The following is a 72,089-nucleotide window of genomic DNA, read 5'->3' on the forward strand; positions in this document are numbered from 1 at the left end:
CCCTTGTTCATGTTGCTTCTACCCATCCCATGCCCACACTTGTCCATGGTGCTTCTTCTCCTCCCACCTCCAACCTTGTCTGTGTTGCTTCTTTCCCTCACCCCAACCTTGTCTGTGTTGCTTCTTCCCCTTACCCCCATCCTTGTCTGTGTTGCTTCTTTCCTCCCACCATCCACCTTCCCAATGTCGGTGGGACTCCCGCCAAAAGGAGAAAAAGCCCTGGACACATCATAGTACTTTTTTTTACTGCCCCATTGCCTAACACCATCACTCCTATTGTCCGTTCTCAGCCACCCTCCCTCCGGTTATGCGGGTTACCTACCCCCACGCGTCATAAGGAAAGAAATGTGATATTACATGGCCAGCGTAGGCTGTGTAATAGCGCTCTTTTCTAACTTTTAGCCATGCTGCACAGCAGCTGCATCATGACTAAAAGACATTGGCATAGCCAGTAGCTTTCGCATAGGCTAGACCTATTGGTTTTGCCAATGCTTTTTAAAAGTGTCGGTACTGAATGAGTCAGGCAAAGCAGCAGCAGTCTAACAATGCAGATGAAGAGGACCTGTGGAAATTTGAGCATGCACACTAACCTGCCCTTCTCAAAATCAAGACATATATTTAACACACTGTTCGAAGCTGGCTTAGTATTTGGTGCTTACTTATGTTAGTGTAGCACCTTGCACTAATCCAGACAACCATTATGGTAATTTTAGTGGTCTTAGACAACCTTAGAAAGCTCTCTAAGTGGTAGCTGTGGAGAGCAGCCATCCGGGTTAGTCCTGAAAAAGTATACAGCAGCTTGTTTTACCAGATCGTAATCTTATTGGTATAGGTTAAGTGAAAAAGAACCACACAGTGTATTTATAAAAATAGGTATTTATTATAAGACACTCACTAACACATAACAATATCTCTTACCCGGGGATATCACATAATGCACATAATACTTTGTAAATAAAACAGGTAAGTATCACGAATACACAGTGATCGCCAGGGGCAGGCCAAACCATATACTAAAATAGTGACATGCGAACCACGACTCACGACAAGAGTGGACCCAGAAGACGTAAAAGAGCCGGGGAAGCAAGGAACCACCCAAGGTGAGTATCTAGAACCCCACAGAGGTGATGTGCAGTATGGGAACACGACCGCGCACTCAATTCAAGTCAATGGGTAAGTCGCAGTAGCAATTTTAAAGAAGATGGACCCTTCCCAGTGGACCCTGAGTAAAATCTGTGGAAGACAGTAGGTTGGAGAGTCACCCACACCCGTGGATACCCTAGGAACCAGGATACCTACACCATTACACCAGGGAAGCCGGGTGCATAGGCGTGAAGTGACATTGGAAAGCGCCTTCGTACCAATGGAGGACTTCTGGAAGATGCCGCTGACGAAAAATTTGAAAGTGTCCAGTGGAACCCAAAGGTGGATTCAAGTACAGAAGTACCTGCAAGTAGAAGGGACAGAGGCTATGCCGCTCAGGAGTGACCAGGAGGCACCGAAGACGAATGCCCACTGATGTCAGGAGATGCAGGAGAGTTGATGATGACCGTGGAGCTGCAGCTGTGTGGACCAGGCGATGCTGAGGAAGACCAGGAGCCATTCTTGAGCTGTCCCCTGCTGAATGTTGAGAGCTGAGGGGTCAGTGTCCGTCGGGAGCACCAAAAAGCCTTGGCAACCGCAAACAACGTGGTAGGTGAAACAGTTTCAGTGTAGGGACCAGCAAGGTCCAAGTGACTCACCTCGAGCAGGGGAGTTGGAGTAGGCCCTGAGCAAGCAGGGGAGTCTACTGAACTCAAAGAAGACCCTCAAGATGACCTACAGGCCGCAGCCACAGGAGTCACACGCGGACCTCGAGCAGCTCACCAATGATGCAGGCCCACGGTGCAACGGATGTGGTGAGGATGAAGATCTTGGCTGTAGGAGATGCCTGAGGTTGGAGCTTCTTGGTGCCCGAAGATCTCTGATGAAGAGAGTCAACAAGCCTTGGCAACGGCATTTCAACACAGTGCACATGGGTTCAGTTCCTGTGGTTACGAAGACAGTGAAGGCCTCGAAGGAGATGTAGAACCATCACCTGTGTTGCTGAGCCTTTCGGAGTCGGTGGAAGCTCAAGGTCAGCAGACCGGTCAGCTGCGTTGCGGTGCCTGCAGATGCAGGGAAGTGACTCCTTCACTTCAAGGGAGATTCCTTCAGGTGTCTTGGATGTTCACAGGCCTTGGAAGGTTTGTGTATGGAGCACAGGCATGGACGTTGCAGCAGCATTGCAGGACGATGAGACCAGCAGAAGCAGGAGTCTTCCCAGTTGCAGTCTCGGTGTCCAAGTGAAGTCCAGTGAAGTCCATAGTGCCCAAATGGTCGAAGATTAAGTGGTTTCGGATATGAATCTTGTACCACGACGAATATAGGTACCCACCCACAGGTAAGCCCTTGAGTAACCTTAGGAAAGTGATGGGACGATTCAGGGGTCTCTCCCAGAGGAGGGGCTGGACAGTGGGGAGGATACTCCCATGTCCTTTGTCCAGTTTCACGCCAGAGCAGGAGCCAGCGGCTCCCTGAACTGGTTTGAACTGGAGTATGCAAGAAGGGCACCAAATGTGCCCTTCAAGCGGTCTCAGTGGCACTGGCAAGCAACCCCACCCTGCCCCAATACACTAAACCATGTCTGGGAGGTGGTCACACCTCCCTGTGACAGGATATCTATTGTTCTGCCTTCCCCTGTTTGAACTTGGCTCAGCAGCAGGAGGACAGAAACATGTCTCTGATCGGCAGCAGCCCTAGCTTGCTGTCCGGTACTGGAAGACTGGTACCGGAGCACTGAGGGTCTCCCGGAGGAGCTTTACAGTGCATGGAATCACGGTGTGGGAGGTATGATTCGAACATGTTTGATACCAAACACGACCGGGTTTGTTAGGGCCAGTTTAGAGATGGTCATCGCATAATGACGCATGGCCACTCTATATGTCGTAATGGCTGATGCACTTACAACCCGGGAGAATGGACTCCAAAGGTTGTAGAGGCACCCCACTTATGCAGGGGCACCCTCATACTTAGGACGGAGCACCTTGCCTAAAGGATTGAAAGGCCTGCAATAGGGGTGACTTATAGGTTTTAAGTGTAGTGATCTCAGATATAAGAAAAGGTATATCTGTCATAAGTGATATTAGCACCAACTTACACAGGCTGCAATGGCAGGCCTGTAGTCACAATTTGTGTGGTCTCTCTTGGGTGACATGATACATGCGTCAGCCCAGGGGAGACCCCTGGTGTACCTATGCCCTGGGTACCTGGGTACCGTATACTAGGGACTTAGAAGGGTACACCAGTGGCCATTCTAGAGTGTACCTAAGTACTCACCATGTCCAATTTAGGGGAGAAAGCACAGAGGCTGGTGTCCTGGTTAGCAGGATGCCAACCAGACTAGTCAGAAACAGCATCACACCAGGCAAAAAGTGAGGCTAACCATAAAAGCAGATCCTACTTTCCTACACACACTGAAAAGTGTTTGAACACTGGGACGCACCTAGAAAACCTGGGACTGTCTAGGGAAATACAAGACGCTGGTCACTCTAGCTTTAGGTACAGAAATAGCTAGCTTTTTCTTTGTAAAAGACCTAATGTCATCACTACACACAGACCACACAAACAACAACAATCTCCTTACAAGATACAATATGACATTTAGACAGGGTCTTTGCATCATCCCTCACCATCTTTGGGTGAGATCCCCTCAGCATTGGTTCAACACGCTATCCACTAGGATTGGGTTTGCCCAACGGAATTTCACTGCGGATTACAATGTGCCAAAAAGTAGTATTTCTCAATCATGGTCTAGACAGAACATCGAGGACTGTTAATAATACAAACTGCTGTTCCTCTCAGACTCCTGATCTTGCACCCATTGGAAGTAAGAAATTTTTTAAATAATTTTAAAAATGCCTTGACTGATACGGCACCTCTCAGCTCACACAGCCTCCATTTGAGGAGCTCTATGCACAGCACCACTTAAGACCCTCCCCAGTCTTCCCCCTCTGGCATTAGCTCAGCACACCACGATGGTGTGGCAGTAAATGGAGGAACAAGGAGATGGTTTGGTGCACCCGACGACTGTGGTGCAACAGTGGAGAGGAGAGGCACTGCATCGCTCTACTACCACTTGCAGCACGACAAAGTCAGAAATGTTGCTTCTCTCCATGTGGCTCTCCAGATTTTCGAAACTTAGCAGACATTCACTGTCTTGCCATGCATTGGGGTATTACTGCATTTCTGGGTCTCAATCAGAGCACACTGAGGAGTTACGGAAAAAGAAAACAATCCGACCGTCTACCTGACAACAGCATTCAAGACCAATCCAACATGGCCACCACTCATTCACTTTGTGTGCTTCTAAAAAACACATCTGGGAGTAATTTTGGAATCTTCCATATATACCAACATTTAGAAATTAGTTAGAGGGAGATTTTGAAAACAAAACGGGAGACTAGATTTTCCCCATAGACTTTCATTGAAGCAGAGGCAATTTCAGGTGGGAGATTGTTAAAATAAAGCCATTTTTGGCATCTCCCGCCTGAATTGTGTCTGTTGGCGTGTATGATCTCCCGACCAAACACCACATCTGGGTCCTGAGTCTCCTACCCAGCTCTGAACCTCATGCCACATCTCAAAACCCAATCTTCTTCACAAATATCATCCTCTATTGCAACTCTGTCCCAGCTCTCATTGAGATTGTGGAGTTGCTGAAGGTAGAGCTGCCTTGGACTAGCAGGCATACAGTACCCATCCAGCTTGACACATGTTGAGTGACATCGAGCTGGACTGCTGCCCTGGGTACTTGTTCCTGTCACACACTATAGCTCAGATTTACTAAGGGCTTGTGTTGCCCTTGCATCATGCAAGGAATGCAAGGCGATGCAAGCCTTTAAATCAGATTTACTATGCCACGCAGAGCCACCTTGTGTGGCTTTGCGTGGCATAGCAAATCTGGAGTAACGCAAGGCAGTGCAAGCCTTGTGTTATTCTGCGCTGGAAAGGCATTCTATGGATGAAGCGTGGATGTTCCAAAGAATACAACCATGGTTTTTGGTGCATTCCCAGCTTTACTATCACTACTTAACCTGGGAATGCATCAAAACGGTATGTCTTCCCTGGTGAGGCATAGCAAGGAGAAATATGTTTATTTCTCCTCGTTTTTCATCTGTCTATGTGTGCTGCATTCTGCAACGCACATAGAAAGATGAAAATGCCTCAGAGGATTGGGTAGGAAGGTGTTCCACAACAAAAACAATCCATCCTATAGCGCAGGCACACTCGCATGATGGCGCAAATGTACCTGCGTTGGGGCTTTGCAGCCACAAGTGTGTCAGTGCAGAGAGAGAGAAGGAATGCATCATATGCAATTAAATATGCACAGTCCTGCCCTCTCCCTGTCACGCAATGAAGCGCTGCAAGTTGTTTTGCTGGGTTGCATTGCGTGAATTCTGGGTACATTTTCCCCAGTGTCTACATTCATTTCTCCCCATGTTGGATCTTTGAGGCGCTAGAGTGGGCCAAGCTGTTACACAAACTCATTGAAAGTTGCAGTGAGTGCTTTTATTGTCATGTGTTGTACTTCACAAGTGTTCATTTCTTTTGCAACTATGGCAAATAAAATGATTAATGGTTGGGATTTGGAGAGACTCATAGGACTGGCACATCATGCAACAATTAGTATGAGATTTTATTAAACTTCTGGGGCCTGATGAAGACCTGGGCCTTGCAGCAGGTGGTACTGCCCAGTGGTTAAACTGCCAACGCATTTGCACCATCAGAGTCTTGGTGGATCAGAGTGAATGGTAAGCAGCTCTGACACACAATTGTACGGATTCTGCCACCATCAGCTCACCATTTCACTACCAGGCTTTACACTTTATTCAATAGTTTCTTTCTTCCCTAATATGTCATTGTGTCAGTGGGTGCTAGAGGGGTGTGCAAACTCTCTAAAGAAAGCAGTGGAACTGAGGAAATGCTGATCTGGGAAGAACGAGCTGTCAGCGCAGTGATAGTGGTGGGTCATTCGGACCTGAATTTTTTATTATTTATTTATTAAGTTTTGTATAGGGTGAACATGACCCTAGCAGGTATCAGAGCGCTTTACATTAGATGGATACAGGAAAAAGTTGAAGAGATTAACACTCATCACAAATGTGAACTGAACATAGCAAAGTGATAACTATGGCGGATCATCAGTGTGTTAGACATAAAGTCGATTAACAAGGTAGGCAGGAGTAGATAAGAGAACATAGTGTGATATCAATACAACATGGGTTAAAGTCTTAGGGTGTGAACTTGTTCATTAGAAGCGTTTTTACTTCTTTTTTTAAGAAGGACGAGGAAGACATTCTGCAGAAATCTGGTGGCAAGGAGTTCCATATGTTTGGTGCGATACCAGAGAAGGCTCTGCAACACGTTCTCTTTTTGTGGAAGGACTGTGATTTCAATAGTAGTGAGCTCGCGCTTCGTGAAGATCTGCAGTCCCAGATAGCTCTAGCATTTGTGCCAAGTAACTGGGGGTTTTGAGATGAAGAGCTTTATGAGTCATGCAGTCGATCTTTAGCTGTATTCTTGCCTCATAGGGGAGCCACTTCAGGGCTTTTAGGGTCGGAGATCTGTGGTTATTTCTTTTTGTTCCGGAGACCAGTCTGGCCACAGAGCTTGGACCACCTTCTTTAAGTCGTCCTGTGGAAGGAAGGATTTAAATTTCCTTAGGATACTCATCTGGTGATTAGCTCTGTTGGTGGCATTACTGATATAAGCCTGCATATTCAAGTGTTTGTCAAAGGTGATTCCCAAGGATTTAGCGGAATCAATGATGTGTAGAGAGCAGTTAAAGGCTGTTAGATGCTTCAGCCAGAGGTCGATCTTGGGCGTATGGTTAGGGGGAGAGATGAGGAGGAATTCCGTTTTGGTAGTGTTGAGCATGAGGTGGTTGCCAGTGAGCCAGCTTTGAGTGTTATGCAGAATAGCGTTGAGGGAGATGAAGTCTTCTGGGGAGGAGATTTTCATATACAATTGGGTGTCATCTGCATACATGTGATAAAGAATGTTTACAGAGTTCAATGCATTTGCCAGGGGTTCCATGAATAAGTTGAAAAGAATGGGTAATAGTGCAGACCCCTATGGAACCCCTAGGGTGAACACGGTGGGTTGAGAGAGGGATTGCTTCATCTTGATTCTTTGGGTTCTGTTGTGTCGGAATGAGGTAAACCATTGTAGCACGGGTCCTGTTAGACCCATCCTTCGTTCCAGTAGGGACAGTAGGTTGTCGTGTTTAACCGTGTCGAAAGCAGAGCATAAGTCAAGAAGTATCAAAAGACATGATTCATTATGGTCTAGCTTTTTTAATATGTTTGCCATGATGTGAATTTGTATTACTTTCACTCACTGTAGCATGGGCAGAAATACTATCTCTGTATTTAGTACTGCCCATGCTAATGCCCAGAAAAGACTGCAGTGACAAGCTCTGAGGATTTAGAAGTCTGACCCAGACAAATATAGTAGGTAATAATTTCAATACATATAGGAGCCTTTTCAATTCTTCCAAAATATATAAATGTGAGAGTTTAGTTATTCTAGGCACATATGAAAATAGGCTGTTAGAGGGAAATTCTTGTTTTAAATACCTATGAATACAGATGTTTCATTTATTCTCTCTTATTTTGCCCTCATATTTACCAGGCCAGAACCCTACCTACTGATCGCCTTTATTGGGGTTGGAGCCCCGTATATGCCAATTTCTCACTTATTTATGTTTCTGTAGTGAACTTATGGATGTTGAAAGCACTTTCTGCAGGACAGCAAACGCTTTAAAGCACTATGGTGCTATTGATGTTCACTTGTACAGGTCACTTTAACCCCTTGCATGCCCGCCCCTTTCCCCGCCCAGTGCCGCGCTTTTTATTAGCGGGCGGAGTTCATGACGAGCTGGACTCGTCATGGGCACAGCGCCACCGCAGCCCATGACGAGTCCAGCTCGTCATGGGCACTGAAGGGGTTAATCTGTTAACAACTGGGGTTGACACAACAGTTTAAGCCTGGGTCCCTCCCCTGCAGGCTCCATGATGGCTGACTCCATGCTGTCAGCATCTGTCAGTGTTGTGGATGTTGCAGGCTTGGGCTAAGGCTGGGTCAATACAGCCACGCAGTCGGTCACATACAGTTTCATCTCCCTCTCCCCCATATACAGAGTCTTGTAGCACAGTCTAGAGCTAAGGGGAGAGAGAGATGATTGACCTAAAAATGTCAAACCAACCATCCCTGTCTATATACTGTACCTACCGACCATACCTAACTTACCTTGCGTATATACCTATCATACCCACTTAACCTACCTTACCTACATTACAATACCTACAATGTGAGAGTGCCTACTTACTGCATTTATGCTAATGAACTAACCAAATGCATACCTATATATGACTTAATTTAAACAATTGTTTAATTTGCTCTCTTTTGAAAGTCCTACAATTCAATTTCATTATTTCTAATTCTAATATTGTAAGTACATTTCAAATATATTGAGCAACTACATAAAAATATGACACACGATCCTTCGTTTTTAACACCTGTTTTAACAAAATTAACAATTACCAAATACAACATAAATACAACATAATAGACAAGCAAGCTCAATTGGTGTTGGCAATGGTTGTTTGCCATTATACAGTAGATTATATTTGAAATATCAAAACACAAACTCATGGACAAAAGAATACTGGAATAAAATAGAGAAAATAGTGCAGCACATGCTTCTCAAAATAAGCAATGGCCTCCAAAGTAACAATCAATCAATAAAAAAGTTTATAAAGCGCGCTACTCACCCGTGAGGGTCTCAAGGCGCTGGGGTGGGTGCAGCTCCAGTTTAGTCGAAAAGCCAGGTCTTGAGGCTCCTCCTGAAGGTGTGCAGAGTGGGGGTAGCGTCGGTGGTTGACTGGGAGCTTGTTCCAGGTCTTTGCTGCAACGTAGAGGAAGGCTCTTCCGCCTACTCAGGTTCTGCGGATGCGTGGGGTCTCTGCCAGGGCGCGGTCGGCGGAGCGGAGGTTCCTTTTGGGTACGAGGAAGGAGATTCTTTCGTTGAGGTATTTGGGTCCGATGTTGTGGAGGGCTTTGTAGGCGTGGGTGAGTAGCTTGAAGGTTACCCTCTTCTCGATGGGGAGCCAGTGGAGGTCTCATAGGTGCGGGGTCATGTGTTCATGTCGTGGGGTCATGTCTCGCTGCGGTGTTCTGGATGGTTTGGAGCTTGTGTAGCAGGGTTCTGTTGATTCCGGCGTAGGGGACGTTGCCATGGTCCAGTCTGCTAGTTACAAGTGTGTGGGTGACGGTCTTTCTGCATTCGTGGGGGATCCACTTGAAGGTCTTGCAGAGGGTGCGGAGGGAGTTGAAGCAGGTCGAGGCGACGGCATTGATCTGGTGGGTCATGGTGAGGGAGGAGTCTAGAATAATGCCGAGGTTCCGGGTGTGGTGTGGGGGGATTCCGAGGGCAGAGGGCCACCAGGAGCTGTCCCACGCCGTGGGGGAGGGTCCAAGGATGAGGACTTCGGTCTTCTCCGAGCTCAGTTTTAGGCAGCTGTCGCTCATCCAGGCTGCGACGTCTTTCATTCCTTCTTGGAAGCTGAGTCGGGTGTCTTCGGGGTTCTTCATGAGAGAGAGGATGAGCTGGGTGTCGTCGGCGTAGGATACTATGCTGAGCCCATGCTGTCTGAGGATGGCGGCGAGGGGAGCCATGTAAATGTTGAAAAGCGTTGGGCTGAGCGAGGATCCTTGGGGTACTCCACAGTTGATCTCTGTAGGATCAGAGAGGAAGGGAGGGAGTCTGATCCTTTGGGTTCTGCCAGAGAGAAAGGAGCGGATCCAATTGAGGGCGGTTCCTTGTATACCAGCGTCATGGAGTCTGGCTGCAAGGGTGCGGAGTGGGACAGTGTCGAAGGCCACGGGGAGGTCTAGTAGGATGAGGGCTGCAGTGTGGCCCTGGTCAAGGAGCACACAGATGTCATTAGTGGCGGCAAGGACGGCGGTCTCGCTGCTGTGGTTGCTGCGAAAACCGGACTGGGAGGAGTCAAGGATGGCGTTCTCTTTGATGAAGGTGGTTAGTAGGGCGTTGATGAATCTCTCGGTGACTTTGGCTGCGAAGGGAAGGAGGGAGATGGGCCGGTAGTTTTTCAGGTCAGTCGGGTCAGCCGAGGGTGTCTTGAGGAGGGGCTTGACTTCTGCCTGCTTCCAGTCGTCGGGGAAGATGCCGGATTCGAGGGAAGCGTTGATGGTCCGGCCAAGTTCGAGAGCTATGGCGGCAGCGGCTCTGTGGTAGATGTGCGGTGGGCAGGGGTATGTTGGGGCTCCTGAGTGGGTGTTCTTCAAGGTCTTGGTGGTGTCTTCAGTGGTAACAGGTTTCCAGGTGGTGATAGTCGGCCGGTTGTTGGTGGTGGGGAGGGGGGTGTTGTCCGGAGTCTGTTCGCTGAAGTTGTCGTAGAGGGCATTGATCTTCAGGTGGAAGTAGGAGCTGAGTTTGTTGCAGAGGTCCTGGGATGGAGTGACGTCCGTGGCGTCGCTGGGGGGTTTGGTGAATTGCTGTATGACGTTGAAGAGTGCTTTTGCGTTACTTGCGTTGGAGGTAATTTTGTTCTTGATAAAGGTCCTCTTGAAGGCTCTTATGTGCTGGTGGTATTCGTTCATGGCATTCCTGAAGTTGTTCAGGTCTTCTGTGGTTTTCTTGTTCCACCAGAGTTTCTCGAGGCGTCTGCAGGAGCACCTGGCTTCTTGGAGGTCGGTGGTGAACCAGGCAGCCTTCAGGGGGCGTTGATTGACGGGGTGGCGGAGAGGTGCGAGCTTGTCAGCCCAGCTGGAGATCCAGCGGTGTAGTTCTTCAACTGCAGAGTTGGCGTCGGATGTGGCGGAGGAGGGGTCATGGAGGAGGGTGGGGTTGAGGTGTCCCTCTGTGATCTTGCTCCAGTTCCTTCGGGCGGAAACGTTTTTTAAAAATGTATAGAGACATATGCAGAGGTTTTTGATCACATTTCAGGTGGCCTTCATCTCATATAAATGTCATACTCTCTCAGGGACAGGATGCTCAGAAGGGTTGTTGAAACTCCTTGATTGTCTGCGGAAAGAGCCACTCCTCCAAATAGCCACGAGCCACCCTCTACTTAATGGTGCACTTGAAAGGTGTTTCCTTATGAGGGTCCCAAATTTGAGGAAAACTACAATACAAAAGCTAAAATAACCTCCTTATAATCTGATAGCTCTTGATTGGAGATTAAGGTTAATATATAGATGATGCATATCAAGGCATCCAGCTTCCCCTGACATCAGGGAGGAAGAAGATATAGGCAAAGTAAATCCAGAACAAATTCAGAAGATTCTACCAGTAAAAAGTATCAAAATCAGGTACAAAATAGAAGCAAATGTGCAATGAACGTGACAATAAAAGGGAACTGATGGGTTGGAATGCATCAACCACCTGTAAATGACTCCTATATATGATTCAAACAGAAACTGACATCCCAGAAAAAACCTTTGATCTTGGATAGTGAATCTTGGATAGGTTTCGCAAGATCCACCCTGACTTTGAAATTACAGATTTTAAGGCTAGTCCATGCCTTCCTCCTGAAGCTCATGATGTTGCTTAAGAATACAAAAAGAAAGGCCAAGTTTGACATTCTTCCGTCTGCATTGTAATTACTGCTCAACTGGCACCTTTTCTACCCTGGCTGATGATGGCTGATTAGCCAGAAACCCGCCCCAGGATGCTTGTTTCCGGTCCAGGGAAGACATGGCTTGGCAGTTCAGGCTGGACTGTTCCCATGAGGCACAGGGTCAGACTGATTTGCATATGGCCATGTCTGAACTGGGGTGGCAGAGTGAGCTAAACAATGATGATGGATTAAACCCAGATCAGTTGACTGGGGGTGTGTGCTTGCAATGTTCAACACTCCATCCATCATTCCCTTTGGTTTTGCTTTGTTCGCGCTAAGTTGGTAGGGTATGCCCAGACGTGGGTCCCTTGCTCACTTTGCCACTGGATTCAAGCTAGCCTGGCTGATGACGGCTGATTAGCCAGAAACCGGTCCAGGATACTTGTCTCCGGTCCAGGGAAGACATGGCTTGGCAGTTCGGGTTGGACTGTTCCCATGAGGCACAGGGTCAGACTGATTTGCATATGGTCATGTCTGAACTGGGATGGCGGAGTGAGCTAAAGAATGATGATGGATTAAACCCAGATCAGTTGACTGGGGGTGAGTGCTTGCAATGTTCAACACCCTGTCCATCATCCCTTTGGTTTTACCTTTTTCTACCCAACATTTCATAAACTTGTGGTGACCACAAGAGTGTAAAAGCCAGAGCCATCTGTGCAGTGGGAGTGGCCCAGAGCGTACCGAGCTTGACATTCAGGCAAATAACACTGAGTGGTAGGTGGAGAGTGATAGAGTAATGATAAAAGGACAGGAGTAGAAGCAGTGGCAGCCCCTCTATTAGGGCACTGGAGCATCGCCCCTCCTGCTGCCAACGCCGCGAAAGGTGAAAAATACAAATGGTAATAAAATTTATTTAGTACCATTTTATTTTTCCCTTTCCCCAGTCTGAGCTGTTTTTGGGAGTGGGGACACTGCTGACTGGCAGCAGGGGACTGGTGCTCTCTCTACCAGTTTACACTGCACAGATCACTTGGGCCAACCATCTTGCGACGGCCAGCAGGACATGCAAAGACAGCAGGGTGTAGAGCAAGCAGAGGTCCCCAGTGTCTCAGTGAGTATGGAGCCAGTCTGCTCCAGCCAATCCTGGTGCTTCTGTCATGCTGCCTGTGCAGTATGAGAGCAGCGCCTTGATTGGAAGAGGGGAGTTGGAGCCAATGACAAGGAGACGGAGGAGCTGCGAGCACTGAGGGCAGAGGTAAGTGAATCTTTAACTTATTTTATTTATGTTGAGCTAGCTTCATATGTTTGCCTTGCCAGTTTAATTGATCGGCAGCCACCACTGAGTGGAAGGAAGATGACCATAGACACTCACCAGCTCTGCCAATCTACCATATTATGAAAATAAATTTTTTATGTTATGTAGAACCTGCAGTCAAATCTAAGAATAAAATAACTGAATCTTTCTGGGGGGGGTGACCTACATAGAGTTCATCTAAGGATACACTCATTGTAGGAAGCAGATGCAGTGACGTAACACAGGCCCCCACAGCCCCCAAGCTCCATGAGGCCCACTCAGCTCCTGATTGAGTCTGGAGGGGGGCCCTCCACGTGCCTTGCAGGGGGGCCCCCCTCAAGTTTCCTTACGCCAGTGAACAGATACACAAACCCTTAGCCCTAGTGGATCCAACACATATGATGTATAAAAAATACTGATAATGTCGGAACACACCATGAATCTCTTCATAATATCTTTTAGGTGTATCGCTCGGCCTTAATGGCCCTTTCTGTCTTCTGGTATGCCGTTGCATTGGAGCTCTTGTAATTCTATATTTCGCAGATTAACTGCATCTATACAATCAAATGCATTGTCAAATTAATTAGCCTCTTGAATACCTGGCTCTTCTCCTAAACACTACTTATGGCTCTCCAGTAGTTAAGTGTTCACAAACGTAAGGGCCAGGGGCACCCAGACAGTAAAACACATTTTACCAACGTTCCTCAACATACCATATCATAATATATCATAATAGGGTTATGTTAATTCCATACATGGAGGAGAAGTGAGCACACACATGCACACTTTCTATCACCTCTTTCAATACATCACAGAATAGTCATAATCCACATTAAGTTTCCTGACGATGCTCAATATGCTGAAATTAGATTTTTCATTTTCAGCCACCCAAGTAACTTTAGGATACTTTTCCAGGTGCGGCTAAGTATGCAGCTATGTCTTCTACTTCCTAGGCGATGATCAGTTCAGACATTTTCCTGCTGCTAAGATCATACTTGCTTTTTGGCTGTCCACCTACCTTTAACATACTTTCCCATTAATAGAATGAATCAGACATTCTGAATTTGGTGTTAAAATTGGCCATTGGAAAGTTTGCAACTTTGTTACACAAAAGAAATACCCTGTACTGTCTGAAGGTCTGGATGCAGTACCACTGTACCACGATGCTACTGATTTCAACATTTGTGGCAGACCTTGCTGTGTTTTTGCTCAGTAAATTTGTGTCATGAGTCCCCTCATATAGGAGGTCCACGATGATCCTCTGTGTTGCTCTCCAAGAACGTACTCAATTCTGCAGGCGGGAGTGATGCACCCAAGGTGCACCCAAGTGTGCTTCTTTTTAAGAAGCAATACCTCTCTTAGTTACCACTCACCAAAGTTAATTATATCAAAAAATGGTCAAGCCATATCATCATTTGATCATCAGAAATTATTTTTTTTCTAGCTTTAATGATTCAGTAATTATAAGCTCTAAAGCATATCCAGACAACGAGGCCATACACATGAATACTATGTACATTAAACATAACATAATTACATCATGACAATAAACTACATGAAAGTGCATAGTGCTAACATACCATCACCACTCAACGTGAGCAAAAACTGAATAATGTAGAAAATTTTAATGGCTTTTAAGGTGCAATTCATATTCCAAAAGTAATGTGGAAGAAATATGGTTAATGTCTTTTTAAAGTTTATTTCACATAGATTAGCAGTATATTATGCATGGGATTGTGGCATAACATTTGCTAAGGGTTGCCGAGTGGCCTCTAAGTTGTCCAGCTGGCAAGCCGGTTGGGAAAACCTGAGGGGCAGTTTGATAATGATATTTGCAATTAGTGAGCCACCCAAGTGAAAGCAGAAAGCAAAAGAGGGTTGGCTGCCACACCGAATTTTAGAGTTGCCTGGTATGATATTAATGTGCTTGAAAAGTACAAATGAGGCATCGTTAGATCGGTGCTGATGGTGCCCTTCTCTCCGTGTGACCTCTACAGTTACTCCCAATGAAGCCGATCATGTCCCTGAGTTTTTCTTGTGCAATCCTCAGGGGGTCCACCTGAGACACCAAGCCAGAAGGGCAAACCATGAAAAAGCAACTCCCATTCCAGAAATCTCCTTACCCACCACTAGAAAGACTGCAATCCAGAGGATTGCCCTATCCACAAGCTGCTGAGGCTGTAGTTCACTGTTGCTTGGGTGGTGTGTTGCTTTAGTTTCAGGTATGAACCTCCCCACCTTTGTTGAAGTCAGTATCTATCCAGATCAATATTCCAGCCAGCTGATGCTCGAGACCCAACTCATATCAATGCAGTGAGTCGCGTCACGTATGAATGGTACTGGGTTGCACGTCACCCAAAAACCTTTCAGTGTGACTGTGATGTGGTTCCTGAACCTCCTTCTGGCAGCCAACACTCCTGCACCAGAGGCAAGTAAAACTGTGTCAACTACTCCAACACTGCCTCGATCCTGCTTCATACCTGACACAGTTAAGAGATGCATGCATATATTATGTTATGTTATATTGATTTACATTGCACACTAATCACCCAAGTGGGTATCCAGGAGGTTGGTCAGGTGTATAGGTTTGTGGTCCCCAAGGTGCTTATATGAAGAGTCAGGTCTTCAGCTTCTTGAGGAACTCAAGAAGTGAGGAGGAGGCTCTGATATGTTGAGGGAGGTTATTTCATGTCTTGAGTGCGATGTAGGGGAATACATAGGAATTCATACTAACCTAGTATCTACTCAGCTGCGGCATTCTGCAAATATCACATGCCTAGTGACCACTACATATTACTTTACTATGAAATCCATATGTAATTGAAGTTGTACTTTTTATAGACTTAAAGTGCTAACTGTGTCTGAGTTTCTAAACTTACATCACCATTAAAAAGTACGCCTTATCTGCTTGGCCTTGCTATCCTTGGAGAGTAAAATACCCCAAAAAGGTTTTTGCCTTTTCAATCATCTGCACAATAGTATCGTTGAACCCACAGATAATGAGCAATGCTTGTCATAGAAATTGTTAATACCCCTACGTCCCCAAGGCCCTAATGAATTACTCTGAAACACTCCCAAAATAGTAGTTTTAAGACTGTCAGGATCCAGTCTCAACTTTTTCTGAAACCTTTGTACATTTTAATAAAGATATATTAAAACAAAATGTTTACCTTGAGAATCCGAAGCAGGATGAAACTCTTTAATTTCCCTTATTGGTATCGCCACTCAACCAATCCAATTATATATACTCCATTTTTAGAAATCTCGTTCAAGTGATATGTGTCTCTTGTCAGTGGTAAATGCCTGCAGTACAGTCTTTAAACCAACAGAAATTGTTACCCCTTCCCTGTTTATTCCCTAGACCAGCAGTTCTTAACCTTCTGACTCTCACTGAATCATTACTAGAATCGGGAACCCCTACTGAGTCATTACTGAAAGCTGGGGACCCCCAGCCTAAGCAATTTCTATAATTTGAATCTCAAAACAAAACACAAAAATACAAAAACAAGTATGCACCAAACAAATGCCCAAAATTTTTAATATTTTGTTTAATTCACAATCAAATTCAGAAAAAAGTTTTCTCATTTTCAGTTTTGCTTCTTTATTTGTACATACTTTATAAATTGTAATATTATTCAATTTTGTAAACAAACCCTCTGAGTAGGCCTTATGGACCCCCAGGGTTCTCGGACCACAGGATAAGAACCACTGCCCAAGACCATTCATAATCAAGCAGTGGACCTTCTGAATCATGTGTTTCTTATCCAACGGCATCTTGTGTAAAGTTGCTCTCCCATCCATTTGCATTGGTTAAAAGATGAGGATCTCTTTGAACTTCCCCTTTGCAGCACACTGGCTCAGAGCAGGAAAAAACTAGGGGGCCCATTAGGATGGCAGGCGGAGGCACCACCGCAGTGCTGGCGTTGGCGGAAAATTTCATTTTCCGATTGCCAGCAGCGGTCCTCACGCCCACCATATTAGTACGGCCAAACATAGCCCATGTACCGTCCGCCGCGGTGCGACGCGAACTGCCATCAAAATGTGCCCACCACCGCGGCGGTGGGAGCCAATGGAGACCCACTGCCGTGCGGAATGACGTGCCGTCCGCTGTACAAATCAGGATGCCCTAAACAGCCAGTCGCACCGCAGTGGAGAAACCGCCCAACCAGAGACGGCGGAAACACGACAGCGGAGCGCGAAACCAGATTCCCGGTCCTTTCCGCCCGGTCCCGACCGCAATGGATCCAGCTCTACACGTCTTCCCAGTACTGTACCTGATACTCCACCAGCAAGTTATGCACCGTCGCAGGCGCCGCCGCTGGTACGCAATAATACAACTCCGCCCACAACAACAACACACAATTCATGGGCAGATATAGGGTTCCAGTCCACACCAGACACCCTGGTGGGGACAGGAACACATCCACAAGTGTAAACACCCATGTCCTACCTGTCACCAAAACACCCCTCTGCACTGAGGTCACCCATCAACCGCGATATTGATGTAATGTCCCGGTCACGTCACCGCAGCGGGGAAGACGCGGGGAAACATGCGTACAATGCAGAAGGCAGGGCCAGCGCCAGGCATGGGCAGTGCACAAAGATCATAGGGCCACACCTCCACCCTCCACACACTAGGCCCACCCCAAACATGAAGGCACATGCCATGTGCCTCTCCTGTGCTCCCCATGCACAATAACCAGCAAGGTGAACCCACATCCTGCACCACACTCCAAACAACTAGGGAGACAGCCTCAGCAGGTGGGGCTGCAGAGGAACACACAGCACAGAAGCACAGGGCCAGGGCAACCCTCACACCAAACCTACACTACACTCGTGGCAAGAAAACTGAGTCCAAGCACAAAATGAACCCTCATACAGATTCAGAACAATCACTCAACTGGACACACAGCCTGTCAAGTCACGCAGACATACCCCACACTGACACACAGCCACAAACTCAGACCAGATGTCAGCAGCAATGGAGGACAACAAATAGGAAAGTTAAAGTGGGGTTCACACAAATGGAAGGCCAAGGAGCTAACCACCAAGCATGTGTACATCACATGCAAGAGAAGGAACATATAACAACACCATTAGCCCATCAAATCACACATGGCTGGCACGGTGAGTGAAATTAAACCAGTCACTTCTGTGCAACAACTCAGGGAGACAGCAATGCAACCCATGTATAGGCACAGGGATGAAAGGAAGTCTCTGAAGTCAAACAATGAACAGCAACACGTCTATATCCAACTACTTGACAGGTGTATGTCAGCAGCACAACACACAAGGCCCATTGTTACACTCCATGACTGTCAAACACAAGTAGGATCCTTCACACATACCACCCAACCTCACACCTGCAGCACACAACACCAGTGTCATACACACAGAAGGATGCCAATAATGTCCAGTCAATACACTGACAAACAATCACACTCCCTGGGGGGCATCCACAAACATCACACACACACACTCAGGGATGCCTGAACCAATGCTGGCACAAAAACAACAGCCAAACACAAAACTCAATAACAACATACACAGAAGCACAACAAGACCAGACCTGACCTGTACAGCAAAACTGTGGAAAGGCAGTGGGAGCCCAGACAGAACACGAGTACACAACATCATCAGTGAGGAACAATGCACAGACAACATACCCCAACACAGACAGAAATTGCATCATCTCAAAACAATCATGGACACAAACTGGGAGCAATGGGCCTACAATGAAACACAGACAGACATACCACACCACCCATCAAGTCAACATAGTGTCATAGTGTACCACATGCTTGCACATGCACAATCCTGACAAGTGACAGGTCAAATATGAGAGGAGAAAACCCCAAGGATGCACCCAAAACAAGCCCAGGAGCAAGAATAGCCCTAAGTGCATGTGACTGGCACACAACTAATGCACACTACACTGGCAACACACATCTGAATGAATCACAACACACCAACGAAACACACACACTGACATGCAGATAGAACATCATACACAAAGTATCTGTGAGCTGCAAGAGACAACACAGCCCAAACACTGCACACATCCACATCAAACACACAACAGATGCACATGCAAATAGATCACATTGCAAACACAGCAGGACATCAGGGGATGCATACCAGGCAAAGACAAGGCAACATACACCCACAGCACTGCATGCAGGACAAGCAGTGTGTGCACACCAAATATACCAGTTCCCCACAGATATAAGTGACACACCATGAACCCCCACAACACTAATCAGCACAGCACACAGACAACATCACACTCAGGAAGTGAAGCAGTACCTCAGCAAACACACATACAGCTAACCCAACACCCACAGATGCACAAGTGTGGGACCCCCAGGTGAAAACAACATGACCAGAGGACGGTGCAGCACAAACAGTTGAACTGCATATGAGCAACCATGGCTGCAAAATAGTACAAGAAAATCACATATAACCAATTGGGAAACTGTCCTGAGTTGCACATTGGTCCTGTGCACAGATCAGCACCACAAAGCATAGTGTAATAAATGAAGTGATGGGGAAGCACACAAACTTGCAACCCAAGGGGACAGCTGACATGAGAGTGAAGTGGTGTCTACGTCAGAAGCGGACAGGCGAGGAGTGCCCAATACAAAAATAGATGGAGTGCAGACTCACATTTGGTAGGCATCAGAAGCACAGATTGGGGATGGTATGACTCTACACCCCACATGCCATACTGAAGCCAAAAAAGCCCCAAGTGACAGTAATGCATGAGAAAACACACCCACAATGTCAGTGTGGCTGAGCAGGTCTGCACAGTGAGTACAAACAGTATCAAGACACATGGCCGATCAACAAAACACAACACTGACTTGCCAGTCACACACTCTGCATACTCACAATTGGCACCAACAACAAGTAGGTGTCCCCTAGACGTGCAAGGACACACCAACACACTGCACAGTGGACAACCTACAACTCCCACATGTGCACACAATCACAAGCACACGGCTGACCAATCCAACTAACAGTCACTCAACTCCTGGGTGACACATGTGTGCAGTTGACATTGCAGGGGCACACACACATCAACATTACTGACAAAGTCACCCCCTTCACACTGCACACTTCTTGACCACCCAAGTGCACACATTGAAATGTATCCATGTGACTAGGGTGACTGGCCATCACAAGATGAGCATACACCAACACTGCTGTGCACACATCAAAACAGATCACACAGACATGATGACCCTGGCCAGCCTGTCTGCAATCCTGTGGATAGAATCCCACTTTGTGCTGGCAGTGCAGACAAACATGACATGTGTACAATATAGCTAACCTGACCAAAGAATGATTATGATAACATTAGTTCATCACAAACCACCATCATTGCACCCCCAAGCCTCAGAGTCAAGAAGAACTGAAGTGCCTGTCAACTCTGTAAAACCCTGTAAAAGTGAAACAAGCCATTGGCAATGTTCAAGTGGCATACAGAGCATGTGTCACAGTAAACCATACCCACACAGAAAACCCTTTATTTAGCAAGGACACTGACAAAGCAGAAAATAGGAGTAACTGTCTTTATTCACATATTACACAGATAGTCAGCAAAAGTGGACAAGAGCAAGGCCAGTGGCCAGTACAGAGTGCAGAGTAGGTACATGAGAAGCTTCACAGGCAATGGGCAAACAGCAAGGCCAGTGGCCAGTACAAGGTGCAGAGTAGGTACATGAGATCCTGCACAGGGAATGGGCAAACAGCAGTGAACATCAAGGCCAGTGTCCAGTCCAAAGTGCAGAGTAGGTACATGAGATCCTGCACAGGGAATGGGCAAACAGCAGTGAACATCAAAGCCAGTGTCCAGTCCAAGGTGCAGAGTAGGTACATGAGATGCTGCACAGGGAATGAGCAAACAGCAGAAACATCAAGGCAAGTGGCCAGTCCAAGGTGCAGAGTAAGTACATGAGAAGCTGCACAGGGAATGGGCAAACAGCAAGGCCAGTGGCCAGTCCAAGGTGCAGAGTAGGTACATGAGATCCCGCACAGAGAATGGGCAAACAGCAGTGAACATCAAGGCCAGTGGCCAGTCCAAGGTGCAGTGTAGGTACATGAGATCCTGCACAGGGAATGGGCAAACAGCAGTGAACATCAAGGCCAGTGCCCAGTCCAAGGTGCAGAGTAAGTACATGAGAAGCTGCACAGGGAATGGGCAAACAGCAAGGCCAGTGGCCAGTCTAAGGTGCAGAGTATGTACATGAGATCCTGCACAGGGAATGGGCAAACAGCAGTGAACATCAAGGCCAGTGACCAGTACAAAATGCAGATGAGGTACACAAGAAGCTGCATAGGGAATGGGCAAACAGCAGTGAACAACAAGGTCAGTGGCCACTGCAAAGTGCAGATGAGGTATAGGAGAAGCTGCACAGGAAATGGGCAAACAGCAGTGAACATCAAGGCCAGTGGCCAGTACAAAGTGCAGATGAGGTACATGACAAGCTGCACAAGGAATGGGCAAACAGCAGTGAACATCAAGGCCAGTGGCCAGTACAAAATGCAGATGAGGTACATGAGAAGCTGCACATGGATTGGGCAAACAGCAGTGAACATCAAGGCCAGTGGCCAGTACAAAGTGCAGATGAGGTACATGAGAAGCTGCACAGGGAATGGGCAAACAGCAGGGAACATCAAGGCCAGTGGCCATTACAAAGTGCAGATGAGGTACATGAGAAGCTGCACGGGGAATGGGCAAACAGCAGTGAACATCAAGGCCAGTGGCCAGTACAAAGTACAGATGAGGTACATGAGAAGCTACACAGAGAATGGTCAAACAGCAGTGAACATCAAGGCCAGTTGCCAGTACAAAGTGCAGATGAGGTACATGAGAAGCTGCACAAGGAATGGACAAACAGCAGTGAACATCAAGGCCAGTGGCCAGTACAAAGTGCAGAGTAGGTACATGAGATCCTGCACAACGAATGGGTGAGACTGTACCCTGCCATGGTCAGTAACACAGGGGGATAGCAATGGGCAGTCCAGGCACCGCTGTGGGAGAGACAGGTGTTTGAGCGGGACTTTCACTCAGACTTGGCTGTCAGTCGGACTGGGAGGTGGCTGAGTGTCGGGGACAGTTGGAGGACTGGACCGGGGAGAGAGAGGCCCAGCTTAGGTAGAGGCATCAGTGGCTCTGGAAGTCGGAGGGCTGCTTGGACTGGGTGGTGTGGTGGCACGTGGAGGTGGAGTCATGCTGCCGTGAGTTACAGTGTGGGTGGGAGAATGTGGAGGGGTGCCTTTCCATTTCTTGGGGACTCGATAGCCAAGAAATGTCTTGGGAGGAGTGGTAAGTGGGGCGGGCACAACAGGCACACTCTCCACCAAAGCTGCATCAGGTGCAGCCGATGGCCCTCCCTCAGGGGACATACTGGATCCAGCGGTACGCTTGGCCTGGCCTTGCCTTTGCCCCTCCATCCCCTGTTTACCAGGTGTACCCCCAACAGTGCCCTCCTTTCCCTGCTTCACAGGGCTCTGGATGGGAGTTGAGGTTGTGGGTGAATCAGCCTTGGAGCTCTTTTTATGTGTACTCTTAGCAGGCACCAGCTTCTCAGCGTGCACGGCAACTGTCTGCTTGTCTTTGCGAGACGCTTTTGGGACAGGAGAGTCCTTGGCTGGGGATGCCTCTGAGGCATGTGAGCCTGAGGTCTGATTCTTGGCTTTATGGCCCTGGGTGTCACCTGAAGGGCTTTTGCCTTTGCGCTCTGGGGTGGCTTTAGTTTTCTGTGGGGATGGTGTCTGCACCCTGGACCGCTTGGGCTGCTGCTGTTGTGTGCTGCGTGTGCTGTATCTTGCCCTTGAGGTCTGTGGTGTGTGGTCACTATCGTCAGATGTAGCCACTGGCAGGGGGGTGGCCAAAGGGACTGGAGCTGGACTCTGAGATTGTGCCAGTTGAATGGCTGCCGTCTCTGCGGAGGACAAAGACTGGACAGTCCGGTGTAGCTCACCCACGTCTGAATGAATGCCCTCCATGAAAGTAACGACCTGTGCCAACTTTTTGTCGTGGTCTAGGAAAGCATTGATAAGTTGTCTGGCCCACACACAGCTGGTGCAAAAGGTCCACAGACTCAACACTGATGGCAGCAGGGGAGACAGGGGCTGGGGCAGCGGTGCCTGGGGTGAAGGACACTCTTACCTTCTTACTGGTGCGAACACGGGCAGCAACAGTGGAAGTAGGTGAGAGAGTGGGCACTGTACGCTGTGTTGTGGAAGAAGAGGCAGAGTTCCCGCTCCCTGTGCCCGCCAACATAGATGTGTCACCGCTGGTGTCAGATGATGTTGAGGTTGGTGTCTCTGGCTGTGATTCCTCGAGCAGACTCCTGTTCCCCTCAGAGGTGCTGGTCACATCAGTGTCACTGTGCTCGTGTGTAGCAGTCATGCTTGATGCCTCACCACTGGTGTCCGTCCACTGTCCTTCCTTGCCCACAGGAGATGCTGCATGAGACAGAGATGTAGGGTCAGTTCAGTGGCATCAACACAACCATCATATGCAAGCAAAGCACTAAACAAGATGATGATATCCCCATGTTGCACACCACCCTGTCCAGTAACATTGTGAAACTTCAATTCTAAATTTGAATCTTGCGTATTATCATGCAAACGTGGCATAAGTGAGCCATGTGATGACCACAAAGCCAAATAACCTGCCCGTGGCTCTGTCTAACCAGACACACAAATCCCTCTGAGCACACCTAGGGTCCTGAGGGGGGCAAAGATGTACCACCCAACATGTTGCCACTGTCAAATCTGGAGGGAGCAGAAGGAGACAACACAGATGCAGACTACAACATAACAGTCCACAATGGACATGAGCTCATGCCATCCCACATGTCGTACTTTGGGGCACAACTACAGTTGCACATTAGTGTCAAATGTCTAGTTCTCACAATTCAGATGTCAGGCAATGCACACATTGATGAACGCACACTTGGATGATGCACACTGCCGTTCCCTTCCATGGGATGTCCCTGATTACCCCAATGCAGACGATGCCAGAAGGCCACGAGCCAGAATGCAATGTCAAGGGCCATTACTCCAATGACATGAGAAAGTACAGGTAGGGCAAATGCATGACAGCTACACCCAACATAGAGGCCACTTACAAACCACTGCATCACACTAGCAACTTCACAGAGCCCAGCACTGGCCCAGGCTTGGAACACATGCAGCCACTCACAACCAAAGTCACCCTTCCCAGAATACTCACCCCCAGCTTGCTGCTGATGCTCCATTAAATGTACATCCAGCTTAGTCTGTGTCACAGCCAAGATGCAGGCCATTAGTGGTGTCATGCTCCTGCGCGCCAACCTGCCAGTCCGAGGGAGCAGCCCCAGCATCATCTCTGCCACGTTCTTGCTCAGCCAGCAGATGTCATCCCACCTCTTGTGACAGTGTGTGCGCCGTCGGTTGGAGACACCCAGAGCCTGCACCTTGTGTGCAATGGCCCTCCACACGGCCTTACAGTGGTGGACTTTGAGCTGCAGGCATGGGAGACAAGAGGGGGGAAAAATCAGTGAAACAGGGTTATGTACCACTATCTTTCAGTACAGGAGCATAATACTAACTCAGCCCAACTTCACAGGAATGTCTAGCAGAGACAATACTGCATCTCACATGGTACATTAACATGAGAATCATACGAAAATGCATGCAAGTATGAGGGTGGACACAGTACCTGACCATCTCATACACATGCAGGATGCCAGCACAGAAAGCTATGTGTAGTCCCACATCTACTATCCAGTTTGAGGGTGAGCAAGACATACATTACGTTTCAATATATGTTTAGGGGCAGACTCACTGTGTCCAACATTGCGCAGCCAACAATTTCTTTGCCCTGGGAATGGCTCACTGTGTCATGGAGGTCACATTGAGGGACATGATCTTACAATCTCACACCCTTCTCACAAGGCCTGTCGTGTGCAACCTACAGGGCTGAGATGGCTCTTTGATGGAGAGTCCTGCAACACACATGTTACACTCTGTACATTCAGTGATGTGTCCTTGTCAGATTGGGCAGTGACTGTGCTGGCCAGGTGGCATCACACTGAGGTTCAACGTGGGACGTCAGAAATGTCACATGAAGGGACAAATTGAGAGTGTAAACAGTGCCTACACATGCCAGTCAGTACACATGCTGGTGGAAATGTAAGGGGCTGTGCACAAAAGTACGACAATCTGCTGTGTCATAGGTGAATGACCACCGAGAGTGTCACCCTCTGGTATTAAAGTCCTGAGCATAGTGCTGACCTATACATGATACAAATTTTGAGTCAGACACAATTCCACCACTTCCCTCTGGACGTAAATGCTTGCTAAGGCCACAGATGAGCCTGTGAAGGACTGTGAGAGGAACGGGCGGAAAAAGAACCGAGGAGTTCTTATGCGTGGATCTATGATGGCGTATTTATTTAAGACACAGAGCGAACAACAAAAGAGAAGCACAGGTGAATTCCGTGGATGTTGGTACCTTGGTGGTGCTTGAGATCCCTTTGCCAGTTGCTTCCTCTTCAGGTAAGTGGTGATGACGTTCCCCGGGTACCATGGGAAGAGACGAGACAACAGGCGGTAAGTATAGCTGTCACGGTGTCTTAGTTCAGGAAAAAAGTACCCGTCACCAAGGTTGTAGGAGGGGACACACCAGGTGCTCTGTCTAGGGATAGTGCAGGATGCGAGGTGCTGTGAAATAGTGTGTGCACGAATGGGAAAAAAACGGGGCTAGAAAGTTAAATTCACCCCTTACTTCAGGTCACGAGTCATATATGCCCAGAGATAAGCTTTTTGTGACCTAATTCCTAGGTCTGAGGGATAACGTAGGGTAGCGGCAAATAAAGGCAGACAACTTCCTTGTTACTAGTGCACCCCCTTCCCTCCCCAAAACAAACACAAAAGGACTCTAAATCCCCGTGCCCACAACAACCATAATTCCCTCAACCCCCTATCCCGAGTCACGTACCGCGGTAGCCGTAACTTACGGCAGCATGCAGGCGTCATCCGGGGGCTTCCACCAGTCCTCAGACCAGGCCTCTGGTTCGGCGGAAACGTCGTCTTCTTCTTCCTTGTGGATGGCGCCGGTCTCAATTTGGTTCTCGTCAGGTCCCGCCGTCCTCTGCTGCAGATCCTCCAGGTTCCTCTCGTCTGCCCTCCGCTCGCTGTCTTCCTTGCTCCTAGCGTCTTCCGGGAACTCCTTCTCGTCCGCCAGGTCCGCCCTTCTATTTCCCCAGGTCTCCTTCCATTGGTCCTTTTCCCTCTCTGGGCGTTCCTGCGGGGAAGAGGAGTTCGGGTTAATTAACCCTTGCCTGTCTGGCGCGTCCCGTTTGGCGGATGGCAAAACGTCTCGAGAGCCCAGGTGAGGGTCCGCCATGGGGGTGAAAGCAGGCTCCTCCTCACAAGGACATCAGGGATCCACATAGCCATTCACACAAGCAATTACTCTCCTGACTACTGCATTCCCAACTTGTGGCATCACTGTATGGCTGACAAGGCAATACATGTCCCTCCAATTTTGATGTGCAGACAGGGAAATGTGTGAAATAGGCTACACACCCCTTTCCCCTGGTGACAGCATGCTAGGCAGTGCATAACACAACCCCACACTCTCAGCCACATATTGCAGCAGATCAACGTCATGTGTGCACCCCATGCACTCTCACTTCCACTCTGAAAGACTTACCACGACATTTGGAGCACCATATAGTCTCCCATACTGCGTGAGCACCTCGTCCACCAGGACCTCCAGCTCCTCGGTGGTGAAGGGACTGGCCCGGATCTTCTCATTCCTCACCATCACTGTGTCCAGGAGACAGGAGCAGCAGCAGTTGGAGGTGAGGGGTGTCAGGCAGCAGGCTCTGGAGACAGCAGCAGCAGTTGGTGGTGAGGGGTGTCAGGCAGCAGGCTCTGGAGACAACAGCAGCAGCAGTTCGTGGTGAGGGGTGTCAGGCAGCAGGCTCTGGAGATACCAGCAGCAGCAGTTGGTTGTGAGGGGTGTCAGGCAGCAGGCTCTGGAGACAGCAGCTGCAGCAATTGGTGGTGAGGTGTGTCAGGCAGCAGGCTCTGGAGACAGCAACAGTAGCAGTTGGTGGTGAGGGGTGTCAGGCAGCAGGCTCTGGGAGCTGTGGAAATCTGAGGCTCTCTCCCACACATTTATAGGCCCCTGGGTGTTAGTTTCAGTGGTTCTAAGCTGCTGCAATTGGTGTTCCAGGTCAGCCTTTTTAAAATGCATCCAATGACCGGCCCCACAGTGGCGGAGAACCCCTACCGCGATTTTCAAAATTGCATTAGTCTACCGCGATTGCGATTCCCATTAGCTGTAAGGGCTTGGGCATTGGGTGTGACACACTGCAGGGGCCAGGCGGTTGCTACCGCGGTCATGCATCTCTCAATTGCATCCAATGACTGGCCCCGCGGGGCGGAGCACGCCTACCGCGATTTTCAAAATTACATTAGTCTACCGCAATTGGGGTTCCCATTGGCTGTAAGCGCATGGGCCATGGCAGTGATACACCGCAGGGGCCAGGCGGTAGCTACCGCGATATGTGTGCCACACATTGCTAAGAATGACCGTGATTTGGGTGGCAGAGCATGCCAACCGCCATTTGACCATGGTTATATGCCTGTCACTACCACGATTGTGGCTTGGGCATTGGTGGTGACACACCGCAGGGGCCAGGCGGTAGCTACCGTGATATGTGTGCCATACATTGCTAAGAATGACTGTGATTTGGGTGGCGGAGCATGCCAACCGCCATTTGACCATGGGTATATGCCTATCACTACCTCGATTGTGGCTTGGGCATTGGCGGTGACACACTGCATGGGCCAGGCAGTAGCTACCGAAATATGTGTGCCACACAATTGCTAAAAATGACCATGATTTGGGTGGCGGAGCATCTCAACCGCCATTTGCCAATACACATATCACTATCACTACCGCGACTGTGGCTTGGGCATTGGCAGTGACACACCGCAGGGACCAGTCGGTAGCTACAGCGATATGACTGTCATGCATTTGAGCCAGTGACCGTGATTTGGGTGTCAGATCACTTTGACAGCACCTATGGACACGTCATGCAGTGTGAATGGCCAATGGCCAGTTCTCAACAGTGCACAGTAGACACATGATTCATGGCACAAGATTGTGCACTCAATGCCAATGTAACCTTTACCCCACTGCTGACTACACATGCCATGTTGTTGTATATGATTAGAAACATTGGCATGTACTCCCTCACATGTCACTTGTGATTTTGCTGGGCATGTACACAGAACAGTGTTGTGATGGACTCTCCAAGGGGTTCACATGTCAATGTGTGAAAGGGCTGAGCAACTCAAAGTGATGAATGTCTTATTACACAATGTGCAGATTTGACTGTCTACTTTTCTTGGCTCATGCACATACTTGTCAATAAACGCACAGTCTTGGGTCATGGTGTGGTTGATGTGTGCCCTCTGTGACTTACGCAAGAAGGTGTGGCAGGTACAGCAGCTAGGTAGGAGACAGTAGTGTGGCAGTTTCACACATATGCTGCTGGTACGACTCTCTCAGGGCTGCCCATGCAAGATGTGGCCATATCCCTTTGTGCATTCAGATAGTCGGATATTGTTTGTGAGGTGTTAGCTGTGTGAAAAGTGGACAGGTGTACGGATGGTGTAGCTAAGGGTGTCCCTACATGTAAATTGTGCCGTAAGCTGAACTGTGATGCTAGTCATTGTTTGCGTTGTGTCTGTCAAAACGTAAGATGTTGGACACATCTCCTGGTGGATTGCATTGATATGTGTCCGCTTTCATCTCACCTAGGAGGAGACCAAATGTGCATTATCCCTTCACAGTGCTGGCAGACATGGAGGATGAGGATGCCATACGGAAATTCGGTCTGGATCGAGACACCCTCCAAGACCTATATGCTATGTTGGAGCCCACCTGCAGCCTCGCAGGACATATCCGGGTGCTTTCACACCAATGTCTAAGGTGATGACGGCCCTGCATTTTTTTGCTTCAGGATCTTTCCAGTACACGGTGTCCAGTGCAGATGGGATGTCGCAACCTATGTTCAGCATGGTGCTACGTGATGTCCTGTCCGCTATGATGATCTGCAAGGACAGATATATCCATTTACCCAGGAGGCATGATTTGGCGGCTGTGAAGGGACATTTTTATGCACTTGGGCACATCCCCAATGTTGTTGGTGCCATTGACTGCCTGGTTCCACCACAGGCACGTGAGCACATCTACAGGAACAGGAAGCATTTCCATTCCATCAATGTGCAAGTGGCGTGCCAAGCGGATATGATCATCTCACAGGTCTGTGCCAAATTCCTAGGCTCGGCCCATGACTCGTCGATCATAACGCGTAACAGCATTGTGCCTCGACTGATGGATAATCTGCTTCCAGAGCATGCATGATTTGTGGGTGAGTACGAAGAGTCCGGTAGGATGCTGTATGTGTGACATGCTGTCCTCTGCCACAGTTACATTACAAAGTTGATCTGCGTATCTCACACCTAGGTGATTCAGCATATCCCAGCCATCCTTGGTTGCTGAGCCCACTGCGGAATCCCAGGACACCAGCTGAAGTCCGCTACAATGATGCCCATGGAAGGACACGTCATGTAGTGGAGTGTACATTCGGTCTCCTGAAGTGACGTTTCCGTTGCCTGGACAAGACCAGAGGTGCACTGATGTACTCGCCTAAGAAGGTGTGTCAGATTGTAGTTGCATGCTGCATGCTCCACAACCTGGCCATGCGCAAGGAGATCCCCCTGCTCCTGGATGCTTATGAGCAGCCTAGGCCCCCGCCTGCAAACCAACCCATGTCCAGTGACGAGGAAAGTGGAGAGGAGGAAGGTGTCGACCTGCGTCAACAGCTCATCAACCGCTACTTCACTTGAAGGTGATTGACAATGTACAACGGAGCCATTGTCTACTGATTGTCGTTGTTGTTGGCAAGGTGTATGCGAGCTTTGTGACTGCAGCCTGTTGTTGCTGGCTGCCAATGTTTCTGGGACCAGGTAGTTTGGCACATCTACAGGATGTTTATGTCGGTAATGTTGCTCATTGTAATGTGTGCAGATTGCAGTACCTTGATGACAAGTGTTGTGTGATGGCTGTAATGCCAACACCTGACTAGTGAATATTGTTCTGTTGTGCTTTCCTAGGTCCCTTCAGCCTCTCCTTGCCTACATACAATACATACTCCAGGTACATTGTAATCATTGTGAAGACTGCACATCCTGGAATAAACACGGAGCAGACACAACGACGTGTGTGTAAGGAGTGTTTATTTACAATTGGGACATGTGACAGGGGGTAAATATTTACAATAAGGTGTTTAGTGAAGTAGTGAGTTGTCAGTGATGGTACATGAGACAATCGAGTAGTCACCACATTGATGTGGTGACTCAGTCCAACAGACTGATGCCATTCACAAGGCAGTGTGGGGAAGGACAGTCCAAAAAGTCAATGCAGTGGTGAAGAGGGTTGCCATCAGGCCTGGCTCCGTGACTGGCGTTTAGCAGGTGCTTTGCCACGGGATCCTCCCTGGGATTTCTTGGGATGGCCCCTTGATCATTTGGCTGGAGGGGCCTCTGCTGCGGGGCCAGTGGGGTCTGAGGACACCACCCCTCTCTGTGGCCGCAGGGGAGGATGGTGAACTGTCATCCTGCGGGCCACCATAGGGAGGTGGAGGTGTTGGTTGTGGCGCAGGCCTGTCCCGCAGTACCACCACTAGCTGGCCCAAGAGGTCCACAATTTGGCCCATGCGGGTGTCCATGGACCTCAGCAGCAGGCGGAGCTCACGTGAATCTTCTTCAGCCTGGCCCGTTCGTCCCTGGGCCCGTTCATAGGCCCCAAGGACTCTGTTGATGTTGTCCAGGGCTTCGGTCCCAGTGTCCGATTACCTTTGACTCCCCCTTGCCCTCCCACCTGCCCTGCTGCCACGGACCTGTTGCCTCAACACTGTACACACCTGCCTACTCTCCCTGCCCTCCTCAGTTGGTGGTGAGAAGTGGTCATCCTCTGGGGCAGGGTGAGTGTTGCAGGCAGCACTGGTGGTGGCGGCGGTGGTGGTGGTGGTGGAGGCCGCACAGGCCGTTACAGCAGGGGTCTGCATAGATGTTGGTGTTGCTACAGATGGGGTGGGGGGACAATGGGGTCCTGGGATCTGTTGCTCCCTGGCACACCAGATGGGCCGACTTTGAGCTCCGCGTCCTCAGAATACAGGGAGTTATCATCCGAGAGTCCATGTTTGGGGGGGGAATGGCTCTGCAGGTTGCTGTTATCGTCCTTTGCAGTCAGTTCTTGGTCACCTGTGGGACAGAGGGGAAATGGTCATTGAAGTGCACCCCTCAAGCTTGGTGTTAGATGTATCTTATTCACAGGTTATGCACCACACAATTTACTAGTTATCACATTGTATGTCTGCACACTACTGTGCATCATGACATGATGTGGAGGAACATGCATTACTTGTCCATGGTGTGACATGTCAATACATACCATGCGCACCGTGCATATTTTGTGATTACAAGGACATGTTGTCATCTAACGACTAGCGCCACAACGAATTTAGGTGAAGCGTCTTTGTTGATTACTCTGCCTGGCAGACGTTACATCTGAGCATGAACTAGCCATTGTTATCTCATGCATTCCTTTTTCATGTCATGTGCATATCTCAATTTGTACTACAGACCATGCTTGCTTTGTTTTCATATGGTCCTTGATGCTCTGTCCCCATGGCACTTACACATGGCATTCAGTGCTGTGCATGATTGTGCACAGACTTTCTTCAACATGTGACTTAATGAGTCACACTTTGGTTGCTGTGACAGTTACATTCGCTTAGCTGTCTGCACACTGTGTGTGGCAATTGGATCTGTGTGAATTTGTGTGAGATGAGAGGGCTGGTGTTGTCAAATGGCACAAGGCTTTTGGAGAGGAATGGCTGGGTGCATGCACTGTCTACTTACCGGTTCTGTTGTCACATGTGGGTGGAATTTGTGACACATCTCTCTGTGTGTGTGGTGGAGGGCTCCATCCTGCTCAGGTGTGGGAAAAGAGAGCATAAGATGGCTACCTACCTGTTAGTTTTAAGTGAACAATGCAATGGCTGACACATGCATCTGGGTGGGAGGGAGTGCTCCATCCTGCTTTGGGGTGGGTCAAGGGGACTGTTGGCAGTTGTTGTGCTGGGCTCACACACACACCCTTCCCTGTTAAGATGGCTACCTACCTGTTAGGTGGAGGCGAACAATACAATGGCTGCCACATGCTTCATGGGTGGGGAGTGCTCCATCTTGCTGAGCTGGGAAACAAGGGGGCATGGTGGGAGTAGTAGTGCAGGCCTCCCACCCACAAACAGAACAACCTTGGAAAATGGCTACCTACCTGTTAGTTTGAAGTGAACAATGCAGTGGCTGCCACATGCTTCATGGTGGGTGGGGAGTGCTCCATCTTGCTGAGCTGGGGGACAAGGGGGCATGGTGGGATTGGTAGTGCAGGCCACCCACCATCAAACAGCACAACATGGGAAGATGGCTACCTACCTGTAAGTTTGGTTGGTGTATTACGATGGCTACCACATGCTTCATGGTGGGGTGAGTGCCACATCCTTCTCAGGGGTGTGACAGGGTTGCCTGGTGGGAGTTGTTGTGCAGGCCTACCACCACCAAACACCCCTCCTTGTGAAGATGGATACCTACCTGTATGTCTGTTTGTTGTAATACAATGGCTGCCACATGCTTCTTGGTGGGAGGGCGTGCTCCATCCTGTTCAGGGGTGGGACAAGGCTGCCAGGTGGGAGTTGTTGTGCTGGCTGCCTGTACACATGCAACCCTGGGAATGTTGCAGGCTACCTTTGGGGTGTTTAGATGGAGTAGATGTTACATCTGTGGGACCTGTGTTGGGTATTGTGGTGCATATGAATGTACTTGAGTCTAGGAGGTTTGTCCTTACCAGCCTGCACTCTTGGGAGACTCTCTGGATGAAGTATGGCAAGCACCTTCTCCTCACATGAAGTGAATGTTTTGGGTGGAATGGGAGGGCCACCACCAGTCCTCTGAGCCAGCTCATGGTTCTTGTTTTTCTTCTGTTTGACAACCCTCTTCAGGTCATGCCACCGCTTCATGATTTAATTTTTGGAGCGCGGGGTGGTCCCTACTGCATTGATCTTGTCGACTATCCTTGCCCACATTTGTGATTATCTCATCTACCATGACTGACAACTCACACTCTGGGAATTTGGGCATTTTCTGCGGTGCCATGGTGTGTGATGTGCTAATGTTTTGGGGTGCAGTTGTGAGGGTGGTGGGGGGGTTTAGGTGGTGTGTGTGTGTGTGTTGTTGTGCTGGTGTGATGTGTGCAGGTTTGCTCTGGTGTTGGGCCCTTCAGTTGTGGAGTATTGCAAAGGATTCTGGTCAGGGAAGGGGCTGGTTTTATGCTCAGCTATGTGGGTGTGTCAAGATGGAGTATTGCTGTCAGGTGTGTTGTGTGTGTTGTCCTGGGATTTGTAATTTTGAATTTGCCATGGGGGTGTGTCTTTGGGATGTGTTAGGTGTTTTTGGGGACAAGGCTAGTTTGTTGTGTGCACTGGGTGGCCTTGTTGTGATTTGTTTTAGTCGTCCGCCATTTTTTTCACGGAGCGTCCGCAGCGATGGCTATGCTACAGTCCTTCTGCCGGATCTCCCATTCATCACTGTTTGTGACCGCGGCGGTCGGTAACAGCGGAACGTACCGCAGTCACATCGTGGATATCCTAATTTTCCGTGCGGTCTCTCTTCTCTCCTGGCGGCGGTTTGGTGTGTTTCCTCAACGAATCCGACCGCCGCGGACAGATTTTTGCCTGCTCCGCCCGGTATGGGCGGTTTTGGTGGCCTTGTTCCGCCACGGTATGATTTTTTGGGCAGTTGATCCTAATCGAACTGCCGGTTTTTCTGCCGTACCGGCGGACGGTTGATTTCTGCTACCACGGCGGTTGGGGTGGTTTTCCGACCGCCATCCTAATAGACCCCTAAGTGTTCCACACCCACTGGGAGAAAACTCTCAGCTTGTCAGTGACTGTGATATCTTTGCTTTCAAAAACAAACCCCACTTTAGGTGGCTGCCTTTGAAAAACAAAAAATGCTGATTGGTTGGTAATGCCGCCATGACATGGTGGCCTGATTAGCATTATGCATTTTTATTGTTCTTGCTGTGTCAGGCGTTGCAAATGTGGTAAACTCTAATACTGACAGGATTACTCTGATGCCCAAGCATCATTAGATTTGACCCAAGTCCAATTTACTGCAACTATCCATCGGGACACAGCATAGGTGGGCAAGCCACTGAAGACTTGAGGCAGGCTCAAGCCAGATGCCTGGCTCTGGCTTAGTTCAAGGGTCTCTTGGACCCCCTAGGCCAAAGCGAGCCATGCTTCATATCACTTGAAGCTGGGAAACCAGGTTTGAGTCTCTGTGTCGGCTCAACAGCCTGTGATTCTGGGAAATTACTTTTAATCTCCCCGTGCCTACCAAAAAATGAATGTGTCCTTGTGTAATGTAACTGGTGCTCATGTAAAGCATTCCAATACCTTCAGTCGAGTTTGCGCTATATAAAACTGCACACAAAAAAAGCTGTGTCTTGGTTTTTAAATGGAGGAGAGAAACAGATATCTAGCTAGGGGCTGAATTGCAAATTGTGGAACAAGAAAACCTGGGATCGATCCCAGCTTACCTGTTTGTCCAAATTGTGTGATTCTTGGTGATTCTTTAGCTACACATTGTCTTCTTTTTCATTCCATATGAGAGAACCTTGAAAAATACGAGTTCAAGTTATCTGCTACACAAAAGTCAGCTGTGCTTTTTTTAATAGACTATAATGTTATTCTACGTATAATAACAATCCAAGCCACATAGAGGGTGCACAAGAAAACTGACTCATCTCTTGGTTCACTGATGGTAGCTTCATCAGGGTTGAGGGGAGTAGATAGCAGAAATGTTTCTAAGTTTATATTTAAGAAAATATCACTTTTAATAAATGTCACTCAATGCAGAAATATGATCTGATGTGTTAAGGTGAAATATGTCTGCATGCTAATGAATTTTTAAGAGATTTTATCATATTTTCACATGATGTTTTTTCACGATTTTCATGTCACACATTTTAATGGCTCACCTTGTGCAGGGACTTGGCTCTGCCTCGGCTCTCCCTGTTAATGTCTTTACTCGTTCACTGTAGGACCCTGAAACCCCATCATGAACATCCGTGAAGAGCTTTGTATTCAACTTGGAAGTTACCTTATCTCTCATTCCATTCCTCCTCTGTTACAATGTGTTGTTAACATGTTTGTTCATTTTGGAGTAAGCCACTACTCCTGTACTTCATGGTGTATGTTGGTATATTCCATTCCTGTTTCCCCCACATTACTTTACTATGGTATCCCCCCTCTGTCTCTGGGAGGCTACCTTAGAATGTTCAGGTGTGTCAGTTGCTGCACGGTTGGTGGAGAGAGGAGACCGGTAATAAAGAGTTGATCTTACCTGCTTGAAGATGATGTCTTTTTATCACTTGCGACGATCTGTAGAAGGGGACAGACGACTCCGGCTCCTCCCCTTTTGATGTACTACTCCACCACCTCTTAACTAAGGTACTGTTTTTATCCTTGGGATACTCCAGAGAGAAGATCCATGTTTCCTCTCTGGAACCTTTATTTCACTGACAATCATACTTGGAGGCTCTTCTTGTGACCTGCATCGTCACAGCTGAAGACTGACCCGCCTGCTGTGGAGAGTTTTCTGTTCCTGGCTTCACTCCTATCTCTGTTCGGAGAGGCAAGTCACTTTATCTGGATCTGCTTTCCTCGCATTGCTGGACTGGGGGGAACTTCTCTCTCCTTCATCTCTTCCTGTGGCGCACCAACTCTGGAGGACTTTGCAGCGGTTTCCCTGACACTTTACCAGGGCGTCTGCTAAGTATTTCCCTGAGGCGTTTCAGTCATATTTGCCCCTGGTGGCTGCCAGCGTGTTTGCGCATGAGTGGCACATGTTGTGGAAAGCAAGCGTTGGTCTTGGGAGCAAATTGTTGACATTGGCGCCTCTGCTGCAGTTCGCAAGGAGCGCTGAGGTAGTTGTTCTCCTTTACGCCTTCACGCCTCGTCAATCATTTTACCACCGCCATAACTCTGCATTTCAGGAACTTCAGAGGAGCGCTGAGGCAGTTGTTTTTCTTTTCCTCACGCGCTCCCTCCACCTTGTTTTCTAGCCACAGCCTCGTACGCTGGGTCATTGGAGGGGCGCTAAGGCACTTGCCTTTTCCTCAAGCGGTCCCTCCTGCCCTCCATTTCACCTTTGCTTCTCCTGAGATTTTGCCTCGGCCTGCTTCCGCCTTCAGTTTCCTCCGAAGGTGTGGTGATCTGCTAGGGTGCGGGTCTGCAGTTCTAGGTGGAGCTTTCCTTTCCAGTCATACACTTTGGGGGCAGTGGCTTTCCTTTTCAACGCTGCACTTAGGAGAGCGATTTGGGGTGATTTTTCTTCACTCTCCCGGCATCCTGTTGTTGTCAAAGAGTGTTCCTTGCATATTCCTTCTTCCACATTGTGGGCACTACAGTGACACGCACACCCATACTTACGTGTCATCACACCTTGTGGGCTTTGTTCTCTTCTCTTCAGCTTGTGCTTTCACATTGACAGGCACACCTTGGTGCAATTTTCCTCAGCATTGCAGCGTGTTGTTTCACAGTGACACGCACACCTTGGGGCATCAGTGCACTTCACTTCAGCGTGTCAATCACATCACACCTTGTGGAATCTGTATTCTTCTCTTCGGCGTGTGCTTTCATGGTGACACGCATACCTTCGGGCAATTTTTCTCAGCATTGCAGCGTGTCTTTTCACGGTGACACGCACACCTTGGGGCATCAGTGCACTTCACTTCAGTGTGTCAATCACGGTGACACGAACACCTTAGTGCCTTATTCTCACCACTGCAGCGTTTCATTTCACGGTGACACGCACACCTTGGTGCCTTATCCACACCATTGCAGCGCGTCATTTCAAGGTGACACACACACCTAAGCCACCTGTTTACATTTTTACGGCGTGTCCTTTCACGGTGACACGCACACCTTGGGGCATCAGTGCATTTCACATCAGCGTGTCAATCACGGTGAGACGCACACCTTGTGCTTTGTCCTCACTATTGCAGCGTGTCATTTCACGGTCTCGCGCACACCTAAACTACCTGTTCTCATGTTACGGCATGTCCTTTAACGGTGACACGCACACTTTGGTGCAATTGCCATTGTGACAACTGTGACTCCTCCTTATTCAGCAATTTACATATACAGAGTGCTATTCTCTATACAGAGTGCAATTTTCCTATTTCCTCGCTGACTCTCTTATTCGTTATGATGGCTGCCGCTAGCATTCCCAACCAGCACCATTTTTTAATGAATTTAACGAATCCAGCATCCCATGGAAGGATTTGGAAAATATTTTTGAGTCATATCTTATAGCAATTGGAGGAGAAAAATTTAGCACCTTAAAGAAACAGCACATCCTTTTACACAGTTTGGGTCCACATGGTAGGAAAATATTTGAATTATTACCAGAACCTGATAGTGATACCGATGGAGAGGATGTCTACAAAATTACCTTGTTGAAACTACAAATCCACTTTGGTGACAAGGTAGACATAGTACTGGAAAGACACAAATTTTTTAGTCGTTGTCAAGGTAGACAAGAAAGTGTTTCCACTTATGTAGCAGCACTCAGAGGTCTCAGCAAACTTTGTGAGTTCAATGACTTAAATGATTCACTGATCAGGGACCAACTAGTATGTTGTACTAACAATAACAAAATTCTGGAGAAGTTGTTACAAAAACAACCAAACCTTCAAGAGGCAATAGAAATAGCCAAATCTGTTGAGCACACAGCCATCTGTATAAAGGAAATGAAATCTTCAGACTCCAACGACAAAGTGTCAGAAATTAATAATTTAGAGTCGGAACCAGAAGTTTGCAAAATAAAGAATGACAATTGGCGCGCGCAAACAGGAGATACAGAAAATGTCAAATTTAAATGCTTCCGCTGCGGGAGTACCAACCATTTGGCCGATAATCCCAATTGTCAAGCCAAGTCAGTTATTTGCAGAAAATGCAACAAAAGGGGTCATTTAGCAAGATTCTGCAGGAGCTTTCAAAGAAAAACTTGGGGAAATGTTGCTCCTGATGAAAAACCTCAAGTCAAGAAAATTATATTACAAGTTAATGAAATAGATAATGACAGTCATCAAAGATATCCTGAATGCAATGTGTCCATTGATGGCAAAGCGGTTAAAATGTTTGCAGACTCTTGCTCTCCATTCACTCTCATAAACTATTCTGACTTTAAATCCATTTTAGGTAAGGAACAACACAAATTATCTACAGCAGACATATCACCCAGTGGATACAACAGGGACCCCATACCTATGAAGGGCATGATTAAATCCATAATATCCTTTAAAGATCATTCTACAGTGGGCAAGTTCTACGTAGTAAAAAATGGTTCTAACTTACTAGGCTGGCAACATCAGAGAGAAGTGGGCATCAAGCTGGACCCCAACAATCCGGAACAAGTTCTAGCCGTAAATCCATCAAGCAATTGTGATTATATCACCAATGAATTCCCAGAACTTTTTTCAGAAGATTTAGGCTTACTAAAAGATTTCCAACACAAAATTCTATTGAAACAAGGCGCCAAACCAGTGATACACAAAACCAGACCAATACCCCCCTCCCACCTTATGTGGGAACCCCTGAAAAAAGAGTTGTCTAGATTAGAAAATTTGGACATCATACAACCCATTGATTACGCTGAATAGGTTTCCCCTATTGTTATTGCTAAAAAGAATCACAGCCAAGATATTAGGGTGTGCATTGACTTACGCGACTTAATTAATAGCATCTGGGTAGAAAGACACCGGTTACCTCGTATCCACGAGATGTTAAGCACAATGGGGGAAGCCACCTGTTTCAGCGTTCTGGATCTCTCCATGGCTTATCACCAGGTAGAGTTGCATCCAGATTCCAGGTGCCTCACTGCATTCACCACACCTATGGGTACATACGTGTTCCGCCGCATGCCTTTTGGGTTTGTCTTTCAGAAAATTATGCAACATGTTTTAGAGGGTATTTCCAAGACATTATGTTTTCAAGATGATGTGTTGATTTATGGGGCTACCATTGAAGAACACAACAAGATTTTGAGGGAAGTTTTTTCCAGATTCAAGAGTGCAGGACTTACACTAAAGAGAGAAAAGTGTCAACTAGGCATGGAAGCAGTGGAATATCTGGGACACTGCATTTCAGAGGAAGGATTCAAACCAAAGTACTGTTTGCTAGAAGCAGTGAAAGATGCCCCCGCACCTGCAAACAAGGATGAACTTAAATCATTCTTAGGGCTTGCAGAATATTTTGCAAAATATGTAGATCATTTTGCAGATCTAACCTCTAGCCTGAGAGAATTCACAAAGAACCCCACACACTTCCAGTGGTCAGATGAACATCAAGCCTCATTCCTACAAATCAAAGACGCCATCCTTGCAGCTCCATATTTATGCAATTTTGAACATAATCGCAAGACAATACTTACCACTGATGCTAGTAACAAGGGCTTAGGTGCTACCCTTTCCCAAATAATTGATGGCAAGGAAAGAATTGTCGCGTTTGCCTCACACACCCTCACTAAAGCTGAAGCAAACTACTCTGTAGTAGAAAGGGAATTCCTAGCATGTTTCTGGGCTGTAAAACATTTTAAATGTTTCCTATGGGGCATTCAATTCTGCATACGCACTGACCACAAAACCCTAACCTTCATGTTCAATACCAAAGGCACTTCTTGCAACACTCCCCGCATAGCGAAGAGGATCCTTGGGTTAGAGGGTTTCTGCTTTAGAGTAGAATATGTTCCTGGTGATCAAAATTCTGTAGCAGACTTTCTTTCAAAAAGCCCTTTAGATAAAATGGAGCAATTTGAGGCCTTTGAATACCCCATCTTACAACTTAATCACACCACTATCACTACCCAAGAATGGTCAGAATGCATGAACAAAGACACCACCATGACCCAACTTTTGACATACACTGTGCAGGGTTGGCCCACTTCCTCTAGATCATTAAGTGAAGATATTAAGAAATTCTGGGAAATCCTTCATAAGCTCAACATTGATCAGGGCTTCCTATTGAGAAATGGCGAGATAATACCACCCGAACCTCTTAGATACAAAATCGTTGATCTGGTACATGAGGGTCACCTTGGCAGAAGCCTTACTAAAACTACGTGAACGTTACTGGTTCCCCAACATGGACTCGATGATGGAAGACAAGGTAAAAAACTGTGTAACTTGTGCCAATAGCGACAAATCAAAAATAACTCAGAAAGCCCCCATCTCTCTCGTTTCTGTATCTGAAAAACCTTGGGAGACGATTGCCCTTGACATAATTGGCCCCTTAAGTCTTAAAGGAGTGTTTAAATGATTCGCTTTGGTTTTAGATTACCAATCCCACTGGACGGTAATGAAGATGGTCAACCAAATTACTACAGACTCTGTCATCCAGTTTCTCAAAGACGCATTTGTCCTGGAAGGCATTCCATCCACATAATCACCGACAATGGTGTTCAATTTACTTCATACATCATGACAGAGTTCCTTGATAAATTGTATATAACTCACTTGAAAATGCCCCTTTACTGTCCCAGGGCCAATGGCCTGGTAGAAAGGATGAACCGCTTGATCTAAGGTTGCATACAGTTAGCTAGTGCTAATGGAATTCCAGTGGAACAGGCTGTACAAGAGATGTTATGGGCTTACCACACCACCCCAAACCAAGTTACGGGCATCTCTCCTTTTTCTGCCTTAAAAGGAAGAAAACCCTGCACCAAATTCTTCCCCAACTGGTTGGGAGGTGGAACCAATGTTATGCGCAACATTCAGTCCTCTAAAGACAAAATAAATGCACATCAAACCAAGTATAAGTCTCATTACGACCTCAAACATGGAAACAAAGTTCCGCAATGGGTAGTAGGAGATTGGGTATGTGTCAAGAACCCTAGAATAAGCAATTCCGACTCTAAGTTTTCCAAACCTATGCAAATCACAGCGATCAGAAGAAACACATCCATAATGGGGAATGGCCAAAAGTGGCGCATGGACAGATTGGCCAAATCTCAACCTATATATGGCAAAGCATCCAATCACAGATCCACCATCGGGCCCAGCACTCAAGCCCCACACGATTCGCAGGTGAATCAGAGAATCCGCAATGCACCCACTTGGCAACAAGACTATGACATGTCCAAATGATTTGTTCAACATGATTTGTTTTCCTTCTTCATCTCTCATTATTTAGGGGGAAGATGTGTTACAATTTGTTGTTAACATGTTAGTTCATTTTGGAGTAAGCCACTACTCCTGTACTTAATGGTGTATGTTGGTATATTCCATTCCTGTTTCCCCCCACGTTACTTCACTTTGGTATCTCCCCTCTGTCTCTGGGAGGCTACCTTAGAATGTTCAGGTGTGTCAGTTGCTGCACGGTTGGTGGAGAGAGGAGACCGGTAATAAAGAGTTGATCTTACCTGCTTGAAGGTTCCGTCTTTTTATCATCCTCCCTCCTTTCACCCCCTTCCCTTCACTTCCTCTTCTCCCTGTGGTTTGTTCCTTGGACCGTTGGTTGGCTCTAATGTTCTAATGTTGACAGTTGAACGTTCAGTATGCGTTGTGATGGTGTAATGGTCTCTCTTTGTCTGACTGCGCCTCATTAAATTATTTTATCATTTACCTGTACTGGCATTATTATGCTGTTGTTTTAGCGACAAGGATGAGATGTATCTCATTGAAGATCAGGGCCCGCGCTACCCTTCAATGCAGTTTGATTCGTTAGATCAAGGCCATCTACTGCCTCCGAAATTTGAAGGATAACAAGCGTGCTGCTATTAGGTGGCCCTGTTGGAGCGAGACAGTGCGCCATTGTGAGATTAAATGTGTCTTTATTCTCACCCCTGAAGAAAGAAACACCACTCCTCCACAGTGCCTCATGCCCTCACTGCAGCTGTCTCAGTGAAAGCCTACACATTCAATATGTCTTAGAATTCTGCATCTACTCACCTCTCGTGACACTTCCACATGGTATACCAAAAAGGGAAGATGGACACACCACTCCAAGATACAATAGATGGATTTCATATGACAAGTAACTGCAGTTGCCCCTCCTGCTTCCACACATTTCGCATGCTCCACAGAATTTTCAGAGAGAGCCCAACCAAAGACTGACAATCACCAGCGGCCTCAACTACGGCAACCCCCTCTAGTCCAGCATCTCCATCCAGCTCCTCAGAAGACTCCAGACCATACAGAACGCTGCAGTCAGACTCATCCTGGACCTCACCAAATGAAACCACATTGTCTCCCACCTTAGAGACCTCTACTGGCTCCACATCCTGAAAAGATACCAGTTCAAGATCATCACACACACCTACAAAGTCCTCCATGACCCAGGACCTGCCTACCTCAACCATCGACTGAACTTCCACCAACCCGCTAGACACGTACGCTCCTCTTCACTTGCCCTCGCACACACACCCTGCATCTGCCGCACCTGCAGTGGTGGCCGTTTCTTCTCCTACATGCAGCCAAGACCCGGGGCGACCTCCGCCTCCAGCTCTGTATGGCCCCCTCGCTGGCAGACTACAGAAAGAACCTCAAGACATGGCTCTTCGACAGAGACACAGCGTCCTGATACTCCTAGGGGTGGCAGAGTTGTGCTTTACAAATGCTGATTGATTGATTGATTGATTGATTGATCATCCAGCTGCACAGGGAGTGACATCAATGTTTTCCTGCGATAACTGTCATCACTTAATAGTGGCTGCAGTGCACCCCACATGCACCCAGCACCAGGAACCCTGGTCTTTCGGCCAACAACCTCTCCCCCTGTCGCTACTTCTTCTCTATGCTTTGCACCCCGAGCCCTGTACTCCCAGCACTGCTGTTGCACCTCGCCACACAAAACACTGAAAGTGTTTTCCTATGCACCACCTGCCATGTCACATACACCCTTCTGGATCCACCTCACTTGCCCCACACATCTCACACCGAACACACTGAATACAAACAACCACACACACTCAACCCCCGCAACAGGATATCCCTCCCTGTCCTGCATACTCATCAACCTTCGTTCCTTCACTAAACACACCACCAAAATTTGGGATCTGCTATACAATCGCTCACCAGACTTGATGTTCCTCACTGAAATCTGGCTGACTCCCTCATCGGCCCCCGTCATTGCCACAGCCCTCCCTTTCAAAGTACAAGATTGCGAGACAGTGCAAACAAGTCTGAGACGGAATCCACCTGCAACTTGGAACACTTGATTTTCAAACTCCTCATCATGACAAACTACATGCTGAGCAGCACTCACCTGGAGAACCACACCAATCCCAACATGACCAACCTCTTAGAGGACCTGTGCAACCTTGGACTCACCCAGCAAATGGATGGCCCCACACATGCCACCAGACACTTATCGAATCCCCATCTTTGCCAGCTTTAGCAACATCACAGTAGAGAAGCCCACATCGATCACTTTGTCTGAACACTCCCTCGTTAACTCCAGCACCCCCATCCCGCACCACCACAGAAACACCATCACCAAATCTTCACAAAAGGACTAAAGATCTCAGAAGCATCCTTGTTTTCTGAACTCCTCCACTCCTGGCCTCAACACAAAAACAACATCCCCAAATCCATCTCCAACATCAGCGCCTAGATCAGTGCTGACACACACACCCTCGCTCCTCTCAAGGCCACCAAAAACACAAGAAACAGACCATAAGCAAGTTGGTACACGGAAGAGCTCAGGCTCACCAAACACCACTGAAAGTAGCTTGAACACAGATGGAGACAAAGTCAGGACGACACTGACAAGAGCACTTACAAATCCACCCTCAGCTGCTACTATCAGCAAATCAGAGCTACTAAACGCTCCACGTTCACCAACCACATCGAAAGCAGCACCAACAGTGCCTAGAAAATCTTTGCCCTTGTGAAAAACTTCACCTCTTCAGTCAGGACATATAACAACTTCGAGCCCCAACTGAACCTTCCGTCCTAACAGGCCTCCAGCTCATCTCAACCAACACCCGTAGGAACCTGACCACCTGGCCCATAATCTTCCCTGAAGAAACCACAATAACCATACAGTTCATACAGTGCGTAGCACCCTTGGACCCTTACCCTCCCCACATCTTCATCAAAGGACTGAAGAGCATCAACACAACCCTCACTCTGAATTATCACAGTCACCTACCCGGATGCCTGGAAACACCTCAAAGTACTCCCCCTCCTAAAGAAACTCTCTGACGATCCAAAGACGCTAGCCACCTACCAGCCTATGTCCCTGCTACCACATACAGCAAAAGTCATGGAAAAGGTGATAAACAAATGCCTAGTCACCCACTTTAATAACAGCCACCTCTGCAAAACCACTCAATCCAGATTCAACAAACTACACTACAGAGACCTCCCTCATTGCCACCATGGATGACATCCGAATGATCATAGACAGAGGTGACACCACGCACTCATTATACTAGAGTTTTCCGCAGCCTTCCACATCGCCTCCCACCCCATCTTTGTCCAACTACTGCACAAAGATGGCATCCAGTAACTTGCTCCTCACTGGATTTGCTCCTTCCTGACAGATTGCACCCAGTCGGTTAGCCTGGCTCCCTTCACCTTAGACACCTTCAACCTCATCTGCATCGTTCCACAAGTATCTTCACTCATTCCCACCCTGTTCAACACCTATATTACCTCACTTGCCAGCATATTCCACGCCCATGGAATCAACACCATATCTTGCATTGATGACATCCAGCTGATACTCATCCTCTCTGTCAAGATGTCAAATACTTGGACCAGTTTCTCCACCTGCATGACAAAGGTCACCAGATGGATGAAAACCAAAAGCCTCAAGCTCACCAGAGACAAGACGGAAATAGTAATCTTCGGAAAAGACACCTCACTTTGGGACTCCACCTGGTGGCATGCTGAACTGAGACCCACCCCTCCTCCGCAACCCACTCAAAGAACCTCAGAATAATAATTGACAACCAACTCACCATGACCGACCAAGAGGTGGCAGTCTCTTTCTCCTGTTTCCACACACTCGATATCCTCAAGAAGATCTTCAAATAGCTCTCCATCAACACTTGCAAAACCATCCCCTAAGCCCTCGTCACCATCAAGCTGAACTATGGCAACGCACTCTGTGCTGAAATCAAAGCTCAAATTACCAGAAAACTCCAGAATATAAAAAACTCAGTGGTCAACCTCACCCTCAACCTCCCATCCCGCAGCTCCACTGGCTCCCAATCCAGAAACGAGCACTTTTCAAACTACTCCCACATACATACTAAGCCTTACAGAAAACTGGCCCCACGAACCTCAACAACCGCATAAACTTCCACAAACCCAACCAACACCTCCGCTCAGCTGGACGCCTACTTGCATACATACCACACATACGAAAACACATATCCACCAATCGTGCCATCTCTTGCCTCGCTCCTAAAGTCTGAAACGACCCGTTCCTGCACATCAGAGCCACCTTCTCGGTTCTTGAATTCTGCAAGAAAGTGAAGACCTGGCTTTTCATCTAGCCTTACCCCTGGCTCTGCCCTTACGTCTCCCGCTTCTGCGCCAGGCTACCCTCCCAGGTGAATTGTGCACTGCACAAGTACATATGACAGAACATTAAAGACTCCAAAGAAAACTATCAAAACTCATCAAATATTGGAAATGCCTCAATGTGGCAACGAAATCTCTTCATTACCTTGCAGTCAAGGAATTCCACAAGACAGTACATGGCCAGGATTCCGATTTAGAATGTTTTTTGCTGTCGTCATGTGTTTTGGCATCTTATATTATGGGCTTGGTATTTGCACAGTCCGCGTCTGCCATTACAATGCTCTCTAGGGTCTAACCAGAGGGGACACACGCACATCAATTTTAAATGGGCCCCTCTTGATCTTCCACATGCACTGGGCGATGCACACCTAAAAGTAAGTCTGTGTTTTAGACTACAAACGATGTATTGGAAACATGTCAGAATCAGTTTCTATACTGTACGTGGTGCTGCTGCATTGGCGGAGTCAGTGAACAATTTTCTCAGAGCTAAGAAAATATAGCTTCGAGAAGTTAAAAAGTACCAGGTCCTCCTGTCAGTTTGCTTGCCTCGATTCCTTTGTTTAGACTGACATCTTGTGGCGAATAATGCGAACTAATAGGCAGAGGGTCACATTAAAGCCTTGTTTGTTTGTGTATGGTATTCAATAGGCCCTGACTTTCACTTTGTATGCCCCTGGTCGATTCTTACGTCCTTCATCAGCCAAAATGCTAACAGTTCCCAGATTTAGATACGCCATCGGCGGAAGAAGAAGCTTCGTGCTGGGAGCTTCTAAAACCAAAACACAGAATGTCCTCTGTTACTCATTATATCCCGTTCACAATCTTCTGGCATTTTGAAAGGAGCTAAAAACGTGTTTCTTTTCCATTCGTTTTCATCAAGGAAGCTCTTTATTATTGTAAATGTGTAATCTATGCCTGTACAATCGTCATCCTATTGTGTTTTTTGTGTTTTTGAGTTACTGCCATCTATTATTTTATTTTACCTGCTCTTGTTTCCGGTTTGTTTCTGCAACGTGTAAATTTGTAATATTCTCCTCATGTGACGTACTTGGGGGCATATTATCAAGCCAGGCGATACAATTATCGCCGCTTTCTGCCGCTAAAACGGCGATAATGGGCTTGATAATATGCTCTATGGAATTCCAATTGAAGCCCGTGTTAGATGTGAACAGGCGCGGTGCGTCCATTGGGGCGTGGGGGCGTAGCCTCCCCGCCCGCGCCCGCACCCGCAGCTCCCTCCTAGCTCCCTCCTCTGTGAATGTCAGTCAGCATGACGTCGGACCGTGGGCGGTCCGGCGTCATGTTGACTGACATCATTGTCAGACGCCTTTGGGAAAGGCAGCACAAGTGCGCATGAGTGGGCATGGAGCTTAATTTTTACTCCGTGCCCAGTCATGCGTACTTGTGTTTTTGCTGCCTTGCACATGCCTATTAGGAGCCCCTCGGTGTCCTAATGGGCAGGCGGCGGGCGAGGAGTAGGCGGTGCCGTCAGCCAATCCTGGCGCTGCTGCAGCGCCAGGATTGGCTGAGGGCCGGGTTGCAGTCACTTGCGTCACGTCACGTGGACGTGGTGTTCCGGACCGTTTGAAGGGGCAGAGAGGCGCCAACGCGGACCAGGAGAAGAGGCGGTCAGGTAAGTGTGTTTTAATTTTAGTTTTAGGGTACATGAGTCATAATCGGTGCGGTTTGAGGATTCCTGTTCCTTGTGCTGTTGATCAGCATCATAAGTGAAAGAAAGCCTATAATTTATGTTCTGTTCTGTTATAGTCCTTTCCTTTTTCTTCCGTTTTATTCTGTTGTGCTTCATTCTGGGCTTTTGAGTTATTTTAATTCCACTTGGCATTCCCTTAGCAATTAAGTTTAGCTCCTCTCCCATTCTGCTCTGTTGGATGTTTGCGTGTATAAACGATGGTTGTTTTGTTGCCTTGCTGAGTGATCTATAGCTGCTGTCAGTGTCATAGCAGCCTACAGTTCTGTGGCAATTGTTTGTATTGTTCATTTGCTTGAAGCCACTTAGAGCAGAGCTAACCTAGCCAAAGGTGCAACTCAATGCTATGTATTTACGCCACGGCGGCTTAGTAACAGAAGACACCGTGATGCAGACGGTGACGTGAGCAAACCCACTAAACTCTTTAAAGTTAAAGGTATTATTTCCCAACTGCTCACTATTTAGGCTGAAAAAGCAGATTTTTTCTGGACTAGTATTCACAGCTGTTCTTAAAGAATACAACCGGTTGGTCCACACTACTGATGGTCAATCCTCCAGACGCTATAGCAGCAAGAACATGACTGGGTGCTTTCGAGCAGAGCAAGCGCAGTCTCTAATACTGCCCGAACCTGACACAGCGAAATATATAATTGTAAGAACATTTCCATAACCACTAAAGCTAGAAACAGTGCTGCGTCATGAATCATGCATCGCACCAGGCCGCAGTAACATCACTATGCATACGCGCACTTGCGTGATGACGCATTTGCACATATACATTATGGTGGTTTAGGGTTTCTGTTTTTGCAGTGCTGTCTAGTATGCTTCCTTTTTGGCACTGCTGGCCAGCATCGGCAAAAAACAAAAACAATAGGTCTGCATTGACAGAGTGAAAAGGTGAGACCTATCGGCTTTGCCAATGCTTCTTCTCGTTTACCCTCTTATCGCCTTTGGAGACTCTGGTAGAAACGCAGAGGTATTCAGTGTGAACGGAGAGCTGGTGCACTATCTGTTCAGATCAAGAACCCTGTGGCATTTGGGTTCTCCTAGGTTTTAACTGGAGCTTGGTGAGGACCAATAGTAAAATGAGAAGTATAAAATATATATAACATTTTTCATTGGAATGGATATTGTAGCCGTATGTGGCTTGAGTGTTTTGCTTTAATGAATTAAAATTGCATCTAAAGTTGAATCTAAAACGGTATTACGGCGCCTGTATTGGGTATTCTCAGTTCTGTACAATAACTTTGCTGCTGACTGACTATGGCAGGCGGACATGTTCTCATGCCTTCTAATGGACTGAGTGGTGGCGGTGTTATAGGCGGCTCCTGCAGAACCAGGACTACCAATTCTCAGTGCCCAGCACAGCGTTTGATAGTGGAGAGCATGAGACGTTGTTGCCAAGGCTGGGCCAAGTGGAGCCTGGAGGGCTTGCCTTTATGTAGACAGGCTAACTCGCCTTTGGAGGTGGGCAGTATGTGACAACGTCATATTGCTCATTTCAAAATATGACTGACCCGAAGGATCAGCCTCGTCACCCCTCTTTTTCAACGCGTACGTCCTCCCCGTCCTCAAACTGATTTGAACATTGAACCTACAGTAACACAGGGGCGGCTGGTGACATTTGAAAATGGCGGGATATGTACTTAGCTGGGATCAGAGTTGGGAAGGTCTAATTTTGATTGCAAGTGTTTTGACGAAAATCCATGGAGGGGAAGGGGTGTTTTGGTCCTAGTTTGAGAGTGCGTTTTGACGCGACTTTGTTACGGGGCGCTTTTACGCCCCGCCATTTTCAAATGTCACCAGCCGCCACTGGATGTGAAGGACGTCTAACATGGGCTTCAATTGGAATTCCATAGAGCATATCATCAAGCCCATTATCGCCGTTTTAGCGGCAGTTTTCCGCCGCTAAAGCGGCGATAATTTTATCACCTGGCTTGATAATATGCCCCTTGGTTCTATTGTGAAGCGCTGTGACACCTTTGAGTAAAGTCCGCGCTGTATAAAAATACATTAAATATATTTGTTGACTGTTTTTCCTCTTACTTTGCCTTCTCCACTCTGCTAGCGTCGTGACGTCCTTTGCGGCGCTTTACAAAAAAACCTAACTTAACATATTTGAGGCAGCATTTGATGGTGAAACCATGTCGTTCAAATTCAATCGCCTCAAAATATGATGGAAGTTATTTGATTTGACACTGCGTATGACGTCGCAGTCTGTTTAACAACATGCCACATCAGGATCAGAATTCTCTTTGGAACGTTTGATTACGTGGCAAATACAACAGTAGGAGATTTATAGTGAACTGCTGTGAAGCAGGGGGTGGTGGGGGGGTGAGGGTTCTATGACAAGGTATGCAGCAAAAAGAACAACAGAATTCCCTCGCAATCAGCAAATATGGTTTGAATCATGCTGTAAGGGGCAGTGAAACCCAGGCTAAGGAGCTCTACAATGTCAGCTGAAACACATATGAAGGTTTTGTTTTTACATGCAGTAGAGAAACTCAGTGGCGGCTCCTCGGCTAAGGCGTAGGTATATTTGTATATTGGTATATAGATTCGGAGAAATTATAACTCCCAATGGAGAAAATTAAAACTCCCATTGGAACTTTTGAAGGTAACTACCAAGCGTTCAGAGAGATTGGCAGAGTCACAATGTTAAAATGTTATGTTATGCCATGTTCTGCACGGTGACTGTTGCCCCTCTTCTCATTTAGAGATGCGGTCTTTGCGCAACATTTTATATCCATTGGGAACCGATTCATTGGTAAGCTGGTCAATGTGAGGGCTAGACCAGGTTTCAGTTTGTAACCCTTTCGGTGCTCATGACGGAATGGTTCCGTTATGAGCACCGGTGCTCTGGTGCTCATGACGGAACCATTCCGTCATGAGGACAGGGGAAGGAAATACCTCTGCTGTAAACAGCCGAGGGATTTCCATTTTTTTTGTGCCTCAGGAGTTGGGGAAGGGCTTCCCCAACCTCCCGAGGCCAATCCCTGGTTTTCAAAGTAATGACGATCGGGCACATAGCGCGCTGTCGTCATTACATGGAAAACAAAACTGAGACTGAGTTTCAGTTTCAGTGTTTCAGTGTTTCAGTGCTCGTGGGGCTATCTCAGCCGCCCCAGCACCAAAACACTTGGGAAAGGTATCGTTGGAAAGGGAAGAATCTCCCCTTTCCAATGGTACCCTTATCTAGTGAATCCCTGCTTGGGGATCACCCGAGGAGGGCGCTCCCCAAGCAGGGATCCACCCACTAGCGCCAGGGAGTGGTGAGCGGCCCCTTGGGCAAGGGCCTTTGCTCCCCCCATTGTGTTTTGGGCATACCAGTCTTTCTGCCTGAGGGGGGCAGAAAGCCCACTAGCGCCAGGGATTTGTTTCTCAAAAATTTACTTTGGGTGGGGGCTGCCCAAAATGGGCATGCCAATGCCCCCCTCACCAGAATTAGAGCCTTTCTGACCCCCTTGGAGGGCAGATGGGGGCAACAGCCCCCAATCTGCCCCGCCGGGGGGTAAAAGCCCACTAGACGCCAGGGATTTATTTTGGGTAATTGAAATTAGGGTGGGGGCTGCCCAAAACAGGCATGTCAATGCCCCATCCCCCCAAAACAATTACAGTATTTCTGCCCTCCTTGGGGGGGCAGATGGGACAGTAGCCCTCAATCTGCCCCCCCCCCCGGGGGGGGCAAAAAGCCCACTAGATGCCAGGGATTTTTTGGAGCAATTTTACTTAGGGTGGGGGCTGCCCAAAATGGGCATGTCAATGCCTCCACCCCCGCCAAAATTACAGCCTTTCTGCCCGCCCCCCCGGGGAGGCAAAAAGCCCACTAGACGCCAGGTATTTATTTTGGGCAATTGAAATTGAAACATGGCCTCCACCCCCCCCCCACCAAAATTACAGCCTTTCTGCCTTTCCCGGGGAGGCAAAAAGCCCACTAGACGCCAGGTATATATTTTGGGCAATTGAAATTGAAACAATGCCCCCCCACCCCAAAATTACAGTCTTTCTGCCGAAAGCCCACTAGAAACCAATACATTTTGGGCCCTTGCCTGTCGCGGGTACTTGGGCCTCCCACACGAGTGAGGCACCATTTTTATCGGGAGACCTGGGGGAACACTGGGTGGTAGGAAATTTGTGTCAGCCTGGTGATGCCACAACTTTCCCACACAAAATGTGTGGAAAAAGTAATTTTTTCAGCTAAATTTGATGTTTGGAGGGGATTCTGGGTAAGAAAACGTTGGGACATCCATGCAAGCCATACCACCCTGGAATTCCCCAGGTGTCTAGCTTTCAGAAATATGTGGGTTTGGTAGGTTTCCCTAGCTGGCCGCCGAGCACGGGGCCAAAAACCCAGGTGAGCCCCCATTGCAAAACCAAGTCGTTTTGTGATAGGCAGTATTGTTGTCGCCTTAATATGTTTTGGGCCCTTGCTTGTCGCGGGTACTTGGGCCTCCCACACGAGTGAGGCACCATTTTTATCAGGAGACCTGGGGGAACACTGTGTGGTAGGAAATTTGTGTTAGCACGGTGATGCCACAACTTTCCCACACAAAAATCTGTGGAAAAAGTGATTTTTTTCAGCTAAATTTGAGGTTTGCAGGGGATTCTTGGTAAGAAAATGTTGGGGGATCCACACAAGCTATACCTCCCTAGAATCCCCTGGGTGTCTTGTTTTAAAAAATGTATAGGTTTGCTAGGTTTCCCAAGGTGCCGGCAGAGCTAGGGTTCAAAATCTACAGCTAGGCACTTTGCAAAAAAAGGGTCATTTTTCACTGTGAAAATGTGGTGTGTCCACATTGCGTTTTGGGTCGTTTCATGTCGCGAACACTAGGCCTACCCACACAAGTGAGGTACCATTTTTCTCGGAAGACTTTGGGGATCGCGGGGTGGGTCGAATTTTGTGGATCCACGCAGATTCCAGAACTTTCCACCACAGAAATGTTCGGAAAATGTTTTTTTTTTTTGACAGATTTTGAGGTTTGCAAGGGATTCTGGGTGACAGAACCTGGTGAGAGCCAGTCAAGTCACCCCATCCTGAATTCCCCTGGGTGTCTAGTTTTAAAAAATGTATAGGTTTGCTAGGTTTCCCTAGGTGCCGGCAGAGCTAGGGTTAAAAATCTACAGAAACCGAGCATGGGTGGATGCCTGGCGGCGCTGCCACGGCACTGCTCGCGAATACACATACCTGTCGGCGGTACATGCCGCTTACCATCTTCGGCCGGTCTGCGATTTTCAAGATGGTGGCCCTTCCCCGCCTCTTGTACCAGCTGCAGAATCATCCGTATATGATTCCACCGGGTTGGTTCCGTCGGGTGAACTCGAACCTGGGTCAGTTCCTGTGGGAGGGTGGGGTGGTTCGGGTGGCCCTGCGGACGTGCTTCCTCTCAACCTATGAAGGGGGGCTGGCTACGTCAGAACTGCTTTCTTATTATCAGGCCTCTTACCTGCTAGTTCTGAATGAGTGGTGGTATGGGGATAGGAGGGACCCGGCATACGCAGTGGAGCGGCGGCTCATGGTCCCACACACGCTACACACCCTGTTATATTCCACCGTGCATCGGGTGCGCTTGCCACCGGCGACGCAGGTAATCTTTCAGATTTGGCGCCAGGCGCTGACACGAATTGGGTGGTGGAACGTGATCACGCGAGAAACCCCCCTGTGGCACAATGGGCGACTACCACAGATGGCGGCCCTGTCCGGGTTTGAGGGGTGGGATCGGATAGGCATCTCCACCATAGGCGATGTGGTGCGGGGGTGCGCCTTGAAGTCCTTCCAGGATCTTCAACAAGAATTCAGCATGCCTCGGACACAGTTCTATAGGTACCTCCAGTTCTGTCATGCACTCTCCCCCAGCCTAGTGGGCTTAGACTCCATAGCTGAATTTAGCCCAGTGGAAGCGAAGCTCTTCATGGGGGACCTCCAAGAACGGAAAATCTCCAAGATATACAGAACGCTTATCATTCACAGCTCCCCCTCGCTCCAGCATCTCAAGGGGAAATGGGAGGATGACGTTGGCCCCCTCGATGAGACGGACTGGACGGAGGCGCTAACCTCGCCCCGGGGGGCAGCCATAGCTATCCGACTACGCCTCATTCAATTTAAATACTTGCACAGGGCTTACTTTACCCGTAGGAGGCTGTGGCGCGCGGGCCTGATCGTTTCTCCGGAGTGTCTCCGATGTGGGCGGGAGGAGGGTTCCTTCTTTCACACAGTATGACTCTGTGGGTCACTATCCCGCTTTTGGTGTTGTCTTGCCTATCCGAGGTGTTGGGTTGGGATCTTCCCGCAGACCCTAAGTTGACACTTCTGCACGTCACGGACGATATTGGCGGCAATATATATAAGAGACATCTGCTGCTGTTGGGTCTTACACTGGCCAAGAGGGACATCGCCCGGGCATGGAAGGTTCCGGCAGCTCCCTCTCTGAACGTATGGAAGAGGGGTCTGGACTTTAGCATGGGCTTGGAGCTCCCCATATTTGCAGCTAGGGGGTGTCCCCGTAAACATTATAAGATATGGAAGCATTGGGCAGACTACAGGGGTCTCCCCCTGGAGCCAGTTCCGGAGGAGCGGGAGGAGGTGTCCATCTAGTTCCCCGGGGGTGAGGGGGCGCACACAGGGACTGGGGTCGGAACTGTCTAGCCTATGCTCATACAGGATGTCGCTTGTTAGGTATGGTATGGTGCGGTCGGGGGGGGATCAGGGAGTTGGGGGGGAGGGTTGGGGGTCTGTTTTTCAACTGAAGTGCATCTTCAAGTATCCTACTAATGTAAAATGTCAATGACATCATGGTTGCAATGCTTTGGCAGGTAGCTCTGGGACTTCAGGGGCCTGCAATTTATGTGTTTGTTGACGCATAAAAACTATTAAAAAAAAAAAAATCTACAGCAAGGCACTTTGCAAAAATAGGGTCGGTTTTCACTGTGAAAATGTGGTGTGTCCACGTTGCGTTTTGGGCCGTTTTCTGTTGCGGGCACTAGGCCTACCCACACAAGTGAGGTACCGTTTTTCTCTGAAAACTTTGGGGAATGGGGGTGGGTGGAATTTTGTGGATCCACGCAGATTCCAGAACTTTCCACCACAGAAATGTGAGGAAAATGTGTTTTTTTGGACAATTTTTGAAGTTTGCCAGGGATTCTGGGTAACAGAACCTGGTGAGAGCCACACAAGGCACCCTATCCTGGATTCCCCTGGGTGCCTTCTTTTAAAAAATGTATACGTTTTAGGTTTCCCTAGGTGCCGGCAGAGCTAGGGTTAAAAATCTACAGCAAGGCACTTTGCAAAAATAGGGTCAGTTTTCACTGTGAAAATGTGGTGTGTCTACGTTGCGTTTTGGTCCGTTTTCTGTCGCAGGCACTAGGCCTACCCACACAAGTGAGGTACCGTTTTTCTCTGAAAACTTTGGGGAATGGGAGGTGGGTGGAATTTTGTGGATCCACGCAGATTCCAGAACTTTCCACCACAGAAATGTGAGGAAAATGTGATTTTTTGGACAAATTTTGAGGTTTGCCAGGGATTCTGGGTAACAGAACCTGGTGAGAGCCACACAAGGCACCCTGTCCTGCATTCCCCTGGGTGTCTACTTTTCAAAAATGTATAAGTTTGCTAGGTTTCCCTAGATGCCAGTAGAGCAAGGGTTCGAAATCTACAGCTAGGCACTTTGCAAAAAAAGGGTCAGTTTTCACTGTAAAAATAAAGTGTGTCCACGTTGCGTTTTGGACCGTTTCATGTCGCAGGCACTAGGCCTACCCACAAGTGAGGTACCATTTTTATCGGGAGACAGGGTAACACAGAATGGTAGAGAAACTGTTATTACCTATTGACTTTCGATGCATTTCTGCCTTCCAAACGAAAGACAATGTGTAAAATATAAGTCATTTTGAAAAATGACCTATAAGTCTCACGCTAGTATGGTAAGGTACTGCTTTATAGTACATGGTTATTTAAAAACTTTACAATATAAAAAAGGATTCAATTAGTAAAACAGAGGTCAAGTTCATACATGTTAAGACAATAAATCCAGCAGTAAAAAGCATACTAAGGTAGCAGCTCAGAGTTCAAATAAAGTACGAGTACCGTTAGACAGCCTATTTTACAAAGTAAGATGTGCAGTAAGTTGATCCTTGTTACCAGCAGAGTGGTAATCTAGTGAAGTGCCAATGCAATAAGAGAATTTATGAGTTGAGAAAGTGCCAATACAATAAGAACATATTTGCGTTAAAAAGGTGATTAGTCAAGTTGACAGTTCGGGGTATCCCTATGATGTGATTAGTGTTATTCAATATAGTTCAAGTGGCTGATTGGTTTCAGCACTCTTTTCCACTGAGTGAGAATCAAGGCTTGGATGGTGGCAACATGAAATTTGAATAAAATTCAGGGGCCTTGATTATGGCCCATATGATTGAATTGGTCCAGAAGAAGCAGCATGTTATTCTTCCTCACCAAGGGCCTCATGTAGGTAAATAAATTTTACCGGTTCATAAATACCGAGCCGTACCGAATCGGTAAATTAGAACCGGTAAGTTACATGTAGGTAAAAATTCGGTAACAGTTACCGATTCGGTAACAGTCGGTAAATACGAATCGGAATTCACCGAATCGGTAAATACCGAGGTGGTATCCACCGAATCGGTAAATACCGAGGTGGAATCCACCGAATCTTAAAATACCGAGGTGGTATCAACCGAATCGGAAAATACCGAATCGGTACGTACGGATTCGGTAAATAACATCACATGACTTGACGAAACAGCTAATCCCGTGCAACGACAGCCCACCCAACCAGGAACTGCCCACACCCAGGCAGGTGTACACAATTAGCCGAAGTGGCCACACCCAGGCAGGTGTACATAATTAGCCGACCCTGGAGAGGCTTGGAGTGCAGAGGAGAGGCAGGGAGCAGTTGCATGTGCGAGCGGGAAACGAACAGCATGTCCAGCCAGAGAACACAGAAAGACGGAGGGGAAAGGAGGAGGAAGCTCAAATTCAGCCCCAAGGAACTCCAGGTGCTGGTGGAGGAGGTGGTGAAGCAGCACCAGAAGCTGTTTGGGAGGCAATCCCTGCAAGTGCCTGAGGCCGAAAAGCGCAACATATGGCTGGCCATCCAGGCGCAGGTCAATGCTGTGGGAGTGACCCACAGGGACATTGAGGTCCTCAAAAAGCGCTGGTATGACCTGAGGATTGTGACCAAGAGGAAGATGGGCGACATCCAGAAGGAGGCCAGCCAGACCGGAGGTGGAACCAACAGGGCACCTGCCCTCACCGAACTGGAGGAGCTGGTGGCGGCCACACTCGAGCAAGAGAGCGTCGTGGGTCTTGGGGACGCCGACAGCTCTGCCAGAGCCGCAACACACCAAGGTAAGACGAAAGCACAGCAATGTAGCCTCCCCTACCCCTATCCCACATCCCCCATAGTGAAACGAGAATCACACTGCAGTACACACGTGTCAGTGCAGACAGGCAATGCATTCCGGGAGATGTAGTCAGGGCAACACTAACCATGACGTAAATGTTACAGGGCAACAAGGCATGTCACGCACTCGAGGCACAAGGAGACAGAGGACAGATTGGAATGTGAAATGATTTATTGTGACGCTTGCAATGCAGCCCTTCGGGGACACTGAGCCAATGTTGTTTTTCTGTCCACAGATGTGACATCATGCAGTACAGGGCATGCTGCAGGGGAGACGGCACACCGGCCACAAAAATCACCTCTAGCCAGCACGAGTTCTGACCAGGGAGCAGGCCCACTTGCAGCCGCACCACCTACGCAGCCAGCCTCGCCGCACACAGAGCCAGCATCACCTCACCGAGAGCCAGCATCACCACCACCAGAGCCAGCATCGCCACTCATGTTCGATTCACCGGCCACATCTCCGCTTGCAGGTGTGAGAATGAGGAGGCGTCCAGCAGCCAGGCTACGAGCCTTAGACACCTCGTCAGACGACAGCATGGGCCCAGAAGACCGCACCGGGCCCCAGGAAGGGAGCCATCCCACTGTGCCCCACACCTCACAGGCAGCACAGACGGGAGCAAGAGGGCGCCGCAGGTCGCGTGTCCAGAGTCCACCAGCACCCACTGACGGCCATGGTGTCTTCTTGGGGCTCGAGGGCCAAATGTTGAAGCAACAGCGCCTGCAATCAAAGGCAGTTATGTCAGTCCAGAGGCACATGCGGGTGATGAAGACAAGCTTAGTCAACATGGACACAAACATTGGCGGCATGGCTGCGGGCATTCGGGACATGTCCCAGTCAATCCAGCAGTTGTGCAGCAAATTAGATGCTGACATCGAAGCACGGCGCCGGGAACGCCAGAGAAGGGACACTACCAGCAGGGCACTCAACCGTCTGGCAACTGCGACTTCCCTACTTTGCCGGCGCTCTGTGACGATGCAGGAGGGCCTAACACAGTGCTGCAGCGACCTGTCTCGGGGGATGGTGCAGGTGACAAGTGCACTAGGGGTGCTATTGACTAGTCAGGCGTCGACAACTGCTGCAGGGGATGCTGCGGAGAGCATCGACACCAGCAGCAGCATCACACCCCCCGTCCCCGAAGCACGCAGGAGCAGCAGGCGGCTTGGGGTTGGCTCTAGTGAGGATGCACAGGCCGTGCAATCCACCACTGCAGCGCGTATGCGCAAACATTGATGTGGCCCTGCTTATCCACTTGCCATTGGGTGACGTAACCCTGGACATACTCATTGTATAGATGGCATATTGCCAGATTGGCCTGTTCATGTGTTCATGGTGTGGTGCCACATTAAACTACGTCATGACTGCTCACAACTCGCTGTGTCCCCTCACTTACTCAGAAATAGTTGCATGTGATCTCTGCCCGTCTCTCTCTCCCATCGATTGCAGTTGGCACTCTAGCTGCGCTGCCCTCTGGCTGGCCTGACTCATCCTCGTTGTCCTCAAAATATGTTAGTTCCACATCTGTACCTTTTTTCGTGGCAAGGTTGTGCAGCATTGCACAAGTGGCAATTATCTTGCAGCAGGTGATGGGTTTGTACTGGCGTGCGCCTCCGCTCTTGTGGAGGCAGCGGAACCTGCTCTTCAGTAGTCCAAACGTGCGCTCCACCACATTGCGTGTTGTTTTGTGGGCCACGTTGTATCGTCTCTCACTCTGGGTTGCTGGGTGTAGGTAGGGAGTGAGGATGAATGAACGGCATGCATATGCACTGTCGCCTGGATGAGTAAAAGGGAACCATCAGGTACATGCCTCTATACACTCTGATTTGCAGGTTTCAAGGGGCGTCACTGTTACTTACCCAGCAGGTATCCCTCTCGGAATTCTCCGGCACTCAGTCGTGTGTAGATCCCACTATTCTGGAAGATGTAAGAGTCGTGGGTGCTCCCAGGAAACTTTGCGACAATATCTGTGATGATGTTCCCTGCATCACAGATCACCTGCACATTGATGGAGTGGGTGGACTTCCTGTTCCTGTAGATGTGCTCTGTATCAGCTGGTGGACAGATTGGGATGTGTGTACCATCAATACAGCCGATGACATGGGGGAACTGTGCCATGTGATAAAAGTCTGTTTTTGTTTTCTGCAGTGCAGCCTGTGTGTTTGGGAAGCTTATGTAGTGGTGCATTCTCTGCATCATGGCATCCAGGAACTTCCTGAAGAAACGGGACAGGCAACTCTGGGATACACCACCCACCGCAGCTGTCACCACCTGATAACTGCCGGTTGCCAGTAGATGTAGGCTGCAGAGCACCTGCACATGTGGTGGTATGGCGTGCGCCCTTCTTGTTGGCTGGTCCAGGAGTGGGTGCAGGTCCCTTATCAGGTCCATGATGGTTTTGGGGTGTAGCCTGTACCTCTCATGTATCTCTGCATCAGTCAGCTGGAATAGTGTGATGCGCTGTCTGTAGATTTGTTCCTCCCGTCGCCACACCCTCAGTCCTGCTGCCTGTAGACGTAGGCGCCTTGCAATGACGTACATGGCGGCCATGTTGTCCACGCTGTTGCATTTTGGGATTGCTTATGTGCATTGTTGATGGTTACCACCTGCTTTCCATCCGTGTTAATTACCGACTCTTATTTACCGATTTTCCTGGATTTCTTAATTACCGACTGCTCCTACATGTCATTTTAAATTTTTACCACTTCATATTTACCACTTCATATTTACCGATTCGTTAAATGTGTATTCGGTAAATATGAATCGGTATTTTAGAATTCGGTAACTATGAATCGGTATTTACCGCCTCATATTTACCGAAAAGTGGTTTTTGGACTCCTACATCTCACTTGTCTGAATACCGGTCGGTAACGGCATATTTACCGAAAATCGGCCGTTACCGACCGGTATTTCGCTACCTACATGAGGCCCCAAATGTCTGGAGCGGTGCTAGAGCTGTATAAAAGCAATCATTGGTTGGAACAGGCTAGAACTTAGTGCAAGCACGCTTTGAATCTCGATACTCAAGGGGCTGATGTGATTAAGTGCGGTGCGGTGTTCCTGCTAGTATGGGTACTCACAATTTCGGAAATGTGCAAATATCTACTGTTTCTAAACTCTATATTTTGTTCCAATTTCAGAAATTCATAGGCTTCTTTCATACCAATTTTTCCATGTATATATTTTCCCATATTAATTGCTATATACCCGGAACATAATAAAAAAACATTGCAAGACACTGCTCAGTTATTGGCTCTGGGTTTGTCGGGTTCGTGGTGAACCTACAAGTCCTATAAATCCCCACAACCAGAAAGGTCTAGCAAATGTAATGGTATATTGCTTTCAAACAGCTGTCACAATTAGAAGAAGTTAGAAATGAAAAAGTTGGCACAAATGGCTGTTTTTTTTCAACTAATTTTCAATTTTCCCTATATTCAATGGTTAGTTTCTATAAAGAAACTTTGAAGGATCTACACAAATGACCTCTTGCTAAATTTAGAATTTTGTCTACTTTTCTAAAATGTATAGCTTTCCAGGATCCATTATTGCTTTCATACCCATTTCTACCATTAACTGGAAAGAGGTTGAAAGCATAAAAAATAGACAAAATAGGCTATGTCCCAGAAAAATGCCAAAACTGTGTAAAAGATTTTGGTTTTCTGACAAAAGTCTGCTTGTCCCTGAAAGCTGGAAAGATTGTGATTTCAGCACCCTAGCCCCTTTTTTGTACCATATGCAGGGAAAAAAAGAGATGCTTTCATCTGTAGCCCTTTTTCCCCATTTTTACAAAAACAAAAAGAATGTACCTGTATTTTGGCTAATTTCTGGGTCCCCTCCAGGGAAATCCACAAACCCTGGGTACCTTTAGAATCCCCATGATGTTGGAAAAAAAGGACGCAAATTTGGCATGGATACCTTATGTGGTCAAAAAGTTACAGGGGCCTAAGCGCAAACTACCCCAATTAGCCAAAGAAAGGCTTAGCACGGGGGGGGGGGGAGAAGGCATAGCAGCGAAGGGGTTAACAGAAGACCAGGGTTAAGATCTATTAGTAAATAATAGATGTCATATCTGAGTCTTTGCTGAGCAAAAGTTAAAAAGTAGAGCCTTTAGTCCTGAAGGTTTATATGTCCCGAGGGTATCTTATGTGAATTTGTAGAGCGCGGCTAATCACCCGTGAGGGTATCAAGGCGCAGTTAAGTGAGGTTCAGATAGACGGCCGTGATGTTGAGGAGAACGGGAAAGCAGGTTTTGTTCCTTTAATATCCATAGGGTAGCTCCTGGGAAAGGGTTTTTAGGGTGGGCGAGGTCTAACAGTTGTGCTGACGAATAAACCAAAACTGACTCACTGCAGGCTGAAGAGCGCCGAAAGCCCATATGGGTAGCCATGTGCTTTATAAATTGCCTAGAATAGAATGGAAAGAGTCAGCGTGGTTGGCTGTGGGCACGTTGGGGCGTGGACTGCAGGTTCAGAATCATCCAAGGTGTTAAGGTTGCAATTCCTTTTGTGATGTGGCATATGGACATTCTTTGTTCTAAGCCATATTCTCAGCCTGATTGTCTCTTAGTTTTTGCATTTTTCCTAATTTTTTTTCGTTTGACAAGAAGCTCATCTACATCATGATGCCCTGCTTTGACGGTGCCGTATCATATCTCACAGATATTGATGGTGAATCAAAGACATACTAGGTGGGTCTTGCAACAGGAATCTAATACATTTTTTCGAGAAAGAGAAATCCATCAAGTATTAACCCCTTATAATTCTACTGGTATAACCCCGAATTCCTCAGTGTAGAATCAGGAACAAACATGGGGTCTCCCCGTTGCCACTCCCTCACTGAATGCATATTGCATTACAGCAAAACTCCTCCATGAAGTGTATGCCAGAATATTGATAACAGAATGTCGCCTAACATAACTACTGAGTCCTAAATATTGTTCACAAAAATAGCTTTCCATCAGCTGCAGATTTTGTATTTTTTTTTATTTTGTATTATTTTTTATTTTGGGAAATAAAAGGCACAATCAATCTATCACAATTAATGTTACAGTTGGATGATCGGTTCCATTTATACACACATATTATTCGCAATCTTATATACACAGTACATAGAATCATTCCGCTCAAAGTGTAATTTATACAGCATTACCTTCAGCTGTATTGCATCCCTCTAATAAGTCATCTTCTTGAGGAATTGATGGCAGTTCTCAAATATCCCCCCTATAGGTATTCCATTTCCATTCCAAAGGATCAATAGTCACTTGCCCATCTGTAGTGTCCTGTGTCAGTGGTTCAGCAAGGTGATGGACGGGTTTTTACTGCTGGCGGTCATGTCCTGGCGCTGTGCCCCTGTGGCTTTGATTGTTGTTGACGTCGAATAGCCTTTAACAAATAATGAATCATGTAGAACCTGTCCCAGTGTGAGTGTTAAGCAGGAGTAGTTCAGTCCTCCTCTGACCAGCGTTCTGTGTCCGACAGGTCCACCATCTGAGTTATGGATAGCTGTTTTGAGTGATTTCGTTCGTTGTTCCGACCGGATCGTCCCCGATTTTGGACCGGGCGCAAGCCCTCCAGCCAATCCTGTGCCTCCTTCAGGGTGGTGAAGAACCATGCCTTTCCATCTGCCTCCACCCTCAATTTTGCTGGGAAAAGCATAGAATATTTGAGCTCATGGCTTCTGAGTTCTTGTTTCACCACCAGGAAATTCCGCCATTGTTTGGCCACCGCCGCGGTGTAATCTGGAAAAATGGAGATCGTACTTTGTTGAAACCGGAGTGGCGGGCCCGCTCTCGCTGCCTGAAGGATAACGTCCCGGTTGCGAAAATTAAAAATGTGTGCGAGTATAGGCTGCAGGGTCACCCCTGGTCAGGGTCACCCCTGGTCAGGGTTTACCTCCGGGGACCCGATGGGCTAGCTCGACCGAGAAATAATTGGAAAGAACTCTGGGCTGCAGGTGATTCTATCTTCCACGAAGAGATCCAGTGCCAGGCCGCCTGTGTCCTCCGGCATCCCCACCAGACGTACGTTATTGCGACGGGAGCAGCCTTCGTGATCATCTAGCTGCGCTACCATGGTCTTGTTGTCGAGTTCTAAATGTTGCACTTGTTTTTTCAGTGCGGCTGTGTCTGCACTCACGTTTGAAGTTATGGACTCAACCTCTGTTACACAAACTCAATTTCTGAAAATCAGCGCAGATAAGTGTACGTTCGGTGGATACTGTATCGATCCGGGATTCCAGAGAGGCATGGACCTTATTCAAGGTGGACATGATGTCTTGCAGTGTGATTTCTTTCTCCGGGGTAGTCTCGCTGAGAGGGGATGTGCCAGTCTCGGTTCGGTCATGTATCTCTTTGTCAGACTTAGTATAGATGTATTTTTCCAACTTGTTCTGTTGGTTCACTCGTTGGCCCCGGCCCCCCATTGCGCCCCGTTACTACATTCACTTCCACGGGCCCCTAGTGTCCAGAGGTAGTAATCGTCGCTGCCTGACCGTGTGACCCAATTGCACACGCGGCCTGTCGGCTTTCCTGCTATCTGGTGTATCTTACTGTAGATTGAAGTGTGGAGCTGGCGGGGAAGGCGCCAGAAGCCAGGCAAGTCGTCGTCCGGGTGCAGGCAGAGTTCCGACACCTCAGCAGGTTACTTTCATTAGGTGGGATGTGGATTAATGTACCGGATTTATGCTGTTTTCCCCCGGAGGGCTCGGGGCTCTACAAGGCGGCGGCCATTTTGTTCGGCAGCCGGCCACGCCCTCAGATTTTCTATTTTTACCTCCAATTTTGTAAAAAATATTTAGGACAATATTGCTGCCAGGCGCAATTTAGGTATCACACCCTCCAATCCGCCCTGGTATTGCTTGAATACGTTTTAAGGACTCAGGGACAAACCGTACAGAGAGGGAGACTGAAACTTGCACCAAGTAAAGTCCAAAGTAGAGGCCATGAAGCTGTTGCACACTCCCTGGTACTTCTGAAGGAGGACAGAGCCCTTCGCTCTTCCCAGTGTGTGTAAGAGGCAATGCTAACCAGACAAAAACGAGAGCAGCATCCTGTAGTGTAAGCATGGGAGGGCCTCCATAAACCCGAGATGTGGAATCTCGGGAACCCCGCCTCTGAAGCCCTTACTTCCCGTCTGGAACAAACAGGAAGAGTTCAGGGCCTGTGTTGCACAAAGAAATTCCAAGGAAGCAGGAAGCCAAAGACACACTTAAAGTACCATAATAATATGTTGGTGGGTTACAGTGGGCATAAGCATTTCAGTATTAATTGCAGGCGGTTATGTCACATCATGTATAGTGTTGAACAAGCCTGAATCATACATGCAGTCCCAGACACAGACACATATTAAAAGTTCATGTGTTGCATTCCTATACAAGCCCATGTGGGCTCGTGCTGGGGGAAAGGGAAACGGGCCTTTCAGAAGGCCTCACGTAAGAGGTAGTGGGTGTATCTATATCAGCTTCTTGGGCGTAGAGCTCACTGTCTCTAGAATGTTACTCCATCTTCTCGTGGTTAGGTCGCTCTAAGAGATCATGGGTGTAGTTAATGACCACCAAGACCCAGAGCCGAGTGTAACAAAGAGGTTCCCCCTCGTGCCTTTCCATAAGGGCATGGCAAAGATCCCCAGAAAAAAGGCATCAAGGCGCTAAGTTCAGTGAGCTGCTGGCCCGGGGTAAGGAGGGCTCCTACCATGGACAATGATATGGAGTTACACTGCGCCACATATCCAATCACAGGGTCGGTTCTCCTGCTGTGGCAGCCAGACATGCTGCCCACTGACAGTCCCCCCTCCCAGATTCACTGTTTAGCAGCCAGGATCAAGGCCACCTTCAGTCTAGCTGAGTTGAAAGGGAACAGAGACTCTGGCCACCTGCAGCTCAGAGAAGCCTAAAGCTCCGCTCTCCAACTCTTGGATGACACTGGAGCAGGCCCCTCTTCTTGGGGAGATCCCACTCGTGGCCTCTCTTGAGAAGCACACATGGGTGTACTGTAGATTTTTATTTATTTATTTATTTATTTATTTATTTATTTATTTATTTTTAGCTTCAAAGCCACTCTTGTGCACTCCCTGAAGACTTACTCGAACGTTTCCACAATGATCTCATATCAGACATACACTCTCACCCCTTTGCCAATCACTGTCACCCATGCACTCATTTACTCTTTAATATTGCCAATGCACATTAAGGCTCTCAATTTCGAGTGGCACAATTTGTATTTATGTTAAACACAGTTACAAGTGTCTCTGTTCCCGGAATTATTGGTTCTGCAAACTCTACTCCTGATAATTCTGGGTACAAAGACACCAGGCCTGTCTTTGATGCTGAAGAGGCAGGGGCTGAAGGCAGTTTAAAAGCACAACTTGCGATTAATTCTACCAGCAGCACAGGAGGAGGAGATAATGCTGCCCTGAGACAGCATGAAGCCCGCACTGACCCCTGTCACAGACCAGAGGTTTTACCAGGTGGTGCCTCTGGCTGGAATACACTGGATCCACGGTGTCCCACTTGGACTCGTAAATCTCGTAGAGCGGTAAATCCTGATATTGTATAGGATGGACAACAAAAAACACAATAGGGTCTTAATACTAAGTTTTAGAGCCGTGATAGCGTCACAAAAGTGCCGCAAATCGACGCTATTTTTTTTTTACTAACTTGTTTAGCACTGGAAAATCACTCCAAAGTAGAACAAAGTAGCGCATTGAGCTGCTTCGCATTACTTAGCGCCAAGGGGGCATTCAATGGGTGGTGCATGGGCATTCCCATGTAACCACCCAAAGTTTCTGACGCTAAGCCCCATTTACTTAAAAAAAGGAGACAAGGTTTAGCGACACAAAAAAGCGCCATTTCAAATAGGCACTATGAAGGAGAAATGCTTTCATTTCTCCTTCCTTTTCCGACTTTGTGTGTGTGCTGCACTGTACAGCACACATACGAAGTGGGAAAAGGTTTAAAGTTAGTCTAAGCAAGGCATTGTGTACTGGAATGGTTCCAGGACTCACAGAGACACCCGTGTACTATGGTGCAAAGGTGTGTTCATGGTACAAAGCAGCATATTTCTGTGCCAGGGCTATTGAGAGGGGAGGAGAGTGCCATATTTCTGTAAATATTCTGCTCTCCTGCTCTCTCCTCACACAGTGCAGCATTTGCGGCTGCTACACTGCGCTCCATGAGAATCTAGTAAATCTGCCCCTTTGTCAACTTTGACCAACCAACATCACAGAAAGTGTAATTTACCCCTGATGCCCTGACGGGATGTGGAATCACCCAACATAAAAAGCGTTTGCAAAGCCAATAGGTCTCACCTTTGGGACCTATTGCCTTTGCCAGTAGTTTATGCCTGGCTGCACAACATCCATGATGCCGTGCAGCTTGGCTAATTAACAGAGGAAAAAAGAGTATAAGTCCAGTTGCATCAATTTGTAGGCACGTGCACCAAGCATGAGTGCACTTACAAAATGGCCTGTCCATTTATTTTTATTTTTGTTTATCGATGCGAGTTGTATTGGTAAAGGAAAAAAATGCAAGCTGCTAGTGGGAAGATCACTACAGGAAGGGGAAGCAACACAGAGGGTGGGAAGCAACAGGAGTGTTGGAGAAGCAACACGGATGGCAGGCAGAAGCAACACAGGTGTGTAGGAAAGTGGCTCTGTATATACTGTTCCCAAATAGGTACAGTGTGTATAGAGTCCACAGTCCCCAGAGGTTTGACAGAGGCTAAAGTTAGATATAACCTTACTCTCTAAAGTGGTAGCTTGGTCGAGCAGTAAGGCAGTATCAGAGGACAGTGTAAAGCATTTGTTGTACACACTCAGTCAGCAAATGGACTCACACACTCAAGACCTGAACTCTAGGCCAATGGTTTGTATATAAAAATATATGGTTGCTTTATTTTAGAACCAACAATAAGTATCAAAATATATTTTTTCAGAATGAGAGGCTTTAGTTAAATACTTTGCAAAGGCAATTGACTTGGAATGCAATAGTTACAGTTTGTTGCAATAGGCAACACAATTTCAAACACAATAATACTTTGAGCTCAATGGGATTTTTAAGTTATATGCAGTTGATTACTTTCAGAATTACTTTTCTAACTCCAGGACTGGATCCTAGATTCAGTCCTGGGACAGTTCTTGGGAACAAGTGAGTAAATACGTTTTAGTTACTGTTGTGATTTTTAAACAATATTTTGCTATTTTAAAAGTTGACACTTAGAAACTTTTTCTAATCAAATTACCAATGTTATCCTATAGGAGGAAATTCACTTAGCAGATAAGTGGGGTTATGGTTACTTTTTCTAGGTCAGTGTTGGATCCTGGATCCAGCACTAGTGGACCACCTGTAAGCAGTTGAGAAACTGCGTTTAAGTTATACAGGCGATTTTTAACGAATATTTATAAGTTTGCAAAATTGACACAGAAGAAATTTCATAGAAAAACAGTCAATGGTTTCATGGAAGAAAATTCAAGTTACGGGTAAAGTATGTTCTCGTTACTTTTGTAGTCCAGTGCTGGGCTCCTAGGCTCAGTACTGGGACATCTATCTAAAACAGGTAAGTAATTACGTTTTGACAGTTGGAACGATTTTTAAAGAATATGTGTAGTTTGCAAAAATCGACACACAAAAAATTCACAGAAAAACAGTCAATGGTTTCCTATGGAAGAAAATTAAGTTAGTGGTAAGTACGGTTGTAATTACTTTTCAGGGTCAGTGCTGGGCACCAAGATCCAGCACTGGGATCTCTCCTAATAGCAGGTGAGTATTACGGTTTTTGTTACTCGGTTGATTTTAGGTGAATATTTTAAAGTTTAGAAACTCCACACTTAGAAGAAATTTCAAGAGAAACCAGACAATGTTACCCTGTGGAAGATGGGGCTGACGTCTATGGGATACTTATACCCTCATAACACATTCATTAAATGGTCGGACCCCTCACTGTGTGCTCATCAAATCCCACTGAAGCAATTTGCATACTTACGACTACGTACGGCAGTTAGATCACTATACACCACGTTTCCGGAAGAACCTACACAACTGAACACCCTACAAATACTATTAACCGCTCCCAACCGGAGAAACCTGGTGACACGCTTATATAACGCAGCCCAAGAGGAACAGGCAGAGAAATATACCGCAGCATTAGGTAGATGGGAAAAGACACTAGGAGATACAATTGATGAACAGGACTGGCGATATAGTTGCACGCAACTTACACTTCTCACGTCGAATTGCAACTTGTGGATTATTCACTTTAAATTTCTCCATCAATTATATTATACACCGGCCAAACTACATAGGCTGGGCTTTTCGTGAGAACGATAACTGCCTGAGGTGTAGAGCACCAGGCGCCGATTTTTTACATACATCATGGTCATGCCCACAACTGCAGACTTATTGGGAGGAAGTCACTGCCGCAATATCCGCAATGCTGACAGAGCAGATGCCCAATACCCCTCTGATATGCATATTAGACGAAATTCTTGGCAGTGGCACTCTTGCTTGCAAAAAGGCGGATTGCGATGAAGTGGGGCAGTAAAAGACCCCCACGATTTAAGGACTGGATCACAGACATGACTTATTGTAGGGCGACTCTGGAGACGTATGCGGAGGACATTCCGCAGGCCTCGCGGCCCAGGGACTTCTGGGAGCCACTGGTACAATACTTGCAGGCAGAACCGGAACAAGAAACATGATCTGACACGGGATACAACTGGTCATTGGGATGATATACATGGTTATTATGCAGGGAGCAGAGGACACGAAATGCAGAGAGCTGGTGGGGATTTGGGAAGGCCAGAGACACATGTAGGGTGATGAAACTACCTTCTGATGCACAAAGGGAATGTAATAATCGATATCTATGTGAGGTGGATTGTGTCCCCACGGATTATGTCCTACTGGAATATGAGGATTGATGAATACTGGGTGCAGAGTTTACTGGGTTCGCGGTTCCTGGCCGATGCCAGGGGTCAGTTACTTGCTGTGAGCAGAGCCACTGCTCGTGCGAGTCCCAGATGCTCAGAGTCACAAGGTAGCCAGGTCCTCCGGGGTTTGTGAGGTTTGCTGGCCACGGGAGATGCTAGGATTTAGCAGGAGCTGGTTCGAGGGTCGACAGGCTGGTAGGGCTGGGCCAAAGCAGTTGGTGTCTTCCTCTTCTTAGCAGCTGCACGTCAGGTCTTCTTTCTTCTTGATCTTCTGTGCTGTTTCAGAATCTGGATCTAAGGAAGGAAGGTTCAGGGTGCCCCTAAATACTAAATTTAGGGGCGTTACAGGTAGGTAAAGGGCAGGGACCACTGAATCCCCGCCCTGGGGTGGGTACACCCCCTATCCTGCCACTCTCCTGTGGGAGGGGGGCAGTGGCCTAGTCCTGATTGGGCAGGGCTCCCCATCTTCAAGATGGAGAGAGCCCGGGGATGTGCTTCACCTCGCCTCCCCCACCTGAGGGGTGGGGTTGGCAGAGGCTGGCACACCCCCTGTCCTTCCTTGGGGTTTCCGGCCAATCTTCCCGCCAGAGTGGGGGTTTAGTACCGGTAGGGACCAGTTGCCGAGTACAGCAAGTGGCCTGGAGAAGCTCACAAAGGCGGCATGCCTTTGAAGCTTCCCCTGCCCATCCTGGGGGAGGAGACCTAGCACCTCGCCCAGGCTGTGCATTGTTGCAGGCCCAGGAGAGCGGATGGCTCTCTACCCAGGGGTCCAGCAACATGTCTGCTTTGTGGCAGCCTAGGCAGCCCCTCAGACCAGACGTGGATTGTAGGTTAGGTTCAGAGGGCATCTCTAAGATGCCCTCTGTCGTGCATTGTACATTAAATCCTGCACTGGCATCAGTGCAGGTTTAATGTGCTGAGAATTTTGATACCAAACTTCTCAGTCTTCAGTGGTGTCATTATGGTGTGGAGTTCGTGTTTGACGATCTCCCAGCACCTTATACTCTTAAATGGCAGCACTGCACTTACAGTGCCCAGGAATGGACCTGGGTACTGTAGGGGCACAGGGCTCATGCTCCTGTGCCCACACCACTGGCATAGGGCACCCAGCTAGAGGGGTGGCTGATGTATGCCAGGGCAGTGTATTTTGTGGGCATGGCACACAGGGATGTGTGCCATGTCGACTCTCTGTTTTGTCCTGTACCCAGACACTCAGCCTGCAAGGGCAGTGTGTTTGTGTTAGGGTACGGGGCCTCTAAGGGTGACACAATAAGTGCTGCAGCCCTTAGAGGCCTTCCCTGGTCACAAGGCCCTTGGTACCTAGGGTACCATTTACAAGGGGCTGACATGTGGCCAGGGTTTGCCAATTTGGGTTTTAGGTTTCAGCATAGTTTTTAGGGAAGGAACATAGGCCCTGGGCACCTGATTGGCAGCAGTCCAGGGCACACTCAGTCAAAGTACATTCAGCAATTCATCAAAAAGTGGGGGCATACCATGCAAGAAAGATGGCACTTTCTCACAATGTGTATGCGGGGGAAGCAACATGGAGGACACTGCTGGTGGGAAACATCGCAGGGGAAACAACGCAGAGGACACAAAGAGAGGGAAGCAATGGAGACAGAGCAACGTGTAGAGAGTGCAAGTAAACAAACAAACAAGAAAGAGTGCAACATGGACTTAAAGCACACAGGAGAGTGGCTCAAAAGGCAACGCTATATAAAAGTGAAAGCGCACGTAACAGCAGCTCGAAAAACAAAGTTGTGGAAAATGACATTTTTATGTTATGAAAAACAAATGCGCTGAGAGAATTCGGGAAGCACACTGGATGCTAAGAATGCCTGCGCTCTCATGGAATGCTTAAGAAAAGGGTGATTATAGTTCTTTCAAATTATGATAGCGTTAACCGTAAGAAATGAAATGTGAACAGATAAGTATTGGAAATGCCCCAGATGAAATTATTTAAAACTTATACTGTACGGGAGAGCAAGTGGAAGGGCAAATCTGTATAAACCTGTAAACGAGAAGTGGGAAAACAGAAAGAATGTGGAAAATGCAAGCACTCTCATAGAATGCTTCTAGAAAAAGAAAACTCCCAAAAACCAGACACTTGTGGAAGGACAAAATGAACCAATCTGAAAGGTGATAAACAGGCTATGCTCCGCTGGAAGGACGTTTTTAGGTCTCGCCTAGAGACGCAGCGCATGCGCTGCCCTCCTTGGCGAGATCTATTGTTGTTGGTTTTTCGTCGGAGGGGAGACAGGAGATGTGCAAGCGCCCTGACAGGCGATGTGCACGTGTACAGCTCCCGGCGTTTTCAGGACAACACGCGCTTTCACTTTCCCTTCCTTCTCTCGTCGGCTCCAGATCATCTCGGACAGCACAGCGCGCCTAACTATTCTTGTGCGTTAACAATACATTAGTAAAGTGTGGCAACAGCACCACCTTGAGGCTGTACTTTAAACTTAAGCTAGTGCTAGGAAAGTGTGAGACAACTCTGAAGTCGCTGCCCTCCCATCTGTCCCGTGCCTGCAGACAGACAGACATGTCGTCGTAGCCCGGTTTCAGCTCAGCTGGTAGAACCGACTTGTGCCGCGATCCAGATGTTCAGAGCAGTCTCATAAGTCTCATGCTGTAGTTGGAGTCTCTTATTAAAGGCCGGGCATGTCGTGCAGAGGCAGGTGCGAGGTTGCAGAGTTTTGTCCATTGCAGTCAGCCCGTTCACTCTTGCACCTTGGCAGAGCCCACACCTAGGCACGTGTTCATTCTGTGTGTTGTAACGGACTGGTGCTAATACACACTTGTCGAGGAGTGAGGCACTTGGAATCGAACCAATAGGATCAAAAACGTGGCACTGCACTGAACTCCTTTAACAAAGGACCTCGCCAACTCTCTGCGTGTGCACTTTCCATGCAGTGAACAAGCTCCGTGAATGTTCATCATAACCTGCTATACCTAACAGTGTTTTTTCAATTCAAGTGACCGAAGGAAATATCAAGAGAACACAAGCAGAGGTACAGAAAGTGTGCCCAGAGACCGGAAGTTGTACAAGGCCACAAAAAGTCGAAATGCGTGATGCAAACAGTTGTTACATGGCTGAATTACGGCAGTCATTACCGTGAAAACCTGTCTGTACATCAGCAGCAGCTCTTGGTACTGAGCACAACCTTCAGTTCTATTCCAGCGTTGATCTCAAAGTGCAGTCCGCAAGGATCTCGACATGATCAAATCTAGTATTCTGAGATCTACTTGCAAGCTTCTAATCTCCCCGCTGCACTGCTTTAGGATGGGACTCTAAATGAGTGACCAAAATCCCCAACATCTGCCGCTGCCTTTTAAACCAGCGCACTTC

Source organism: Triturus cristatus, chromosome 2_1 (assembly GCF_964204655.1).
Source record: "Triturus cristatus chromosome 2_1, aTriCri1.1, whole genome shotgun sequence".
NCBI lineage: Eukaryota > Metazoa > Chordata > Amphibia > Caudata > Salamandridae > Triturus > Triturus cristatus.